The following is a 60,948-nucleotide window of genomic DNA, read 5'->3' as shown; positions in this document are numbered from 1 at the left end:
GAGGCTTGCGCCGCACAGGAGCCCACGGAGCCGGGGGGTTGGCTCAGGCATGGCGGGCTGTAGGTCCTGAGCCCTGCCCCGCGGTAAGGCAGCTAAGGCCCGGCGAGAAATCGAGCACAGCAGCTGCTGGCCCAGGTGCTAAGTCCCTCACTGCCCGGGGCTTGCGGTCCGGCCGGCCGCTCCGAGTACGGGGCCAGCCGAGTCCACGCCCACCCCGAACTCGCGCTGGCCTGCAAGCGCCGCGCGCAGCCTCAGTTCCCGCCCGCGTCTCTCCCTCCACACCTCCCCCCAAGCTAAGGGAGCCGGCTCCGGCCTTGGCCAGGCCAGAAAGGGGCTCCCACAGTGCAGCGGTGGGCTGAAGGGCTCCTCAAGCACGGCCAGAGTGGGCACCAAGGCCGAGGAGGCGCCGAGAGCGAGAGCTGCAGGCACGCTGTCACCTCTCACCAGGAGGTCGAGGCTGCAGTGAGCTATAATTGCACCACTGCACTCCAGCCTGGGCGACAGAGCAAGAACCTGTCTTTTAAAAAAAGAAAGAAAGAAGCAGGGACTGAACTGGGGAGGAAGGCTGGTGCCTGTGCCGTGGGAAGAAGGGTAAGGTGCTCTCAGAGTTGCTCTGGGGACAGGGACTCTGCCCCACGTTCAGAATTCATCCCAACCTTGGTCTGCATGCTGGGAACGAGGAGAAAAGTGACCCAAGAGAAGCCCTAAGTCTCCATGCTGGCTTCTGGGCCCTATAGAAGCCCGAACCACAAAGCCATGCAGGTCACTCCAGAGGGCCCGAGTCACCCCGAGGAGGAGAAGCAGCCCGGGGAGTGGCATCCAGAGGTCTCCCCGGGAGCCTCGGCTCCTAGGTCAGACCTCTCGTTTTTTTCTGACGGGAACGCAGAGAAAGCCAGTCCCGAGCTTGTGGTGCCATCTTGTGGCGACATGGGAGATAGCTGGTTTCCTCTTTCCGGAGGCTGCTTTCCAGGGCCGCGGAGGGGCGGGGCAGGGCAGTGAGCTGCTGTGGTAGAGTGACGGTGAAGAGCGGGGTCTAGGGAACATTCACCCTGCCTAGCCTTTCCCAGATGCATTTACACACACTCACACTCACACATACACCCCTGTTGTACCTGGTCCAGGTGCGCTTGACAGGGTTGTGGGGGTAGAGAGGAAAGTGGGAGGCTTTGGCCAGGAGAAACTGGGGGGGCGGACTACTGCGTCGCCGGAAACTGCAGATTCTGGATTAAATCTACAAAATGAGGCATTCTGAAATCAAACGGCGTTTTAAGACCTTCCTAGGACCAAGTGCTATTACCTTTGGAAGTTCCTTCCCACACCTTATTAAGTATTAAAATACACAGAATTCCTACGTTAAACATAACATAGCACTGTAAGATAACACGAGGTGATGTTTGTGTGTTTGCCTTGGAAATTACTTGGCTAAGAGTAATTAATGTATAGTGTAATTACCTACGCGTTCTCAGCCCTCCCTGGGTATTCATTTGCATTCTTAAAGTACAGTCACACCCCAAATAACGACGTCTCAGGTCAGTGATGGGCTGTGTATACGATGGCGGTCCCATAAGATTATAATGGAGCTGACAAATTCCTATCACCTAGTTACCTCATAGCCGAGCTAACATTTTAGCTGACACAAAGCATTACTCATGCAAATCTATGATGGAAGAAAGAAAGAAACTTGGCAAACCAACATGGACATACTTCTGAAAAGACAGACACTTCTTCAAGAAGTGCCTCAGGCAGGTCCTTTAGGAGAGAGTCCAGAAGAAAGCATTGTCCGCTGGGCGTGGTGGCTCACGCCTGTAATCCCAGCACTTTGGGAGGCTGAGGCAGGTGGATCACCTGAGGTCAGGAGTTCGAGACCAGCTTGGCCAATACGGCGAAACCCCGTCTGTGGGCATGGTAGCATGTGCCTGTACTCCGGGCTACTGGGGAGGCTGAGGCTTGAGGATCCCTTGAACCTTGGAGGTAGAGGCTGCAGTGAGCTGAGATCATGCCACTGCACTCCAGCCTGGGCGACAGAGTAAGACTCCATCTCAAAAAAAAAAAAAAAAAAAGACAGAAAGGAAAGAAAAGAAAAAAGGCATTGTTGCAATAGCAGGTGACAGCTCCATGTGTGTTGTTGCCTATGAAGAACTTCCAGTGGGACAAGGTATAGAGGTGCAAGACAGTGATATTGATGGTCCTGACCCTATGTAGGTTTAGGCTAATGTGTGTATTTGTGTCTTAGTTTTTAACAATAAGGTTTTAAAAGTAAAAATAAAATAATTGAAAAATAAAAAGTTTATAGAATAAGGATACAAAGAAAGAAAATATTTTTGTATAGCTGTATAATGTGTTTGTGTTTTAAGCTAAGTGTTATTATAAAAAGTCAAAAAGTTTAAAAAAAATTTAAAGTTCATAAAGTTGTAGAAAGCTAAGGTTAATTTATTACTGAGGAAAAACTTTCTTTTTGAGGCAGAGTTTTGCTCTTGTTGCCCAGACTGGAGTGCAATGGCACGATCTCGGCTCACTACAACCTCCGCCTCTCAGGTTCAAGTGATTCTCCTGCCTCAGTCTCCCAGGTAGCTGGGATTACAGGTGCCCACCACCATGCCTGGTTAATTTTTTGTATTTTTAGTAGAGATGGGGTTTCACCATGTTGGCCAGGCAGGTCTCGAGCCCCTGACCTCAGGCGATTCACCCACCTCGGCCTCCCAAAGTGCAGGGATTACAGGCGTGAGCCACTGCGCCCTGCTGAAGAAAAATATTTTTAATAAACAGTGTAGTAGCTTAGGTTACAGTGTCTTTAAAGTCTACAGTAGTGTACAGTAGTGTCCTAGGCCTCCACATCTATTCACCACTCACTCACGGACTCACCCAGAGCAACTTCCAGTCCTGCGAGCTCTATTCATGGTAAGTACCCTAGACAGGTGTACATTTTAAATATTTTATATGATATTTTTACTGTGCCTTTTCTATGTTTAGCTATGTTTAGATACACAAATACTTATTACTGTATTATAATTGCCTACAGTATTCAGTACAGTCACGTGCTGTACAGGTTTGTAGCCTAGGAGCAATAGTCTATCTCATATAGTCTAAGTGTGTAGCAGGCTACACATCACAGAGTGTGTAAGGCCACTCTGATGTTTGCACAACATTGAAGTCACCTAATGATGCATTTTTCTGATGGTATTCCTGTGGTTAACAGATACATGACTGTGCTCCAAGAGTTAACATCTAGTCTACAAATTCTTTTCAAAAGTAATGAAATTCTTATGAATACTACATTTAATAATTAAAGAGGCCAATAGAGAATTAATGAAATAAATTAACAATTGATGACACTTTGTAGACATTTGATTAAACATTTATTAATTTGGATGATTCTGTAGTTTTTACATTTTGGAGCCAAGACTTTTCTCGGGTTTTAAACATTTATTTAGGTCCCTGAGAAGCTCATGGGCTCTCAGCATGTCCTTTGAGACCACTTGACCTGAAAGATAAGTGGCCTGATGACACCTACCCGTAGGAAAGCTATGAAGAATAAAAATTGGATACTAGATGAAAGCACTTAGCATAGTGTCTAGTAAACACTGAGCACCTAATTAAAAGTAGTAGATGTTAGTAAATGTATCTGCACACACAAACAAACTCATTGATTCACTCAAACATTTTTTATTGGGCACTCACTATGTGCTGGGCAAGGTAATGTTCTAGGTGCCAAAGATATAGTAGGGAACAAACCCACCAAGAACCCTGTCCTTGTGGAATTTACATTCTAGTTGGGAGAGCTAGACATAAGCAATAAGCATTAAAAGTCAGAAAGGAGGCCGGGTGCATTGACTCCTGCTTGTAATCCCAGCTCTTTGGGAGGCTGAGGTGGGAGGATCGCTTGAGCCTGGGAGTTTGAGGCTGCAGTGAGCCAGGACCACACCACTGCGCTCCAGCCTGGGCAACAGAGTGACTCTCTCTCTCTCTCCCTCTCTCTCTCTATATATATATGTGTGTGTGTGTGTGTGTGTGTATGTGTGTGTGTGTATACATATAGGTATATATGTGTGTGTATACATATAGGTATATATGTGTGTGTATACATATAGGTATATATGTATGTTATACATACATATACCAACACCCAGTTGGTATCACAGAAGCAGAAAATAGATTGGTGCTGGAAATGATACCACTTATTTGGTATCAGCACAAAGACCACAAAAGCTTTTTTTTTTGAGACGGAGTCTCACTCTGTTGCCAGGCTGGAGTGCAGTGGCACAATCTTGGCTCACTGCAACCTCCTCCTCCCGGGTTAAAGCCATTCTCCTGCCTCAGCCTCCTGAGTAGCTGGGATTACAGGCACACACTGCCACACCCGGCTAATTTTTGTATTTTTAGTAGAGACAGGGTTTCACCGTGTTGGCCAGGATGGTCTCGATCTCCTGACCTCATGATCCCCCCACCTCGGCCTCCCAAAGTGCTGGAATTACAGACGTAAGCCATCGCACCCAGCCAACCACAAAGTAGCTCTATACAAATTTGCCCCATGTGTAGCCTGGAGTAGCCACCGGAATGATCGAAGTGCTCAACTGTACCATCACCACAAAGCCTCTCGTGTAACCCCTTTACAGCCACACCCTCCCCTCCCATTCTGATACGGTACTGATCTGTGTCCCCACCAAACCCGGCGGAGTTCTCATGAATGGATTAGCACCATGAGATCTGGTTGTTCAAAAGTGTGTAGCACCTCCCGTCTCTCTTCCTCCTGCTGTGGCCATGTAAGTGTTGCCTGACTCCTCCTTTGCCCTCCCCATGACTGTAAGTTCCCTGAGGCCTCCCCAGAAGCTGAAGCCACCATGCTTCCTGTACAGACTGCAGAACCATGAGCCAATTAAACCTTTTGTCTTTATAAATTACCCAGTCTCAGGTATTTATTTATAGCAAGAGAACGGACTAATACACATTCCTAACTCCCGACAACCACTAGTCTATTCCCTCTCTAATTATATTATTTGCTATGTAAATAGAATCATGCTGTGATGTATCCTTTTGAGGCTGGCTTTTTCACTCAGCAAAAGTTCATCCAAGTTGTTGCTTGTATCAATAGTTCATTCCTTCTACAGCAAAATAGTATCCTGTGGTATGAATATACCATAGTTTGTGAGTATTTTCTGGTTTAGGGCTATTATAAATTAAGCTTCTATGAACATTTGTGTACAAGTTCCACCACGAAAATAAGTTTTCATTTCTCTGGGAAAAATGCATGAGAGTGCGATTGCTGGGTTTTATGATAAGTCCACTTTTATTTTTGAAACGAACTGGTTATATTTTGAACATAGGTCCAACAGGATTATCTGACAAATTGAATGTGGGTTTGAGAGAAAAGAGGAGTCAGGGATGGTTCTAAATGAAACCGTGCTGGAACACAGTAAGGGCTTGGTAAATGTCAGCTGCACAAGTGGTAGCAAATACAACTGCAATCACGAAAGATGAGAAAAATCACGAGGCACTGTAAGCCATGAGACATTGCCCTACAAGGCATTTAGAGCCACTTATTTGCATATTTTAAAAGTGAAAGAGAAGAGTGTTTTATTTCCTCTTAGGATGTAGAAAACCACAAGCGAACATCATACCCATTCTTTTTTGGGGGGGCTCCAGTGATCCTCCCACCTCAGCCTCCTAAGTAGCTGGGACTACAGGCTCCTGTAGCTGTGTCTGGCTAATTTTTTTTTTTTTTTTTTTTTGTAGAGACAGGGTTTTGCCATGTTGCTCAGGCTGGCTGGTCTTGAACTCCAGGGCTCAAAGGGTCCACCCACCTGACCCCCGAAAGTGCTGGGAGTACAGAAATGAACCACCCCGCCCCCCAACTCTAACGATAACAGAACACCAGATAATTTGCAAAACCATAATTTCTTAAACCAGTCAGAGAGCTGAGGTGGCAGGCAACCAAGAGAACTGAATTCCAAAGAGTGACAAGCCCCTCCAAGGAAAGGCAGGACCAACTGTCTTGGGCAGAGCATGTGGTGGGCAGGAGGGAGTCTGCCCTGCCTTCCGAGCTTTTTGCACAGGCCTTCACTGCAGGAAAAAGACTGGAGGCAGAGCGGGAGCCGGCAGAGACCCCTCCTTCCTTGCTGGTGGCACAAGCACGCAAGTGGTGATTGGCTGCTGTTCAGGGACCTCCACCTGCTTCCCCAGGACGATTCTCTCTGGGCAAAGCCACGTGGGAGGCTGCACTCTCTGGCCCTAGGGCTGCTGCGGGAGAGGGAGAAACGAAGATCCACTGCTTCTGGGACAGGATCAAAGTAAACACCACTTGCCCCTGTGGGAGGGGCAGGACGCACTCTCCTGTGTTAAACCCACAGGAGATAGAAGGCACGAGAGGAGGGACAGGAGCACTTTGAAGACTCCACCTCCTAAGATCCTAGTACACAGGCTCTGCGGAGACTGGGCCAGGAGAATGGAGCAACATCCCACCGCCCGGAAACCCTTGAACACACATCCACAAACTGCCTCCACTACTAGCCCAACCAAGAGTAGCAGCAACGGCATTTACCACCAGGGGGCGGGCAAGAGCACACAGAGGCATTTACCACCAGGAGGCGGGCAAGACCACACATCCCCTAGGTGGTGCAGGCGAGCAGGGGCTGCTGAGAGCTGAGGGTGGAGCCGCAACTTCGAGAAAATTTCCGGGACCCCCCAGGCTGTCTGTGAGAAACACACTTTAAATATAAAAACCTAGGGCTGGGGCGGTGGCTCACACCTGTCATCCCAGCACTGGGAGGCAGAGGCGGGCTGATCGCCTGAGGTCAGGAGTTCGAAACCAGCCTGGCCAATATGGTGAAACCCCATCTCTACTAAAAATACAAAAATTAGTCGGATGTGGTGGCACGTGCCTGTAATCCCAACTACTTGGGAGGCCGAGGCACGAGAATCGCTTGAACTCAGGAGGCGGAGGTTGCAGTGAGCTGAGATCACGCCATTGCACTTCAGCCTGGGCAACAGAGCCAGACTCTGTCTCAAAAGAAATAAAAAATAATAATAAAGACCTAGATAGCCTAAAGCCAAAGGAATGGAAAAAAGACACGCCATGCAAACACTAATCCAAAGAAAGCTCAAGTGTCTATATTAAGGTCAGATGAAGTAGAAACAGAGAATATTTCCAGGAATAAAGAAGGACTGTATATAATGGGGTTGATTCATCAAGAGGACATCATAACTGTCCATGCGTGTGCACTGGAGAACACAGTCAGGATACATGCAATCGAGACTGTTAGAGCTGAAAGGAGAAATAGACAAATCCACTCTTCTCTCAATATTTGGTAGAGCGAGTACACAGAAAATCAGGCTGGGTATGGGTAACTTGAATAACACTAATAACCAACTTAATCTGATTGACATTTATAGGACATTCTGCACAACAACAGCAGAATACACATTCTTTTTGAGTGCCCGTGGAACTTTAGCAAGGTAGACCTTATTCTGGGCCATAAAGCAAATCTTAACAAATTAAAAATAATTGAAATCATACAAAGTATGTTCTCTCACCATAATGAAATTAAACCATAAATCAGTAACAGAAAGATATCTGGAAAGTCCCCAAATGTTTGGAAATCAAACAACACACTTTTAGACAACTTACGGTTCAAAGAAGAAACCATGAGGATAATTAGAAATATTCTAAAGGAAATGAAAACACAACATATCAAAACTGTCGACGAAAAGAGTCAAACTCTGTAAAATATTTTAGGAGATTTATTCTGAGCCAAATATGAGTGACCATGGCCCATGACACAGTCCTCCGAAAGTCCTGAGAACATGTGCCCAAGATGATCAGGGTGCAGCTTAGTTTTATATATTTTAGGAAGGCATGAGACATCAATCAAATACATTTAAGAAATACATTGGTTTGGTTCAGAAAGGAGGGACAACTCAAAGCGGGGACTTCCAGGCTATAGGTAAATTTAAATATTTTCTGGTTGACAATTGGTTGAGTTTGTCTGAAGATCTGGGATCAATAGAAAGGAAATGTTCAGGTTAAAATAAAGGATTGTGGAAACCAAGTTTTATCATGCAGAGGAATCTCTCAGATAGCAGACTTCAGACAGAGAGAGAGAGAGCAGGTTGTAAAATGTTTCTTATTAGACCTAAAAGGGTGCCTGGCTCTTAGTTGATTATCTCCTAGATCTGGAAAGGAAGGAAGGAAAACAAAGGGGAAAGGGGATTCTCTATAGAATGTGGATTTTTCCCACAAGAGACTCGCAGGGCAATTTCAAGGTATGGCAAGGAAATTTATTTTGGGGTTAAATATTTTTTCCTTGTCTCGTAATGTTATACCAGAGTCAGAATGAAAAGTAAGTCACAATATATAAATAAAACCCATCTGATGAGAATTTATGATTTGTAGGGCATGACTCCCTAGACCCCTTAGATAGAAATTTGGGCAAAATAAAAAATTAGAACTTAGTCCTAAAAACTCATGGGATACCATTTATTGCAGTGCTTACAGAAAATCTTGGTGACGGCCGGGCACGGTGGCTCACGCTTGTAATCCCAGCACTTTGGGAGGCCGAGGTGGGTGGATCACGAGATCAGGAGATCGAGACCACGGTGAAACCCCGTCTCTACTAAAAAATACAAAAAAAATTAGCCGGGTGTGGTGGCGGGCGCCTGTAGTCCCAGCTACTCAGAGAGGCTGAGGCAGGAGAATGGCATGAACCCGGGAGGCGGAGCTTGCAGTGAGCTGAGATTGCACCACTGCACTCCAGCCTGGGTGACAGAGCAAGACTCCGTCTCAAAAAAAAAAAAAAAAAAAAAAGAAAAAAAAAGAAAATCTTGGTGACATTGTTTAAGTTAAGATTTAGATAGGACAAAAAACACAGTCCATAAAAGGAAAAAAACTGATAAATTGGCTCTTACCAAATTAAAAACTTCTGCTCTTTAGAAGGTACTAGTAAAAAATGAAAAGACAAACTACAGATTGGGAAAAAATATTTGCAAAACATATAACTGATGAAGAACTTGTATCCAGAATAGATAAAGAATTCTTTCAACTCAATAATAAGACAAACAAGCCAATTAAAAATGGGCAAAGGATTTGAACAGAAACTTCATCAAAGAAGAGATATCCTGGCAAACAACCACATGAACACATGCTCAACATTATTAGTCACTAGGGAAATGAAAATTTAAACCAGAATGAAATACAGTCAGCCCTTGGTATCTATGGGTTCCACATCCATGGATTCAACCAACTGTACAGTGAACGCACAGATAAAAAATACTGAAAAACATAACAATACAACAATAACAATACAGCATAACAACGATTTACATAGCATTTAAATTATATTAGGGATCATAAGTAATCTAGAGATAAATTAAAGTAGAGCGGGTTATGTGCATGGGTTATATGCAAATGCTACACTATTTTGTATCAGGGACCTGAGCATCCCCAGACTTTCCTATTTTCAGGAGTCCTGGAATCAGTCCCCAGGAATATGGAAAGATGACTGCCACTGGATACCTACTAGAATGGCTTTTAAAAAGAAGATACAGGCCAAGCACAGTTGGCTCACGCCTGTAATCCCAGCATTTCGGGAGGTTGAGGCAGGCGGATCATGAGGTCAAGAGATTGAGACCATCCTGGCCAACATGGTGAAACCCTGTCTCTACTAAAAATACAAAAACTAGCCAGGTGTGGTGGCGCATGTCTGTAGTCCCAGCTACTTGGGAGGCTGAGGCAGGAGAATCGCTTGAACCTGGGGGGCGGAAGTTGCACTGAGCTGAGATTCCACCACTGTACTCAAGCCTGGTGACAGAGTGAGACTCCGTCTCAAAAAAAAAAAAAAACAAAAAAAACAGTATATAATGTGTCTGGTGAGCATGTAGCCACTTTGTTCTTGTTTTTTGTTTTGAGACAAGATCTCCCTCTGTCACCCAAGTTGGAATGCAGTGGCTGGACCATAATTCACTGCAGCCTCAAACTCCTGGGCTCAGGTGATCCTCCCATCCCTGCCTTCTGAGCAGCTGGGACTACAGGTGCCCACCACCATCCCTGGCTAATTATTGTGGTTTTTGTAGAGACAGTGTTTCACCATGTTGCCCAGGCTGGTCTTGAACTCCTGGGCTCAAGTGATTCACTTGCCTTGGCCTCCCAAACTGTTGGGATTACAGGCATGTGCAACCACTCCCAGCCAAATATCTTAAATAATGTACATTTCAAAATTATCAACAGAGTAAATTCCAAATGTTCTTACTGCAAAAAATAAGAACAGTATTTGAGGTGATGGATATGTTAATTAGCTCAATTTGATTATTCAACATCGTATTAATACATCATAACATCACTTCATACTCCATAGATACAACTGTTATTTGTCAGTTTACAATTAAAAATAAGATTAGGCCAGGTGCAGAGGCCCATGCCTGTAATCCCAGTACTTTGGAGGCCAAGGCGGGCAGATCACTTGAGAGACCAGCCTGGCAAACATGGAGAAAACCCGTCTCTACTAAAAATATAGAAATTAGCCAGGCGTGGTGGGCACCTGTAATCCCAGCACTTTGGGAGGCCGAGGCAGGTGGATCATTTGAGGTCAGGAGTGCGAGACCAGCCTGGCCAACATGGTGAAGCCTCGCCTCTACTAAAAATAAAAAAATTAGCTGGGCATGGCAGCAGGCACCTGTAGTCCCAGCTACTCAGGAGGCTGAGACAGGAGAATTGCTTGAACCCGGGAGGTGGAGGTTGCAGTGAGTTGAGATAGCGCCACTGCACTCCAGCCTGGCGACAGAACGAGACTCCATCTCAAAAAAAAAAAAAGAAAAAAGAAATGATGAATGATCACTCTAACAGGATATTGTGGTTAACTATGTTGCCAGTCAACAGCAGTAACCCAAGCTGTAGCCTTTCTGTATATTTGCAAGCTTTGGACATCTGCTTCATTTTACTCTCTGCTTCCTGAGAGGGGGCACTTAGCACCACAGAAGTGAATGTTGTGTCCAAATTGCCTGGACCTAGATATCAGGTTCCAGTTTACCCTAGCACACATCTGGCGGAGGGGAAAGCATGCCAAACACGGGCTGCATCTGGTATTACAATGGTACAGGATTCCACTGGTGGCATTTTATCCAGGACTTCTGTATTCACAGCCAGGAGTAACATTGGTCTGTGGTTATCAGCGTGAGGGTGGGTGGTGCAGGATAGCAATCTTTATCAGAGTGTAGTGTTAGGATTAGCTTCATAAAATCAATTCAGAAGCATAAAATCAATTCAGCATTTTCCCCATATGCTCTGGAAGAGTTTAAATAACATAGAAATTCACTGTTCTTCCAGTTTGAAATAACTCATGCTAAAACTCCCTAGGGCTGGTGTCTTTCTTAGAGATGATAATTTTTAAATTTTCTCCTGTGGTAACTGGTCTTTTTGTGCTTTTCACTCAAGTCAATTTTGGCTCGAGTCAATTTTGGCTCAATTTAGAAATACTAGAAAATTATTATTTAATGTTGGGACACTCCAATTTATAAGCGTGCACTAGTTTCTTCAATTTGAAAAATCATCTCCATGGCTGTGTTCTTATCCCTTCTAATCCCGTATTTTTCTATTAATATTTTGTTGACTAGCTGATGGTTTATTTATTTATTTTTGAGACAGAGCTTCACTCTGTTGCCCAGGCTGGAGTATGGCAGCACAATCTCAACTCCTGCAACCTGCAACCTCCACCTCCTGAGCTCAAGCAATCCTCCCACCTCAGCCTCCCGGATAGCTGAGACTATAGGCGTGCACCACCACGCCCCGCTAATTTTTGTATATTTTGTAGAGACAGGGTTTCACCATGTTTCCCAGGCTGATCTCATGGGCTCAAATGATCCACCCACCTCAGGCTCCCAAAGTGCTGAGATTACAGGTATGAGCCACTGCACCCAGCCAGTTTATCTATTGTAATTTGCCCTCTCTCTCACCCATAAAGAACAATCTAAGTCTGAATTACACTACCACACTACTTCTAGGAGGAATTAGGCTTCTCACCAATCCTTTTTAAGCTCGGTTTCCAGGAGTCACGCATGATTCTAGAGGGCTCGTCGAGGAAGGAGATGACGGGATGGTTTGAACAGTGCTCTGGCCATGTTTCAGAGCACAGACCTATGGCTTCTTTGCTGGTCCCAGATGGCTTTGAGGATCTGGAGGAACCCATGCCCTGTTTCCAGAAATGTGCCTGTGTTGGAATTCTGCCTCTCCCGTTCACTAGCTGATGGAACTGGGGCAAGTCACATGACTTCTCTGTGCCTCAGGTTGTCCATCTGCAAAATGGGAATGACAGTGTCTCCCTCATAGAGTTCTTGTGAGGATTAAATGGTCTTAACCTTTGTAGAGCATTTAGAGCAGGGCCTGGCCCATGGCTAAGTGTTGAAGAAGTTAGTGTCACTAATATTATTGGCATTCCCCTGCTGGGTCTTTTCCTCTTTCTCATTCCTAGGAGGTACTTGTGATTCCTCATCTCAAGGGCCAGAACCCAAAGTTGATTCCGTGAACCAAGGCACATGGCAGGGATGATGGAAGATTGCCCCAGAGAGGAAGAGGAAAAGAGTGAGTAGTCAGGAGGGAGTGAAGACAGGCCGAGGAAGGAGGTTGGGAGAGTTCCCTGGGCTGGGGAGGTGGTGGCTATGGTTGCGGTGGTGGCTCTGGCTCTGCTAGTAGTGAGGACAGTGCCTCCTGGCAGGATCCTGGGGAGGTGGCGAACCTCGAGGGACATGGCTGCCCATGTGCCCAAGCTTTGCAGGAAGTGGAGACACCGCCCCTGGAGGAGAGTGAATCAGCCAGAGAGTGGTGACCGGGAGGACTAAAGACCACAGGACTCCTCTCTGAAGTTCTGAAGTTCAAGGCGTCTGGGGTGGGAGTAAATGATTCAGGACTTTGACTTTCCCACCTGGTAGCCAGGGGGCTCAACGCATATTAAATGTGATTTTGAAAAAGTTTTCTTTTAAAGCTATTTCACATAAAAGGAGACCAGAATCCATACCTGATTCCTCTGCCTTCCATATGTTGAGTTTTGTTGTTAAAGCTTTTCCAGGACTTTGCCATCCTTCTCAGAAAAGCTCAGATGCAACTTTCAGGGTGGTGTGTGTCACAGGCACCCTTTGGTCCCAGTATCTGGCTGCTCTCCTGACCATTATGCATGGGCTTTGGTGAGGTTCCTGGGTGTGGTCAGTGCCTCTCATTCTCTCTGGCCAGCTAGTGCCAACACTGGCCAGACCTGCCCACGGCCACTGCCTGCATGACTCAGTCTGGGGGATGCGAGGGGAAGTTGCGGGGAGGTGTGCAGTTGCTTTCCAACAATACTGTGGTTGTGGTGTGGACCCGGATGCAGCCGTGGCGAGGAGCAGCTTGGGGGGGGGGCCCATCTGTATGAGTAGCCAGCAGGGACTCAGTGCCTGGACATCCAAGGGGGTGTGGTCTCTCTTGCCTTGACCACAAATGGGTGGAGAGGCCTGGCAGGAGCTGGGAAGTGGGCCCCCTAACCAAGGCTTGAGTAAGTAGGGAAAGCGGGAACCTCCCCCCGCCAGCCAGGAGGGGCTGAGGGAGCCCTGGCCAATGCCAGCAGCCTCAGGGGGCATCAGAAGGGAGCCATGGCTTGTGGACCAGCGTGGGGTGTGCGGAGTCAGGCTCAGAGGCCTCCAGTGCAGAGAAGAGGCTCAGGTGAGGTAAGGAGTTGGGGCCCGGGCTTCTGCTCTTTCCAGGGTTAAACATTGGAAGCTCTGTTTTCAAGGATCTGTAAATGTCCTTATGAACCCTCCACCCCTGGCCGAGAAGTCTATTAAAGGGCTCTCTTCCGAGTCATTTTCTTTTGAGGATGAAGAAGCTCTTCATCTAAAAGTGAGACAGGACATGGGACCAGCGCCACCACTCTCACCTTGGTTATCAGGTGCTTCCCTAACACAGGCCCAGCTAACTTCTCAAAACAGGTGGGATTCTAGTGGAAGGAGAGGAAACAGAATGGGTGGGATGTTAGCCTGTGCCCTCCCTGCAGGGGGCTGCTGCTCTGGGTGGGAGGGCACAGCGTAGTGCACAGGGTGTGTGGGCATCTGAGGTGCAGGGGGAGGGAGAAGGTCAAGGCTGTGGCCAGGATGGTAGGCCGCAGAGGGGTCAGGTCTGGGCTGGCTTTCAGAGCCCACCCCACCCTGCCAAGGGCCCAGGGCACCTCTGTCTCTATCAGCAGGTCCTTCCAAGGGTTTCAGGCCAGCCCTGCTTTGAGGTCCAGTACCCCCACTTCAGGCCTCTGTCTGTGGCATCCTCCAAGCCAGATAATGCCCCAGCCCTCACCAGGCTGCAGCCCCAGCAGTGCCTTTGCTGGCTCCCTGCTCCCCTTTTGAGGCAGTCCCCCTGCTGCTTGCCCACCTTCCCCCAGGCTGGATTTTGCCTACCACTCCCTACCCAGCCTCCTTCTACCTCCCGTTTCCTCCCCTCCCTCTCTTCTCTTCCCCTGCCCCCTCTTCTCTGCCAGGTAAGGACTAGCAAGACACTCAGCCCCCTCAGGACAGACAGGGAGACTGAGGCTCACTGAAGGACAGAGTCAGGGCCACAGCTGCGCCCCCTGCCAGGTGTCGCCTCTGCTGTCTCTGTCCTTCCTGTTGTCCAGTCACATCCACCAGAGTCATTTACTTAGCAGAGCCTGAGGACCAGCCCAAGGGAAGGCTGCGGGGCAAGGGGTGGGGGTCTGTTTCACCTCAAGGTGTTTCTAACAGCAAATGTCTCGAGAAGCAGTGAGCTCCCCAGCACTGAGGGTGAGCAAGAAGAGGACAGGGAAGGATGCTGGGCAGGTGACTCGACGCCCTTACAGCCCAGGTGGATTCCTGCACACCAGTGCCCAGTGTACCAGCAGAGACCCTCTTGGTCTGTGCAGCCCAGAAGGAGGTGCTGGGTCAGGAGTGAAGATGGCACCTATGGTTTTTTGTGGGTTTTTTTGCTTTTTTTTTTTTTTTTTTTGAGATAGAGTCTCACTCTATCGCCCAGGCTGGAGTGCCATGGCACAATCTTGGCTCACTGCAATCTTCACCTCCTGGGTTCAAGCGATTCTCCTGCCTCAGCCTCCTGAATAGCTGGGATTACAGGTGTGTGCCACCACGCCCGGCTAATTTTTGTATTTTTAGCAGAGGTGGGGTTTTGCCATGTTGGCCAGCTGGTCTCGAACTCCTGACCCCAAGTGATCTGCTCGCCTCGGCCTCCCACAGTGCTGGAATTACAGGCGTGAGCCACTGCACCTGGCTGAGATGGCACCTATGTAACCTTTGTCCAGCATGCAAGGCCGGGGTGCCTCCTCCCACACCCATGTGTGTCCATGGCAGGGTGGGGGTGGGAGAGTCCTGAGTGAGGCCACATAGTGCACCCCAGTTGAAGGGGAGAGGGGATGGTTAAGAAAGGCTTCGAGAAATCGGGGTTTCAGCTGGCCTTGAAGAGGCAAACGGAAGGGTGAGGGGACCAGTGGGCCTGAGTCCCTGCATCATGTGACCTGGCCTCCTGTGGGCCTCACACCCCCCTCCCTGGGCCTGGCTTGGTGGGGTGAGCCCACCAGGTGAGCTCTGTCTAGGGAGGGGCCCGAGCCAGGTGACAGGAAGAACAAGGAATAAGCAGGCTGTTCCTCCATGTAGTGACAGCCAGACAGACCCGAAGAGGCTGAGGCCGAGCTGGGAGAGCACTCCTCAGCTCAGCGCCTGCCAGGCCCCTGCCGTCTTCACAGTTTTTCTCTCCTCACTCTCAGGGAGACTCTGCCATTCTACATGGAGTCAAAATACCTGAGGAGATCCTGCCCCCTGAGGTGGGAGCAGCTGCATCTCCTTTCCGGAGGGGCCATCACTGCTGGGCAATGCCGTGAAGCTGCACTAATAGGGCCCTGACAGGTCAGCCAGGAAGCAGTGAGGGCTGCCCTGGTCCCTGCGTGTCATGGCTGTCTTCTCTCTTCTCTCTCTGTTCTCCTTTGGGTGAAAGCCTCCTCTGCTTTTCTGGGGGCAAAGGGATATCTGAAGCCCTTCCCCAGAGATCTAATCTCAGAGTCCTCCCAGCATGTGAGGACTGGCCCAGGTGTCCTCACTCTGAGGGCAGGCTTGGGGACATCCACCAGCCCCCCTAGAACCTGAGCTTCAGGCCAAAGGTTCATGTGCACGCAGGAGCACTGTGTCTGGGAGTCTCCTTGTGTGCTCCCCACCTCCCCACACTTTGTGATGTGTGGGTTTTTTGGAAAAGCCACCCTTACTCTCTCCTTCCATCCAATTCTGTGTTCAGGGCCATAGCTCCCCCTTGAACATCTGATGAAGGTACAGATCTCCCCAGAAAACTGCACACACCCGGCATTTGGCCCTGGCCTAGGGCTTAGAGATGTGAACTCCAGTACTGTGTCTGCCTTGAACTTGCCTGTGGTCTCAGGCTTCAGTTTTCTGACCTGAGAAATGGGGGCTTTGATCTCTACCTCACGGGGGCCTCCTGACAGTCTGGAATTGGTTGACCTTGTCTGACCCCCTCCCAAGCTCACTCCTGGGAGTATCTAGGAAGGACAGGGGGTGGGGCTACAATAAGGACGGCATCTTCGGAGGCACACACCGGCAGGGTATGCAGCAGAATGGCGGCCCTGGATGACAGGCGTGTGCCCGTACTCCTCTCAGCCCTCCGGGTCCAGCTCCAGAGGGAGAGTGGCAGAGCTGCGGCACCTACCCTGTCAGCAGAGTTAAATCCCAGCCAGACCTGCAGAGGGAGGGCGAGAGAGGGCTGCAGCCACACCCATTCCACCCTGCTGCCTGGGCTGGTGAGTGGCCCAAGGGCTCCAGGAGACTGGGCCAGGACCCTCCTGGATGCGTAGCATGGCTCCAAGAAGCCCTCCCTCTTTACTGCATCAGAAAACCTCCTTGCTACCAGGGGTCCTGAGGCAAGGATCACATCAGAGCCAAAAGCAGGGGACACCTCCTTGGAGGACCTCTGCAAATGGGCTGGGGCCCACCAAGATCTGGAGGGGTGGGTGCCAACACCCTGTAGCTCCCCCGGTGCCTCCCATGCAGCAGTAGCTCATCAACTCTCCATGTCAGTGTGGGAGCCAGGCAGGAGGGCATTCCCATCTTACTCATGAGGAAACTGAGGCCCAGAGGTGAAGTCTGACTTGCCCACAGTCACACAGCAGTGAGCAGGATTGGCCTTGGAACCCAGAGCCTTGGTACTTGGACAAATTCTCTTTCCCTTTCTCACTGGTGTTGTCCCCACAGAGAAGCAGGTGGGTCTGGAGGCATCCCGAGGGCTCGTTGGTCAGGGGAGGAGGAGAGGCACCACCCTCTTGCTTCTTCCTGGTCCATCCCAGTGTCCAGGACCTCTGGGATGCCACAGCCAGGGCAGGGGACGGGGGCTGAAGGGCTGCGGGTCCTCCCTCCATCTCCCACTCACACCCTGTCGGCCTGCAGCCCCACCTCATGATCTCTGCTCAGGGCTGTCTCTCTGCCAAGAATCCTCTTCTCCCCTCCCTGCCTGGAAGGAGGCCCTCTCCTATGTGAAGGCTCCCTGGTGCCCCTAGGTTCTGCCTCACTGGGCACCGCGTGCTCCCCGTTCCCTGTGGTTATGCGCTGAGGGCAGGAGCTACGATGCTCCTGTGTGTGCCCTAGCACAGCGCCTGGCCTTCAGGAGACTGAGTTCGGGAGCCTGCAATTGTAAGGGAGTGGGTGGCTGGTGGAGAGTGAACGGTGTGAGAGTGAGAGGGCCGGGAGGGGGAGTGGTGGGAGTGTGAGGCTGAAGGCTGAGAAGGGGCAGCAGCAGGCACACAAGCCCAGATAGGAGCAGAGGCTGAGCATGGAGAGCAGGCTGGCGCCGCCCACCCCGCTGCAGGGCCCTCCCCTAGTCGGATGTGGTCCCATTCCCATGGGACAGGCTTGGCCAAGGGCTCAACCCCACAGGCTTCCACAATGGGCTCAGCGCTCTCATGGTCGCTGTGGTCCTGACCGGGTGGTGGCTGCCCTTTCCACATTTGGCGAGGGGTTAGGATGACACCCAAGGACATCCCCCAGGCCGAAACTAGCCGTGGCTGGCCAGCCAGCCAGCAGGCCACATGCAGAGCCACAGAGTAGAAAAACCTTGTTTTATTCAGCCCAGACCTGGGCAATCTAGCTCTGTGGTATGGCCAAAGTATAAAAAATAAAAACCAACAACAAAACAATGCTGTAGAGAAAAGTGAAGTATAAAATGGGGTCTGGCATCCGGAATCCCTGTGGTTTCCATCCACGTTCGCTCCCTGAGGCCGGCAGGGAGGGATGCCCCTGCCTGTGGGTTGCGGGCTGGGCCCCTCGGCGGGAGGCTGCCGGGGGAGCAGGGCCTGCTTTGGAAGGGGAGAGATTGGCCATCTGTCCCTCCCGGAGATCAGGATCTGAGGAAGGAAACACAGTGGGTCAATGAGGGGCTGCAAAGTAGGGCCCCCGTGGCTTCCTCAGCCAGGGCTTCCCTCCCACAGCCCAGATCCCTCACGGCAGGGCAGGCATGGGCCTACATTTCCCTCAAGAGAATGTGCCGACCCCCTCAGCCCAGCTCCAAAAGGAGAGGTTTGATGGACTCCCACCCCCCCAGGGCACAGTCTCAGCACATTCCCCTCCCCATGCCCTAGTCCCAGATTGTTTTCTAGGCCATTAGCAGAGCTGCTACTGTCTGGAAATACTTTCTTGTTTTTTCTAACTCAGTACTGTTTTTTTTTTAAGCCTCCTTTTTCCTCCAGAAACACGATGGAAACCCACAGGCGTCAGTCCCGTGGCCTTTCTGGGAACGCTCTGTCCAGCTTCCTGTGCACACTGGCCCAGCCGCCTGCCTGCGGTCAGGGTCACAGAGACTGAGACACTCTAATAAGACCCGGCCTTTCCAAGCACTTATGTAAAGAGCTGTTGGAAGGAAGGGCTTTGGCTCCCCCTGCTGCCCACAGGCCCCCGGGGAGCTGGGAGGGCCGCGCAGGCTGCTTCTCCATCTGCCCTGCCGAGAGCCCTCCTGGCTGCTCCAGGCGCCTGGGACGTGGGATGCTGTTTCTGTTCCCATCCCCCTTTCCCAGCAGCAGGCGGGACTCCCTGCACCCCCACCCCCGAGCCCCCAGCAGCCTCCTTTGTTTCCTGGATACCTCATTCTTTCTTCCTCCTCCTTCCCTAGAATGGCTTCTACCACTTAGGTGACCCCTAGGTCTTGAATGGCTAAGATGGGCCCTGAGGAGCAGGAATGTGCTGGAAACCCAAGCCTGCTAAAGAGCCAAACTGCCAGTGATGGGACAGGAGTTCGTCCTTTCAAACATGCTGTGTGCCCTGGGGAATTCTGATCTCATTCTACTCATGAGGAACCTAATCTCTGCACTGAACTAGAGGCTGCTGTTCCCATTTTTAATATTCATGATGTGGTGGCAGCATGCTGTGAACAGTTAGGTTGATGGTAGCAATCAGGTGTGAGAGGGCTGTCTCTAAATGAGCCTGGCTCTGGTCACAGACTGAGCCCTGACCCTGGCCACACACTGAGCCCTGATCCTGGTCACACACTGAGCCCTGACCCTGGTCACAGATTGAGCACTGAGCCTGGCTACACACTGGGCCCTGACTCTGGTCACAGACTGAGCCCTGACCCTGGTCACACACTGGGCCCTGACCCTGGGTACACACTGAGCCCTGATCCTGGTCACACACTGAGCCTTGATCCTGGTCACACACTGAGCCTTGATCCTGGTCACACACTGAGTCCTAACCCTTGGCACACACTGAGCCCTAACCCTTGTCACAGACTGAGCCCTGACCCTGGCCATACACCACACCCTGACCATAGTCATAGGCTTAATCTCTCATACCTGCCATCCATTAATAAGTATATACTTATAGAGAAAGATACCTCTCTGGGCCTTGAGATCTCTATCACCTTTCTCCCAGTTGATGAACTAAAGTTGAAAGCACTAGGACTAATTTTTTTGTTGTTGTTAATGGAAAAGGGTTGCTTTGATCTGGAGTGTGGTGGGGTTTCCTTGTGAGCTTGTAAGCAAGAGGTCCCTCTGCAAAGTACTTCACATGGGGAATCAGGAGAAAGACTGAGGACCCTACCCAGCAGCATGTGCCAAAATCCCGAGCCCAGATTTTAGGGACTTCTTCTACAATGGGGGCCTAGGGACTGAAGATGGCTCCTTTTAACCAGAATCACTTCTAATCTGTGACTGTTTAATCCAGTCCACTTGATAAGGACACTAATGATCACAGCTGCTGTTCACTGTGTGCCACTGTGTGTTGGGCTGTTGAACATGCAGACATCAGGCCTGTAGATCCTCATCCCCAGCCTATGTGGAAATACCTATTTTATAGTTGAGGAAAGTAGCTCAGGGAAGTGACCCAATGTCACAGAGAGAGGAAGCTGTGGAACTGGGACTGCAGAGCTCATGGCCTTGCACCAAATGACTCTGCCTTCTGCTGGTTTTCACTTGGGACATCTCAGGGAGCCACAAGATGCAGCCCCAGATCAACACCCTACAGCCTGAGCCCCACCGTAAACACTCAGCTTGGGGTTGGCATGGACCAAGGCTCTTTTTGACAGGCCCCGCTGCAGCTGCGTTCGGCCATCAAGGTGACCTAAAGTGCAGGTGCCTTAGGTATCTCAGGTGGCCTTGCCTGCTCCCCAGGCAGGAAAGGGACGAGGCCAGGAAGGGTGGTGGGCAAACTCTTACTGGACAATTTTGCAGTTTGTTGCAGAAACGTAGCGACCTGTGTAGTGAATGTTGCATCTCACCACGTTGTTGGTGAAGTCAGACTCCAAAACAATATACTTTGGGTTCACGTGCACCTGAGGAAGAAGAGAAACAGGGAGAAAGGAGGTCTAGTTAGGGGGGCTGCACCTCAACTGCTCACCAGAGAAGGTGGTAAAGAGGCAGACAGACGGACAGACAGGTGACAGAGAGAGGGAGAACAGAGACACACTGCTAGAGAGACACAGAGGGGAAAGAAGAGGCAGCTGGTAATCCACGAAAACATCATCTGATCCCCCTTATCAGAAGATTGGATGTTTCCCTAGAGCTAGAGCCTGTGCCAGGTGGGCCCTGCATGAGGCATTTGGGGTCAGAGAGGTTGGATCCTGCCCCAGGGAATGCAGTAATGAGGAGCTAAGCAGGGATTCAACACCTGGTCTCCCCAACTCCAAGGCTCAAAGTCGTTCCCTATGCATCCCTGTCTAGGTGACTGATCGAGGGCCTGTCTGATCCCCTGCTCTGGAGCCCCACGTGCCCAACATTCACTGAGATGATGGCCCGAGTATGATCTGTGCTTTTTGTCTGAAAAGGAGCTGTTGGGATACAACACTTTTAAATGTTGGATTAACTAGGGTAGGGCCAGCTTTATTTGCAGAACATCTACGAACAGATGCAGGGATGCAACTTTCAAATCCTGGTACACTCCCAAAGGGCAGGGACTGTGAACTGTATTGCTTATGTGGTTTGTGTGTCTAGTGCCTAGAACTCAGAGGGGACTTCCTGCATGTTGACTGAGTGGATGAATGAGGAAAAGAAAAAATATACTGGACAACCCCAGGCCCTGGAGGAGCAAGCTTGGAGCCTGCTGAGGGGCACTCAGGAGGGAACTGCAGAGAACTGCTACTGGATGCATCTCTCCACCTGCTGACTTTCTGCAGGGAAGGCCTCCGCCTGAAACCTGGCTTCACTGCTCTGCCTTTACTGAGCTGCTTTTCTGCTTCTGAGTGGGTCCAGATGAACTGGTGGAATGATCCCTACTCATTTTATACCTGTGTGGAGGAGCCTGAGACATAGCTTCCCCAGGTGGGCCCATGACAACCTGGCCTACACGGATGTACCAAGTCTGGATGTGTGTTGTTAATATGCTTTTCTACTTTTCCCTCAACCAAGGGAAGAGGTGATGGAGTGAGTGTCCATTAGAGCAGGAGGGGTTCAGGCTAAAAGGGGCTTAGTCACAGGAGCCCTTGGCTTTGCAGGGTTTCCTATAAAGAGCTGAGGGCCTCTCATCTGTCTCCCAAATGATACAAAGTCTGCCCTGTCCGAAGACAGGAAGATAGACCACATGGCTCTCCAAGTCTTCCTTGCCCTCTCTGGTCCTCTGTCACTTAGGGAGACAGTATCACCACTGCCTCTAGCATTACCACAGCCGGGGCAAAGGTTCCCTGGGTTCTTTATGGAAAGAGAGGCTATGTCAGCCTGAGACCTAAACCTTCGGCTGGGAAGCCTAAACCTCAAGTGATGCCTCAGAGGCTGCCTCTGCTCGGCAGCTGGGGAGAAGGGAACAGGCCCAGAGGCTGAAGCTTCTTTCAGGAACGGGGGGACACTGGACATGAACATCGGGTTGGAGCGAAAGCCCCAGACCCAGAGGCCCACCTTGAGGATGTAGTTCCCAGGCTGCACGTCGGTTATGTCGATCCACTGGCAGTCGATGTCCGCGTTGTAGGTGTCATAGCAGCCTGGGCTCAGGCCCTGGGAAAGGGACAAGAGGAGCAGCTGTGATGCTGCTTGTTTCCCAGAGCCACCCCACGCCCACTTTCAGGAGTTTCGGGCCCACCTTCCCCTCAGTTTCTCCCCTGACCCTGGCCCAGGGCAACTGCTCAGGGTGGGTCCACCCCTTCCTAAAGCCACTGGCTAGATGGACCAGAGCAAAGACAGAGATATCTAATAGCCAGGTGGGAGGGACGAGATGGATGGCAGAATGGATAAAAAGAGACAGGACAGATGGACAGTTTGTGGATATGTAGGTTGGCTGATGGAAAGAGGGATATGGGTGGGTGAACAGGCCAACAGGACGTGTTGCTCTCCAGACTGTTGCAATGTTTCCTTCTCTCCATGAGCAGATCATCCGGAATAACATGGAAAAGGGGCTTGGGCAGGGAGGGAACAGTCCCTGCAGGGCACTGTGGCAGCCTGAGGACTGGTGAGAAGACCTTCACTGTGAGCAGAGCTGAGTGGCCAGAAGCCTTGGTACTAGCCGGGCCACAGCCGGCCTCAGCGGGCCTCGCTCTTTGCCTCCCCAACTCCTCATCCTCCCATGCCCCAAACCCCATCTCTCCAGCCCAACCTGGGTATGAGAGGTGCATGCATAGCGCTTGAGGTTGCCAAAGTCACAGGTGCTGTCCTCCAGGCAGAAACTGGCCTTGTGGCCCTCGGCCACCTTCTTGCCTGTGGCTGCATCCAGTAGGTCGTAGTGGCTGAACTCATCCATGCTGTGGTAATGTCTAGGGGCAGAGGAGAGAAGGAGAAAGAAGAGGGCCTAGTCTTCCCCGGGCCTCTCATACTGTCCCCACCCTGAGATGGGCTCAGGTGACCCTGCTGTGGTGCAGCCTCCTGGCCGGTCTAGGCTCTCCTGTCCCCTGAGTACTGCGGGGTGGCCCTTCTGTGCTCCCCACCTAGCTGGGTCACTCCAGGACAGCACATGCTCTAGACCCCTCACTTCCTTTTTGGGCTCCCACCTGTAATGGCCTCATTGGGCAATGCCCTGTATTCTAGACATTTCCAACCCTTATTGAGACCAATCCTTCTGTATCCATCTTCCAGCCTAGCTTTGGCAGAGGCTTCTCTGAGAAACACTTGCCCCAGTGAAAAGAGTTAGCAGATAACACCTCCCCGGGCCCTCTAATCCAGTATCTGTGTCTCCCAGAGTGCTCATGGCGGGAGGGGAGCTCAGGCACCAAGGTCCCTGGCCCAGAGGAGAAGTGGAAGAGGACGGGCCCAGCCCCTCCCCACTCACTGGTGGCAGCTGTGCCACTCCCAGGTGTGCCGTGGCCGGTTGGGGAGGAAGTCCGCTGTGCCCTGGTTCTTCACGCGCTGGGGGAAGCGCAGCAGCACCCGCATGTCGTAGTCAGTGGCCTCAGGGGCGTAGGCTGTGCTGCAGGGACGGCGGGGGGGGGAGATGAGGGGGGGCTGGGGCACAGTGACACCAGAACCCAGCATGGGCCCCCTCAGCTCCACCCCCAGCCCTTGGCCACTGGTTCTGCAGCCCCAGTCCTTGTCCCTGAAAATCTTCTCCTCTGTCTCCTCGAACTGTGGTGGAGGCTCAGGCCTCTTCCTCTGTCTTCTGACCCCGTGAAATCCTGGCTGTCCCCTCCTTTCTGGCCTCCACCATGTGGCCGCCAGCTGCCAACAGCATCTTTCTAAAGCGGTACCAGGCATGGCAGTGTCCCTGATACCTGCAGGTGACTCAGCTGGGGTTAGCCCCTGGGTGCAGGAGCACATAGCAATCTTTGAAGGGCCATTGAAAAACAGCCCTACTGGGGGGGCCAGGCACTCTGGCTCATGCCTGTAACTACAGAGCTTTGGGAGTTCGAGGCAGGAGGATCACTTGAGGCCGATAGTTTGAGACCAGCCTGGGCAACATAGTGAGAAATTAAAATTTAAAAAATTAATTTAATTAAAGAAATTTTTTAAAAATAAAAAAATTAGCCAGGTAAGGTGGCTTATGCTTGTAGTCCCAGCTACTTGGAGACTGATCCCTTGAGTCCAGGAGTTTGAGGCTGCAATGAGCTGTAACTGTGCTGCTGCATGCCAGTCTGGGCAACAGAGTGAGACCCCTTTTCTAAAAAAAAGAAAAAAAAAGTCCTATCCAGGAGATTCTGATAAGTCTTCCCTCCTCCAGACAGAGCCCTAATTGTTGACCAAAGTATGCCATGTCTTGGGTGTGGGCCTGAAAAACAGACTTGAAGTCCTCTGGTCAAAGCCTCTTCACTTTTCTAGTCCCATCTGCCCTTCCACTCCCCCACACACCCTGGGTTCCTGCTTCAGAGCCTATTTTCCAAACAGGCTGAACTTTTTCCCTGACCCATACTTTTGCCCATGCTGTTTGCTTGACTCAGAATTCCAAAACTCACCCAGTCTCCTAGGGTCAACTCAAAAGTCCCCTCCTCCAGGAAGTCTGCCCTGATTGCTCTACATAGAGGATCTGGATTGCCTGTGAGCTCTAACAGCACTGACTGCGGCACAGCCCGATACCACCTACATCTTGCACTGGGTCCAGACCACCTCTCCCTGATTGCATGGCTTCAGGCTGGCAACCTGCCCTTTTCCATTCAGGGAACGTGGGTCTGGTATGAATTGCCTGCTCGCAATTCACCTGCTGACTCCAGATTTCCAACTGAGACAGGCCTTGTGACAAAAGGAAAAGGGTGGAAAGAGGAACGAGGGGCTGCAGTGAGGGGAGACACACACACATGCACACATACACACACATGCACACACATCTGTGGTAGGAACAGGAAGGGGTGGCTGAAGGCCCCTCCCCTCTTTAGCTGACGGCTGACAGCTAACTGTTGGCCTCAGGGGCTCTTCCCTGGCACTCATTAAGGTCCGGTCCTAAGTCCAGAGGGGAGCGGTGGCCAGTCGTAGGGATTAGCGCTCTCTTTGAGAGAATGTCTGGACAACAGGCGGCTCAGACTGTCTGCCAGGATGAAAGGCCCTCAGCCTTGTCTGGGGGAGGCTTGGAATCTGTCTGTGTCTGGGTTGGAACAAAACATCCTCCTTCCCTCTGTTCAATTAAATCCTGCCCTTCTGTTCGGCTCAGCACACCGTGGGAAACCATAAGGGTCTAGGTTCTAGGCCCAGCTTGGCCACAAACTGGCGGTGAGACTTGGAACGGGTCCCTTTCCTTCTCTGGGTTCTGCCTGCAGCATGTGAACTGGCACCAGCCCACGGCCCATACTTGAAATGATCTCAGAGGGCCCTTCTGCCCCAGGGCTCCAGTTTTGCAGGGTTCTCCAGGTCTGAACTCCCATGCCCACCTCCTCTGAGGCCTCAGCCCTTGCTGACCCCTCCCTCCTCTGACCTCCAGCAGCCCTGGCCTGTGAACCAGTCCTTCTGGCTCTTGTCCCACTCGTGTCTTGGTTCTGTCACTGGGGTACAGGTGAGGGCTGTTCTCTCCAGCTGTACCAGGAGACCCTCCAGGACAGAGGACAGGCTGCCTCCTCTCCCCACCTGGGAGCGCAGGTCCGGGCACTCAGGATCCTTCATGAAGAGGCAGTGATATTAATAGTTTGACTTTGACTAATTCTCTTAAGACTGGAAGGGCTGTCATGGAGGCTGTAAGTTCCTCATCGCTGGAGGAATTCCAGCAGGACCATTATGCTCTCTTCCCCAGGACAACTGAAACAAGACAAGAACTGCCCAGACAGGCTGGCTGAGTGGTACTCAGCCTGAGGTCCCTGGACCAAGGGCAGTTCCCACACTGATGCCAGACTGGGATGGGATCGGGAACTTGCACCAGAATGTACATCGACAACATTACCAATCACTCTGCTTAGTTCAGTGGACACTTTTTTTTTTTAAGCAAGACTTTCTCAATGAAGGAGTGAGTTGAGTTACATTCTGGTTCAAGTTCTTTATCTTGTTACAGACAGATAAGGGTTTATGATCAGCTACTTATAGTGGCAGTGAACTAGAAGTTCTAGAAATGAGAAAATGTTGAGATTCTGAAGAGTTTCCTAGATAGTAAAAAGTCAAACTAAACAGAGAGTTCAAATGTCCAAAAAGCAGGTAATTAAGAAAAATAGGTGCTTTCAACATAGAGGGATATTAACAAAAGAAGCAGATAACATAATCTTAACTAATTATTTTAGCCCAGGGAGGTATCCCCAAAGCACCTATGTTCCAGCAGAGTATGAACTGCTTATAAATTAGAAGCAAACACTGCGAGAGGCAGGATCACCCATGAATAATGGCAAGCCAGCTGTGCTCACCTTCTGGGTTCATGGAAACTGGTCTCCTTCCTCTCTTTCCAGTGCAACATATAACTGAAGCTTCTTTGTCCCCCAGGCTCACTGCCCCTGCTGTGACTAGGCAGAGGCAGCCTGGGCCAGCCAAAGCCACAGCTGTCCTCTGTGGACATGGCTCCATAGTCCTGGGCTCTATCCTGCAGGTACATCCACCCAGTAGGACTTCCCTGGGTCCCTGTATGACCACTGGAAGCCTGGGCTCCCAAGAGGAACCTTCTCATTAAACAGCTCAGATCCAAAAGGTTTGAGTTCCTTTCATTGCTCCTCAGTTTCCTGAGGGGGCAACCCATGCCTTCAGGGCTCATATAAAGATGAAGCGCCACAGTAAAGGTGAAGTTCCTTGTATAGTGAGGTATAGTATACAGAAATGCTGGGCCCCCGCTTGCTCCCCTCCCCTCCTGACTCCCTTGGGGCAGGCAAGGCTCACTGATGAAAAGGTCAGGGTCCTGGGAGGCTGGGGCACTTGGCCAGGGTCATCAGCTTGTAGACAGCCTAGCTGGCAGCCACAGCTAGGCTGGGTTCTGGGTGACTCCCCGGGACTATCCCAACACTCTACACTTCTGCCTCAGCTCCTTACCTGGCCAGACACTTCTCCTCCGCAGCACAGCGCAGGGAGTACAGGTGGGCTCTCTGCACATAAGTGGATGCTTGCACATAGTTGGGGTCTGGGACCAAGTCAGGGAGACCTGGAGTGGGCAGTGGGAGAGAGGGGGAGGGAGGAAGAGCATGACATTGAGAGCGTCAGGTTGGCTACTGCTAATGCCCAGGGACCTCCTCACACCCCAAACATCCTCTCATACCCCAAAACCCTTTGCCATTCTCCTTGGGCATTGGGTCCTGGGTTCAGGTGTGGGGTCAGGGAAGTCAGGCAGCAAGAGCTTACATCTCGAGCTCTGTGGTGTGGGAACTGCTAAGACTTCCTGGAAAAGCTTGAACATGAAAAAGATCTGGGAGATGGGGCAGGATTTAGAGAACTAGAGAGCAGGAAAGGGTGTCCTCGGCAGGGGGAGCAGCATGAACAAAGGCCTGGAGGCAGGAATGAGTGAACCACATAATTTCCTGACAGAAGCACTCCCTCAAGTCCTTACTCCCCAGGCCTCTGGACAGCAGCTCCCAGACACCCTCTGTTCCTCTCATCCCTGCAGTCAGCATTCTTTGTGAACCACCAAGAGAGCCCTGGGCTTCTGGCCTGGAGTGTGTCCCTAAAGGTTCATGGGCAGAGCCAGGTGGATGCAGGCTGGCAGGAGTCAGGGTGGGCAGGAAGGGATGGGCTAGAAGGAAAATACTTCCCCAGAGCAGGCTGCTGACAGGGCAGGATTCTCAGCCTGGGCACCCAGCCCGACCTTCTCAGGATTCCTTTCGGCCTGGCGCAGCCACTCCTCCCTGTACCCCCGCCCCCCATCACCTGCCACCACTTCCTGCCATCAGCCCCCTAGACCTGACCACACCCTCCTCTGTCTGCAACCTCTGGCCACCAACCTGAGGGAGGCCCTGGCTCCCTCCCCTGCAAGGCCTGGGGTCAAGCGCCCAGGGGAAGTCTGGAGGCTGCCCCCGTCCTTGTGGTCCCTTGTTCCCCAGGATGTGCCAGAGCCCGGGGACTGTCCATCCTGTTCCTGCCCCTCCATGTTCCTCCCTGGGCATGCATTAGTCTGAGCAGGAGTTACTAGGAATAAGCAGAAACCAAACTTAGGTGTCCAGACTCCATCCTGCATTGGAATGAAGAAGGAATATCTTAATGTTGGAGTGATGGGGTGTGGGCTGGGGTGGGTGCGGGCAGGGGTAGGTGTGGGCAGGGGGGACTCCAGGGCCCTGGGCTCTATCCCAGCCCAACCACTGATTTAAAGGGGAGTGGTCCTGGGGCCTCTAATTCCCTCTCCTCTCTGGCCTCAGGGATTCTGTCAGGTAAGTGATAAGATGAGGCTGTAAGTTCCTCTTAGTTTCTTTGAAGTGCTCTGCTCTTGAGGGATTCAGGAAGGGTGAGAGCAGGCAAGGTGGGAGGACTTGAGTCCCATGGAGGGATTTCCCACCCCTTTCCTGCTGCCAAGACCCTCTCATCAGCTTTTAGGTCTGGAAGATGAGGCCAAGGAAGGGAAGGCTGGCTTTTAAGCCATCGGCAGAAGTGTCTGCCTGCATGTCCCCCACCCCACACCACCCTGAGTTCCCAGACCCTAGCTTTGCTCTCCCTGGGGCCTGGGCCTCATGGGGGAGCCTGGTCCAGGCTGCCAGGGTGATCTCACCTACTTGGAATGATGAGGAAGCTTGGAGTGCAAGGGTGGGTGAGGATGAGGTGGCTCCTGGCTGGTGGGGGACTTCTTGGCCAGCCTAGGCCGTGTTACTTGAGCCCCTAGGAATGTTTGCAGTCATTTCCCAAGGGACCCATAGGCCCTCAAGCCAGCTGGGAGCTGGTTCTCACTCTCTGGACCCTGGAAGCCTCTGGGGGAGGGGTGAGGATGAGAGGGATGGGCCCCTTCCCCATCACCCAGTGCCTTTCCTTCAGCAGCTTATAGGGTGGGGTAGCTGGGCCTTAAGACTCAGGAGACCCAGCATTTGACATCAGACAGCTTGCTGCCCCCACCCCAGGCCCAGTTTCAAGAAATACTGCACAGATGGCTCCACAAAGCTTTTCTGGCCTGACCCTTCCTATCTAGGCTATTTCATGAGCTGGCTATGCAACCCAGGGAAGTTGGAGGAGCGGGGAGGAAGAGGCCAGGTGGGGCCAGTGAGGGCCAGTGCTGTTCCTGGCCTCTCCCAGCCTTGACTATGTACACACGCTGAGCCCTGTGCCTGATCACAGTCTGCACCCTGACCTTGGTCACAGACTGACCTCTGACCCTCGTCACATTAAGCGCTGACCTTGGTCACACACTGAACCCTGGCCCTGGGCACACCCTGAGGCTTGACCCTGATCACACACCAAGCCCTGTTCCTGATCTCAGTCTGAGTCCTGACACTGGTCACATACCGAGCCCTGATCCTGGTCACAGACCGAGGTCTGATGCCTATCAGCAATTCTGAATCTCAGTCTCATTTCTGTTTGTCCCCTGATGATGGACTAAAGCTCTTCAGCTAAAGAAAAAAAAGGAATTGCTGTGATATCATCAAGCCTTTCTGATTAAAACTGAGTGGGGTAGGGTTATAAGTGCCAGAGTTATGGAGGAGGGGCGTCTGTAGAGTACTGCATGTGGAGAATTGGAAGAGAGGCTAAGGACAAACAGCTTGGGGCTGCTGGTCACAATCTGAGCCTTGACCCTTGCCACAGATGATCATCTTCTTCCTCTTATTGTTGAGGAATCTCAGGCTCAGGCAGGGGCCTCTTGTTGCGGGAAGTCTCCCCTAATTGCAATGATATCTCAGACTGCACACAATTCTCCTCTCTCACTACCCCATCTGTATTAGATCTACACTTAGATTTCATCATACTAACCTGTGTGTGTCTCCTCCGCTCCAGACGACATTCTATGGGCAGGGCCTGAGTCCTACTTGCCCTCAGTGGAGCAACTTTTGTTTTGGGAGTGACTAACTGGTCCAAAGCCCCTCAGGCTCTGTCAGGAGAGCCTCTTTAATGACTGTTCTAGGCAACCCAAAGTGTTTTCCATGTCCTGCCCCCAAGACACCAAGGCACATAATGTCTTTGGAAGCACCAGAGGAAACTGAGGCTTAGGCCCATAAATCTGCGCAGGGTCACACAGGGAGCTGGGGTACCCCAGGAGGAGATCCTAGGTCTCCTTGCCCTCCCAGGACTCCTCCTGTCACTCTTTTTATAAAAATAAACTTTTTGAGCCATAATCTATACACAGTGAAAAGCACAGATTTTAGGTGTACAGTTTGATAAGTTCTAACAAATGTATAAAGCCATGTGGCTTCCACCACAATCAAGCTGTGGATTGTTTCCATCACCCTCTGGCCCCTTCCCTGTAAGTCCTCTCCCCACCTCCGCCACCCCAGGCAGCCACTGCTCTGCTTCTAATCACTGTAGATTAGTTATGCCTTTTCTAGAACTTAAATGGAATCACTCTTACCATTATTTTGTAATTTTCTTTGTTCTACATCTCTAACCATCATCAGGGCCTCCTGTGACTCCCCCAACGGCCCCCTCTCTGTGCTCCACCTCTGTCACACCCTCATGGCCGTGGGAGTGACACAAGAGGCAGCAGCTCGGGGAAGCTGATGGAAAGGAGCAGCCTCAGGAGTTCAGGCTGGGCCCTCCCGCCTCACCCTCAGGATCCTTGCCAAAGTCCCAGGGAATAGCAGACCCCCTCCCACAGCTGGTATGTTTTTCCAGGAAGGAACAATGCCTCCTTCTCTGGGCAGCTCTCTCAGGGGACATTTCGTCAGCAGCCAGGCCTGCAGGCTTGGGCTCTTGGCCCCTCTGCAGGGCTTGGGGCTGGGGGATTACGTGATGTTGGAAGGGGATAAAGAAGGGTTGATTGAGTTGGGGGCTGGTGGACACGATCAGTGTAGAAGTAGGGAGGCTGGTCTGCAATTTTTGGCTTGTAGGGTACCACAGGCCCTCCAAGCAGAGTGGCCAATGTTGGGTGAAGTCCAGTTACTATCAGACTGTGTGATCAGCCCTCACCTCAAAAAGTATGCATTTTAAAGGAAGATCCTGGACCTGGTGAAGGTACATATCCAGCTCCCCATGCCACCTCCATCTTTTCTTTTTTCTTTGAGACAGGGTCTTGCTCTGTTGTCCAGGCTGGAATGCAGTGGCGTGAACATGGCTAACTGCAGCCTTGATCTCCTGGGCTCAAGTGATCCTCCTGCCTCAGCCTCCCAAAGTCCTGGGATTGCAGGTGTGAACCACCGCACCCAGCCAAATGAGGTCTTTTTGCTTACTCCAAATACAGGCGAAACCATCAGCCCAGGCTGGAGGGCAGTGGTGTGATATCGGCTCACTGCAACATCCGCTTCCTGGGTTCAAGCGATCCTTCCATCTCAGCTTCCCAAGTAGCTAGGACCACAGGTGCATGCCACCATGCCTGGCTAATTTTTGTATTTTCAGTAGAGACAGGGTTTCACCATGTTGGCCAGGCTGGTCTCGAACTCCTGACCTCAGGTGATCTGCCCACCTCAGCCTCCCAAAGTGCTGAGGTTATGGCGTGAGCCACCGCGCCCAGTCCATGTAAACTTTTAAGGTCTATCTAGTTCACTGCCTGTCACTGCTACATAGGATTCCACGACGTGCATCGTCTATGTCCCTTCTAGCCAGCCTCCTGTTCTATCTATCTAACTAGATAGATAGATAGATAGATAGATAGATAGATAGATAGATAGATAGATATGGAGTCTAGCTCTGTTGCCCAGGCTGGAGTGCAATGGTGCCATCTTAGCTCACTGCAAACTCCATTTCCCGGGTTCAAGCAATTCTCCTGCCTCAGCCTCCCAAGTAGCTGGGATTACAGGTGTGTGCCGCCTGGCTAAATTTTGTATTTTTAGTAGAGATGGGGTTTCACCATGTTGGCCAGGCTGGTCTGGAACTCCTGACCTCAAGTGTTCCACCCACCTTGGCCTCCCAAAGTGCTGGGATTACAGGTGTGAGTGACCGCGCCTGGCCAGCCTCCTGTTTTAGACCTTCAGGTCGCCTCTAACTCCCTGCTCCACAAACACGCTACAGTGAACAGCTGTACATGCTCCTCCTGGGCCTGGTGAAGATACACAGCCAGCTCCCTGGGTCACCTACAGCCCCGCTCAGTCTTCTCCCAAGCCCCCAGCACCACTGGTGGGGGGTAGGCTGGGGCGGGTCTCACCACCCAAAGACTGGGTGGGTGGGCTTGCTCAGACTACCCAGGGAAACCCTGGCCACCATCAATTTCTTGCTCCCAGGAGGGAGACAGGAGCCTGGGATCTTGCCCTACTGTGTCACAGGCCTTCTGTGTGGCCTTGGGTTGACCCAGCCCCACTTCAGGCTTCATGGCCTCCATTCTTCCACTTCTAATTGTCCTCCACCTGACTCGGGGCCTGAGGCCCTGTGCTGGCCTCTGTGGGCATTCTTCCTCAGATGCAGGCTGCACAGAGCCTGGGCCAGGATGGCAGGGATGCTGAGTCACGAGGCGGCGAAGACCCTTGAGATGGCCAAAGCCAGGATGCTTGGCTGGGGAGGAGCTGGGTGCGAGGGAATAGGGTCCCAGGGCCATTCATTCCACAGGGAGATAGCCAGCCACTGGTGTGGGGTAAGCCTTTTAGCGATAGCAGCCCCTTCAAACCTCCAGGACAGTGAAGACACGGAGCCGAGAAGACAGAACCAATGTTCTATATCCTGGCTCCGCCCCGGAGCTTTCTCTGTGGGAGTGTGCAGGGGCACAGTAGGAGGAACCTGTCACACTGACTCTTGGGGCCCGTGTGCTCGGGACAAGCCCACCCTGTCCTCCTGCTCAACGCTGGGTCTGGAGCTGCTGATGGCTCCCGTGCCAGCCCTCAGGAACTGGAGGACAAAGACCATCTGCCCCTTCCCTGGTGGGATGCAGCTGGGGCCTTCTCAGAGGGGAGGCTCCAGAGGCGAGTTCACTGTCTTGTCCAGTCTCCCCAGTCCCCTTTCTGAGGCTCACTTTCCCCATATGGATGATGAGGGAGACTGAACTAGCTGGCCCTTGAACACAGGTTGGATAGATCGATAAACACTTGGAGATTAAAATACTTTTTAGGAGCTGTTCAGTTCATTCCCCAGCTTTGGGCAAGAGCCCAAGCCCTCTCACAACCCCTACAGACGATACTTTAGCAGTCAGGAAATTCTCCTACCGTCTGACCTAAATCCTTCCTGCTTCATTAGAAATCTGTTCCCTCCTGCCCAGTGGTTCCTGGAGGCTGCCTGGCACCGAGGGCCCTGTGGATGCCTTCCCATTGCTCGTCCACACCTCACCTGTTTCCCTCTTGGCTTCCTCTTTTTTGTGGGTTCAGTAAACCTTGTCTCTGAAATCTTTCCTCTCCAAGCCTCCTCCTCATGAGGGGCAAATGATGGAAAGTGGAATGCAAAAGAGCCCTAATCTCTTGAGCCCAGGGCTGGAGGATAAACAAAGTCCAGCAGGAACTGGTCAGTTGCTTGTGAAATATGTGCTGAGCGGGATGTTTTGGCTAGCGCAGCCAGACTCCAGAGGAGCCCCTAGGTGGTGGAGAAGCAGAAAGCTCTGCAGAGCAGGGCCTTGAATAAAGATGAGCCAGAGAGGCCTCCAGGGCGGGAGCTGGCTGCCTGATTCCCTAGGAAATGATTATCTCATAATCAGGAAATTAACTTGTCAGCATTGGCCTGGCTGTGCCACACCTGCTTGGTGAGCAGGCAGGCAAGGTGGCTGCAGATTCCACTTTGCCCCATAATGAAGTTGTAATCCAGCTCAAACCTTAGAGCTAGGACAGCCATCAAGCCAGGCCCAGAGTCTTCAATGGCTCCCCATTGCCCACAGAATCAAGCCCAGAAGTCTCAGAGTGGCAGCTAAAGCCGTCTGTGGTTTGACCTTACCTAGCCTTCCAGAACTCTTTTTTTTTTTTTTTTTTGAGATGGAGTCTCGCTCTGTCACCCAGGCTGGAGTGCAGTGGCGCGATCTCGGCTCACTGCAAACTCCGCCTCCCCGGTTCACGCCATTCCCCTGCCTCAGCCTCTCCAAGTACCTGGGACTACAGGCGCCTGCCACCACGCCTGGCTAATTTTTTGTATTTTTAGTAGAGACGGGGTTTCACCGTGGTCTCCTAAGGATCAGTAGGCAGGTCTCTAGCAGCATACCCCAACCTTTTCTACCCCCTGACCCCATGGTGCCCTTGTCCTGGAATTCCCAGCTATGCATGTGCACGCGCACACAGGCGCGCGCACACACACACCAGCTCTACCTATGCAGGGGCACACAGTCTTTAGCTCCAAAGCCCACCCTGTCAGTCCTGACCACCCCTCTACCACCACCCTGCACTCTTTTACAGCACTCGCCTGTCCACCCCACCAATGGGGAGAGACAGTTAGCAGCAGAAGGGCTTGACTCACAGAAGGGATTTGTAAGTGTGTGCTTGATTGCACCAGCTGCCCAGGAGGCAGGTTGGGCTGAGGGGGAGGCAGACGACGCTAACCAATGGGGAGGTCAGCTCCCTGCTCAGAGGCCAAGCCTCTGCTGCCTCTCTGCACACCTAATGCACATTTCTTCTCAGCGTGAACCCAACCCCTGCCCCTGAGCCCTCTCTGCCCTTGCAGGCCCTGCCTGGTGCCCCCTACCCCACCTCTAGAAGCTTCCCCTGATGCTTCAGTCACTCCAGGGGTTCCCTCCTTGCCCTCTCAGGCCCTGCACAGTGACCTGAAATTTTCATATTTCTTACAAAACTTACTCTGCCCACAGCCTTCCCATCTCAGCTCAAGGCAATTGCATCCTTCCAGCCACACCAGCCATAAACTACTGTGTGATCCCTGACACCTCTCTTTCTTTCATACCCCATATCCAACCCAGCAGGAAATCCCCTCAGCCCTATCTCGAGAACATACCCTAAAGCTGGCTTCCTCCATTGCTACCACTCTTCCTAGTCTCTGGAACAGCCTCCTCTCGGGTTTCCCTGGCTGACTCTCCACTGTCCACTCCTAGCACAGCAATCAGGGGCCCTGTTTAGCAGTCAGGGACCCATGTTTCTGCTCAGCTCAAACTCTGAGTAAAAGGGATGCACAGAAAATAAAAGGCAAACCCCTCACAATGGCCGACAAGCTCCCCATGGCCTGGACCCCATTACCTCTCTGACCTGTCCCCTGTTATACGTCCATTTCCACTCCACTCTGTTCTAACCACACTGGAGCACACCTGAAAACCCCAGGGAACTCCTGCCTCAGGGCCTTGCACTGGCTGTCTTCCTATCTGGAATGCTCTTCCTGCAGACAGCTGCACGGCTCACTCATATGCCTCAAGTCTTTGCTCAAATGTCACCTTCATGAGGCCTGACCACCTTTGCAACCTGCCCCTCTCCTACACTCCCGATCTTCCTTACCTATCTCTATTTTTCCACAGCACTTAGTACCTTCTATTTTTTTACGTATTTATTATGTTTATACATGAAAACAGAAGATCCACAAGGGCAAGAATTTTGTCTCTTTCTTTTCACGAATGAATACCCAGCTCTAGAACAGTGCCCAGCATACAGTAAGTTGCTCAATAAATATTTGTTAAATGACTATTTCCTCACAAGATGATATCTGCCTTCCGTAGCCAGGCAACAGCCCTTGAGGGCAGGGGTGAGTGCTATTGTCTTTTGCCTGTACTCAGCTTCTGGCGCACATCTCCCAGGTGCACAGCAGGTGCTGGGAGCTGGCAAAGACAGACGTGGACTTGGGCCACTCTGCACCCCAGATGTCTGTTTTCTCACTGCCAGTCTGAGACATCAGTGAGGCCAGGGAGGGGTCTGGGATGCCCCTGAAATTCGCCATGCCCAGCTCAGGGCCTAGTACCTGTATGCCCTTGGCAAGTGCGTGAGCCAACGCCCACACTCCATAAAAGGTCTGGTGGCACTGCCTGTGTGAGCACAGACTTCATTGTCAAGCAGGGTCTGGAATTGATTCCCAAAGTCCTTTCTTTTGCAAAAGGATTTGCTTTGGGTTTGGAAAACCTGTGGTTCCAGCTGGCCCACAAGCAGGGGGAAGGATGGGTTGTCTCCTGAGGTTTGGATGGCAAAAGGCCTCTGGGGCCTCGCTTTCCCATCCTGTATCTCTTCCTGCTTTGGCATTCTGACACCCCTCTTCCCATTTCCAAGTGGTACTGCAATGCCCGGTTTCTGGGTGCCCATCAGCAAGAGGGAGAGGGACCCAGACCCAACCCTCACCCTGTGATCATGAGTTCTGACAAAAAGAAGGCCCTTGGTCCAGCTGCCTGTGGAAATGAGGCGGCTAGGTCAGGGCCAGGGGAGGGGCAAGTCCAAACCTCTCTTTCCAGCATCCCAACCCTGACTGCCCTTCTGCAGGAATGCTGGGCACAGCAATTGGAAGCAGGTGTGGGCCGCCTGGGCGGACCCCAGCTCCCTCCCTGCCCCTTTCTTATCCTGCCCATGTCAGCCACTGTCCTGGGAAGTCTTCTGTGTGTTCCCAGCTTAGAAAGGAGGTAGAATGGACTCAGGAGCTACTAGGGAGCTACTGGAGAGGGGTACCCCTTCTGAGACCAGAGGACGCTGCAGTGGGGACCCCAAGGGTTAGGAGGAAGGAGAGAGGACAAAAAGCCAGAGCTCCCAGGCCAAGTCTAGCAGTAACCTGGTGCCCATAAAGGCACTAATGGCTCCCAACCCTGCCCTGCCACCATCCCCAGCAACTCTGTGGGGCCTGCAGACTTGAGGCAAAAACCTAAATTTTGTTTTTTTCAGGTGTTTACACCTCAGGGGAACAGTGAACACAGAGACAGGTGACACAGAATATAAAACACCCTTCCTTAAGAGACAGAACAGAGTGAGGCCGGGGCCCACTGGATTGGACAGTCAGCCTAGGTCTAAGCTTGGCCACTCATTAACCCTGAGACCTTAAGTGAGTTATTTAATTTCTCCGAGCCTCAGTTTCCTCATCTATAAAACAGAGATGATAATACTATTTATCTCACAAGGCTGTTGTGGGAATTAAATGAGAAAAATAAAATGCTTAGCATAGTGTCTGTTCAATACAGATATTCTTATTCTTATTATTGAAAACAGGAGCTGTCTCTTCTTGCAGGGATGGTCCAGTTTGAGACCAGGGGAGAGAGCAGGTGCCTTGCAAGTGGCTGATAAGAGAGGAGACAGGAAGTCTGCCTGGAATGAGGCTGCTTAGGACTCCACTTGTTTGTTCAGACACTGATGACTCTCAAAGGAGAAACAGGGAGGCAGGAGGAGGGCCCAGAACCCTGTTTCCACAGCTTGTCTGATCCGACACAGCTTTCTAAGCCTGAAGACTCTTTGTTTCTGAAGGAACAATCTGAGACAACTTCAGGGAAGGAAGGAGGGATGCTGATCTGTGATTCTGCCTCCAGGGCAAGTCGCTTAACCTCTCAGGGCCTCAGTTTCCTCATCTGCAAAATGGGGATAACAATCCCAGGGTTGTTACAAGGATTAAGTGATTCTAACTACAAAGCTGCAAGAACAGGGTCCGGCACTTAGTATGCACCATATGAGTGTTTGTTACACAAACCTTCTGGAATCTGCAATGACCATGACCAGGCTACACCCTAACCCTGCACTGGGGAGAGACTCTGCTTCCAAAGTCTTTCACACTCACTGTCCCATCTCACCCTGTCACAACCAGTGCCCAGAATCTAGCAGTCAAACATCTGTTGAATGAATGAATGACCAAATGAATGAGTGAATAAATGAGGTGTACAAGATAAGCAATAATATACAAAAAATTTTTTTAAATGCATGGTTGTTAAGAACTCAGGATAGAGAGTCACACAGACTCAAATCCTGGTTCCACTACTAAAAGTCAGCAAGTGAGCTTGTCGCCTTATCTGTAACATGGGACAAATAACAGTACCTGGCTAGGACCTGGGAATTAAAGGAGATGATGTATAATGCACTCAGCAAATGCAAGCATAATTCTTCCTCTGGATGCAGATGGGAGAGGTGAGGACCACAGAGGCAAAGCTGGCAGAGGAGTCCATGCTCACGTCCTGCCCTGCCCCGCCCACAGACTGAACATGGCATCCTCCTGGGTCATCTCACTGTGATGCAGAGAGCATAGGTTCAGTTTGAATTCAAGCTCGGCTGTACCCTTCTGTGCCACCTCCCTAGGCTTCAGTTTTCTCACCTACACTAGGAGGACCATAGTCTGCACCTCATTAGGAGGTTGTGAGGATGAATGAAACTGCGCATTGAAGTCACTAAGCCCAGAAGTGGTCTTCAGCAAATGGCCAAGTTGGTATTATTATCCCTGCCTCTGGGCTCTAACTCTGGAAGCTTGTTGGGTGAAGCCTGCTTTGGTCCTTCCCTGCATCTCCTCCAAACTCTGCGGGGGAAGGTGAGTGACCTGGAGGGCACAGGTGGATAGGCAGCCTGTGGAAGTGGCCCAGGTGAGCTAGGGGTTCAGGCAGGAGAGGTGGTAGCAGGCAGCCAGGTCTGCTCTCAGGGACTGAGGGTCCAGACAGGTCTGGCCTCTTGGGTGCAGAAGGCTGGACAGAGAAGGGGGTACCCTAGAAACACCCTTGCATGTGTCTAGGGAGGTGTAACATCTAGGCCCACGAGCAGCATGGTCCCATGGGGGCTGTGGAGGCTTGAGAAAAGGAGGAAGAAAGGACAGGAAGGAGGTGCCTCTAGCTCTGGAGTTCTAGGCTGAGACACTAGATTTTGTCCTAAAGGCCCTGAGGAGCTACAGAATCTTCTTGAGCAAGAAATAACCTGGTCAGACTGCAGGGGTTTATCTGCCCCACATGTAGGACAGACTGGAGAGGGAGAGACTGGGAGCAAGGGACCAGGGAGGAGGCAGCTGCAGCTCTCTCCTGGCCTCTGATTGGCCATGTGAGGTCAGGGATAGAGGACACATGCCAGGCAAGGCTAGCACAGCCATCTGAGATGCCCTGGGAGGATGCCCAGGGCTGCCTGTTCCATGTTCCTTTCACAGGATTGCCAGAGCCGGTGAGTCAGGCGGGGGGTGGGAGGGTAAGGCCTTGGGAGGGGAGCTTTGGTCTTCTGGGGTTGCGGGGCTTCTTACGTGGCACTAAGACCCCCAGCTCAGACAAGCTGGAACTCCAGGGAGGCAGGAGCTGAGGCAAGGATCCCAGGAGAGGAGGGCCTGGTTGGTGCTAGGGGGAGAGGTCACATCGAGGGAGCCGACACAGTGCAGGGGACCCAGCTGGGCCTGGGAAGTGGCTGGCCACCCTCCAGGCCGCTCTTCAAGGATTTGCTACGAGAGCCAGGCAAAGTATGTGACCCTCTCCGGGCCTCTGTTTCCTGTAGTTTCTTTTCAGCTTCATGTTTCAGAGTTGGAGAGAATGGTACTGCAGGAAGCCTTGGGCAGTCTCAGTGCCCAGGGTGGGAAGGAAGAGGGCGCAGGTACCCGAGGAAAAAACTGGGCTCAGGACAGGCGCTTGGAAACCACCCACCCATGGAGGGAGGTGGGTGGTGCTCACATGTGCTTGGTGTTGTGAGGACACGTCCACGCCCACACACGCGCACAGGCTGCCAGCGCCCAGCCTCAGACCCCTGGGTGTGTGGCCAGGAGGAATGAAGTCAGTCTCGGAGAATCTGCCTTGGGCTCCCACACCAGGCCTGGGGGTCTGATCTCAAGCACAAGGCTTGGCCTTCCCTGGGCTGGGATTTTCCACGGTCTGGCCTAGCAGGGTGGGGAGGGAGGAACTAATGATGGGAGAGACTACTGCTCCCTCTCTGGCTTCTTTGTGAGCCCTAAACTAGCCTGCAATCCCCTCCCAGCAAAAAACACACTCCCACCCCACACCCTCAATGATTAGGGGAAGGGGCACCTGGATGGTGCTGATGACTATCCCTTGCAGCAATGCTTAGACATTGCTTCCTCTGAAAGTCTCCCTGAGCCCTAGCCCCTGACTGGGAGGGCCCTCCTCTGGGCTCACAAAGCCCCTGGCCCCACCAATGCTTGCCTAATCACAGCACTGAGATGCCGCTCCTGGTAGACTGCCCCAGGGAAGGGCCTGGACTTGATGCATGTGAGCACACTCAGCTTGGCACCTAGGATGCTACCTTCAGGGGAGAAATGTTTTTGACCCAAAATGAACTGTGGGGCTCAGGGGTAGTGGCCAGAGGTCTGCTAAGCACCAAGCACTCCCACTTCAGACATGGCCTTGCCCTGTCCCATTCCCCTCTCAACCAACTGGCTTCCTCAAGAACTAACAGCCCAAAGACAGGCCCTAGAAAACCCACTGACTTGGTGCCCAGATGCCAAGTCCCAGGCATGCCTCTGCCAGTATTGTGGCATTTGAGGGCTCAGTTTTCTCTGCTCAGAGGTGGGGCCCATCAGGCTGAGCCTCATGCTGAGGTCTTGCATTCTAAGAAAAGCCACTGCAAAAGTTTAGCACCCTCTAGGTAAAACATCCTATCCTCCAAGGGGCCCTAGAGCAGCTGATGCATGGCTATAACGTGCCCTTCTGCAGGGATGCTGCAAGTACCTGGTAAGGACCAGAGCAGGTGGATGCATCCTTCATCACACCACAGAAGGACCTGCCATCTGATTTTTCCTGAGCTCCTGCAGGTTCTTAAAGTGGGATTCAGCACACAACTCAAAAGCGACACCTCGGATGTGATAGAGTGGGTGTTCCCAGTGGAGACACTCCTCTCCCCTAGTCTTGGCCTCCAGCAGTACCCAGGGAGACAGGTACCCCATGAGCAGCAGCTCCTCACTGAGGTCAGCTTGGCTGGAGACAAGGCATCATCCCTCTGCTGACAGAGGCTAAGGAGGAGGCTGGGGCACTAGCACCTATACTCTGAGGCACTGGAGGGCTCAGTCAGCCCTTACTTGGTGGGCCAGGCACAGCAACCTCAATGGGGAGCAGAGAATTATGGGTAGAGGAAACTGACGACAGCTTGAAAGAGGCAAGGCAGGGTTGGACTGCATAAGTATCGGGGACTGAGTAGAAAAACTTGGCCCAAAAGCTGCCTGTATGGAGAGGGTAGCAGGGAGGGGGATTCTAGGACAGCAGAGAATGGCTGATGGCCGTCCAGCACTGGCCAGACCCACCAGTCAGCCCTTGTCACAGTAGCCCTGTCTGCTAACAGCATGTGTGGAAGCTGCCTCTCCACTGTGCCCTCATGTGCAGAGAGGGCTTGGGCCTTCCCAAGAGGAGGACGTATGTTCACCCCCTGAAAAGCCAGAGGGAGTCCTGTCCACAGCTGGGGCTCTCTGCCAGGGCCAGGACTAGGGTGAGGGGAATGAGGCCAGTGAGGTGTTTTTTTTTTTTTGCTCGGGGTGCAAAATTTTAGGAGGTGCCAAAAAAACTCAGTAACGGAGATAAGTAATATTTAAAACAATAGTTTTTAAAATAAAAATTAATGCAAAACTATCTGTAATGAACAAAATATCCAAATTTCAAATAAAGACAGGATCCGTGTTGCTGATTTTTCAGTTAGCCTCAAGTTCCAATATGGCTCGGCATACCACTATTACTGACTCTATTTAAAATTTGGATATTTCCTTTATCACAGGGTTTTTTTTTTTTTTGCATTAATTTTGACTTTAAAAAAATACATCTCAATATTACTCATCTCAACTACTGTGTTTTTTGGTAGCCCCTGAAATTCTGCACCAGGCCAGTGCCTGACTGGTCTCTCTTGCCCCAGCCTTGCAGACTCCCCCGAGGAAGTCCGGACTCCTGCCTGGAGCACACGCTCCCTTCTAACCTCCTGCGCACTCAGGCCAAGCTCACACATGCCCAGTGATGAGCAACCTGCCACACCTCCAGGGGCATCCCTTAAGGCCTTTCTGGCCCTGAAGACTCAGGTTTCTGATGCTCCTTGCCTCACCCTGTGAGCTGGCATAGGACATCTCTAAGGGGGGGAAGGAGATGCCCTCATTGAAATGAGGGAGAAGGTGGATGAGGGGCTCCTTCCTTTTGTCCTCAGATGACCCAAGCCAAGTGCAGAAGCCGCGTCTCCTCCCAGAGCTCGGCTAGTCCCTCCACCAAAGCCAGGATCAGAGCCCACACCTGCCTGGCCAACCCCTGGCACTGATGATGCCTGGGTGCGGGTTAAGCTGGGAGGTGAGATGCCGGGGGTGGGAGGGCGGCTGTTGGCTGGGTCGGGGGAAGTAGGGAGGGGGCGCTGCTCCGTGCTTAGCAGCTCAGGGAAGGCCTCCGGGAAGTTCTGAGGAGGGGCCCGGGGCCCGGAGTAGTTTCCAGTGGCCAGGGGCACGCGCGGCCGGAGGGGCGTCGGGGGCGGTACTCACCGCGGCCGTTCTGGTTGGGCCGGTACACGCTGCCCACGCTGAGGCGGCCCTGCTGCGCGCCGTTCCGCTCCCCACCCGGCGGGGGCGTGTCGGAGCTGCGCACCGGCAGGTAGGGCGGCTCCAGCGCGCGCGGCGGCCCGTACGCCTCGGGCGGCGGGTTGGCGTAGGGCGGGTACCAGCCCAGGCGTTGGTCTCCGCCGTAGGCCTGCGCCGCCTCGGGGCCGGGGTCAGGGTAGGCCTGCTCGAAGCCGGGGGTGCCCTCGCTGTACAGGCTGTGCGAGTAGCGGCGGTCCAGGCCGTCGGGGGGCGGCGGCGGCGGCGCGTAGGGCCTCTCGGGGGCCGGGTAGAAGCCCTGCGACGGGTACTCGGGCAGCTCTTCGCCGCCGCCGTACTCCTCGTAGCGCGCCCGGGGCTGGTAGGGGTAGATGACCCCCGCCGAGGCCACGGCTGCCGCCCCCGCGCCCATGCCGCCGCCCGCGGGCCGGTAGTACACGAAACCCTGGTCGTAGGTCCGCGACGCGGGGTCGTAGTTCTCGTACTGGCTGACGAAGGGCGCCTGCGGGTAGGGGAACTGCTGCGGGTAGGAGGGCGGCTGGCGGTAGGTGCTGGCGAAGGCCGAAGCCGAGACCGAGGAGGCGGAGCCCCCGTGCCGTTGCTGGGAGACAGAGGTGCGGGCCCGGGCCATGCCCATGCTGTCCCCAACCGCCACCTCGCGCCAGTTGTCGGGCACCTGGCCAAAGCCGAATGGGTGCCGCGCCTGGCCGCGCACGGTGTCGGAGCCCACGCGCCCCGGCAGGGGCAGGGACGGAGCCTGCCGACGCCGGGGGCTCCCGTGGCTGCGCCGCTGCTGGGCCTGGGGCGCGCCGGCCAGCAGCACCCGGGAACTACTCTCGGAGTGCTGAGGTCCGGCCGGCACGTACTCTGAACCCGAGTTGAGCAAGCTGTACACCTGCCCGTTGTTCTCCCACTGGATCAGCTGCCGCCAGCGGGCGGGGTCCGAGCCCTGCCCGGGCTGCCCCTGCTGCCCGTGCACCAGCACGCACAGGCAGGCGCCCCACACCAGGGCCCCCAGCTGCCGGCCGCCTCGGGCCAGAGCCATGGTGACCCCTCTGCAGAGGCCTGGTGGACAGAGAGGCTCTCAGGAGTGGCCCCCTGGGCGTGCTTCTCTTCCCACGGCCTCGAAGACAGGAAGGCTCCTTGCTTGCCCCAGCTCTAGCTTTGTCCATGCTGGCCTTGTCCCGAGCGGGACGGCTCCTCCGATGACAGCATTTCGAGGCCAAGGGGTCAGGGCAGGGCAGGGGCGGTGCCCAGGGCTGCACGGGGCTCTCCGCAGGGTACCGGGCGGGCAGGACCGCTTGTGGGCCTTACATGGCCAGCCCCGCACTGGCTGGCCGCTCGGCTGGCGCTTTCCCACTCTGAATGAATAAGCAACAGGCTGGGAGCGTCGGGAGGCTTCGGCCTCCTGGTCCGCCTGCTGGGGCCTCCTCCGCGGGGCCCTATGGCCCGCCGGCTTTTAGCTATGCGCCGGTCCCACAGCTGCAGTGCTCCCTCAGTCCCTGGAGTTCCCAGCCAAGCCACAGACCTGCCTCTGAGGAAAGGAATCGAGCAGGGAGTAGGAGGGGACCTCTGGGGACTCGGGCCTGGTAAGTGGGGCTCTGGCAGGCAGAACGGGGCTGGGGTGTCAGCACCACCCCGCCCATTCCTCTCTGCTTTGGACACAGCATCCCTGGTCTCCACCTTGCTCACTGGCTTCTCGTTTGGGCTGGAATGGGCCTCTGACTCTTGTCTGCTCTAGCCTCCTTCCCGTACTCCCAGGTTCTCCCTTTTGCTTGTTCCCTAAAGCCAGTGCTAATTAAGAGACACCCTCTTTGTATGTTCCTTCCACCATTATCCCACACCCTCAATAGGAAGAAAAAAAAAAAAGACACACCCTCTGTTGGTGGGCCACCTCGGGGAGATGCTGAACAGGGACCACTCTCTAATTCCAGGCCCCAGGTGCACCGCAGCTCTTGGGCCTGCGTAGAGAGGCACTGGAGATGCAGCTCTTCCCTCGTGGCACACCTCAGGGGCTTACTTTCCCAGTCTGAAGAGTGGGGTGTATCCCTGAGCTGAATAGCACTTGCGAGATCCTGGGAGAGATCAACTTCCCAGACATCACGTATGGTTTCTGTCCTACATCTCTTGGCTCTGCATAGCCTGGGAATAACTTGAGTGTACACGTGCATAAAATGAAACTAGGGGCTGTCTTTGATATGGGACAGGGGTCACTGTGAAGCAGAGAAGCCTGTAAGCGTTGAACAACAGAAGGGGGTTCCGGAGAACTGGCCTGGTCCTGTTGCTGTGTGGCTCAGTCCCTTACTCTATCTGATCCAGCTGCCACAGCTTACCAATGGCAGATTAGGCCAGATGGCTCCTGAGAGTGCTTTGGGAGATTCTCTGTTCCTTCTGGGAATGGCAGGGATAGGAGGGGGTCCCAGAAGTTTGAACACTTTGGCATCCAAGAAATCAGACTCCAAATACTGCTCTTCCGGCCTCCCCTGGGCTGTCTTCTCCAACCATATTCCTGGGAACTGAAGGGCAGAAATTGTCCTCTTGGGCTTATAAACAAGGCATGAAGGACCTGTCCTTAATATGGCCCCTGTATATTCTTATTTTGGAAATGCCTGGAGCCCACCTAGAGAGGAGGCAACTAGAGTGGACATTCTTCGGGAACTGTAGACCTCCCAACCCCATTCTTGCCAGGCAGCATTTGTTCACCCATTGCGCTGTTCTTCAGGCCTGAGGCTTGGACTCCCGCCCGTCTCTACCCTTTAAATGCCCCGAATCCAGCCCAGAGGTAGGGGGCTTCCAATACCTCCTGGCCAGCAACCTGTCAACACTGACACCTCAGCTCCCCAGCGTGGGGTTTCCATCTCAGACTCTAGACAAGATTCCTCCAAAGAGCCACTGGTGTGACTGACACCAAGCAAGATGCTGAGGCAGGGCTCACTGAGGGCCGGGACCTGGAGGGTTAAGCCTTCCCTCCCTCCTGCTTGCCCCCTGCAGTGTTGGCCTCAGCTGCTTGGAATCCCTGGGGTCCTGTAGGGCCCTCCCGCCAGCCAGATGGGCAGCTGCGGCAGCAGAGAAGGGGGAGAAGTGGAAACAGGCCTCAGAGTACCCCTAGGCAGGGAGGGAAGGGAAGAGGAGTGGAGGGAGGGCAGAGGATGGCTGTGAGGAAGGGAACTCAGTTGCCCTAAAGTGAAGGCGGGAGCCCTCGCCTTGACTCAGACAGCCGGGCAGGGGCTGCCTCAAGGCTTTGGGTGTGGGGGGATCAGGGCACAGGCCATTCCACTCAGCGGGCCTCAGAGCCAGCTCTTGGCGTGAAACCTTACCCGATGCTGGCTCCTGCTCCTCTCTCTTTTTTCTTAATAAGGTCGAATCAGAGTGAGTCAGAGGAGCCAAGTTTCCTGTTAGGCTCCATTTGAATAAACTCTGCTCTGAACATAGCTTGGGCCTCTGCACAGACTCCCCTGGCCAGGACTGTGCTCCTGCCAGCCATCCCTGCTGAGATGGAGACCTGGGGGTCCACACCATGACTTGAGCTAGGGACCTGGCCTGGCCCAGCCACTCCCCAGGGAAGCTTTTTAAGCTCTCAGAGCTTCAGAGTCCCGACTGTGACCTGGGGGTAATCATACCTTTCTTGTGGCATATTTGAGAGGATGGAATGAGAGGATTATGAAAAGTCCCCAGCACAGAGCCAGACATGTGGCCACTATTTTCCTTCTTTCTTCTTCACTTGTGAGAGAAGGGAGGGGTTTATCTCTTGGAGTTGACCCCCACTCCCACTTCCTCTGTCTTTCCTGTTTTTATCTGTCTTCAGCATCTTTCTCTGCCCAGGGTGAACCTTGTGCAGGGGGGCCACAGGTGGCCCCTCCACCAGAGCTGTCCTCTCCCTTCCTCTCTACTCCCTCCCTCTGACCTCATTCTGCTTGGGTTTAGGTCTTCTGCAGTGGCTGACAGGCCCAGCAGCTCTGTGAGCCCAGGGGAGCCTGCCTACCATCACCTCTCCTCATGCTGGGCAAGGCCTTGCCTCGGTGGCTGGAGGTGTCCTGGCATCCTTAGGTTGAAACCTGCAGGGTGGGGTCCTAAAAGAGACCTGGGCAGGCTATGGAGGGTGCAGAGCTGGGGTCAAAGGAGGGCGTGGACTCGAAGGCTGAGCTGAGCTAGAACTGTCTGGGGGGAAGGGCAGTTTCTCTCTCTGCCTGTCCCTGCAGTCTGGGATTCACACCCACATTTTTAAGACCCAGGCATGTGCTTGAGGCTTGTTGCCAGTTCCTGGCACTAGGAACCGGTGTCAAGGGACCCTCGGAGGGGTGGTGATAGAAGGATGAAAGAGCCTGTTGATTGCGCATGACTTTATTAAGCCCCTACCGCGTGCTCAGCTCTGTGTTGCTGGGGCTCCCACGGAGCAGCCAGGGTCCTGTGACTCTGTCATGGAAGGCTGAGTTCTGGAAAGTCCATGGGGGAGCCAGGAAGCAGCAGGCCTGACCAGCAGCGGGTCTGGGGAGCAGAGAGGGGTCAGGAGCTGTGGGATTCCTCACTTGCTTTGCAGAGGGAAGTACTAGGAGGCCCATGGTGGGTCGGAATTTTCTGTGATAGTGGGGAAGCCATGAGGGAAGGCCCCGTAGCACCCAAACCCTCCATCTTCCAGGCTGCGCTGTAGATGGGTTTGGGGCAGCACTGGGAATCCAAGACCCAACCCAGGCAGCTGCTGCCTCTGGAAAGCGGACTGGAGGAAGTGCTGAGTGAGGAGGCTGGGTGAGCTGGCACAGAAAGCGCTGACTCTGCAGGGAGAGGACCACCGAGTGACCACTGCCAGCTGGGCCCCGTGCCTACCCCTCCCCCGCAGCCACATCTGGCGCAACGGTGGGGCGGGGGACCCAGTCCCCAGGGCCGAGGTAGCCGAGGAGGGGGCCTGAGGAGGGGGCCAGAGCCATGGGTTTGGAAGTGTTTCTTCAGGGCTGGAACTCCACTCCGGAAGTGGGGGAGGTGAGGTCAGAGCCTTTTCGAGGGACTAATGGGGTTGGGGGTGGAAGGAACCCACCCTTCTCTAGGACCCAGGGGAATTCTGTGGCTCTGGCTACTTCCCAGTCGTTTTTTCTCCCAGCTCTCTGGGTCCCCGCCCCCACGGCTCCCAGGGGATTTGGAAATAACCAAGCTGATAACAGTACTCTGGGCATTCAGGTTGGGCTCTGTGGAGGCGGGAAGCCCCCTCAGCCCCCTAGAGCTTCACCCCTCTCTGACTTTCACCCCTCCCCAGAGTCTGGGGCAAGCAGGCTCCTGTCTCTACCTCCACCTCCAGCCCCAACCCCTACCCAACCGGGGGGCCCTGAGCCCAGAGCCAGTGGAGACAGGGGCCAATCATTATTGCAGGAATGAGGACTAACTGGGGAGAGAGATCTCCCAGGGACCTGCCTTGGCGGGGGGGATTCTGCGTAGTTGTCTGGGGCCTTCTGGGTGGGAGGGCCCTGAGCTGGCATGCCGTGGGGTTAAGAGGGCAACTGTCCCCTGCCCGAGAGAGAGAACTGGCAAAACCAAGCAGGGTTCCAGGCCCTTGGGACACAGCCCAGCAGAGACCTGCAAATCTAGGAGGGAAACTAAGGCAGGAACCCCTGGTTCTCTCTACTAACATCCTGACAAGGTTAAGGGAGGGCTTGCACGCTCTCTCTCTCTCTCCTTTTCTTTTTGTCTGTATATTTAACTTTCACTGGGATCTCTCTGGGTTTCTCTAGCTTTTTCTTTGTTTGTTTTTGTTTTTTTAAAAAAGCATAGTCTTGCTATGTTCCCCAGGCTGGAGTGCAGTGGATTCACAGCAGCCTTGAACTCCTGGGCTCAAGCCATCCTCCTGCCTCAGCCTCTGGGACTACAGGTGCACATGACCATGACCGGCTTTCTATAGCTTTCAAATTTTCTGCAGTAACCTCCCTCCATCTTATTCGTTCATTTTCTGTCTGTGGCCAAGTCTGTGACTTGCAGCCTCCATCTGTCTCCATCTGTTTCTGTTCTTCCTCAACTCTCTTTCACACTCACTCCCGTCATCTCTATCTGCTGATGCTTCTCCCAATGAATGATTCCTTCATTCATCCACTCTCTCACTCTCTCACTCTCTCAGCATGTTCCCTGGGTATCTGTGGAATACCAGGTCCTGTGCTGACTACAGTCGTCACAGAGAGCAGCCAGACCTGCCAAGTTCTCAGTGGGTGCCCAGGCTGGTGGGGGTGTCATGAGTGTGTCCTGGGTGGAGGTGAAGACATGGCACTGACTCTCTGTGACCTTTGGGAGACATTTCTATTTCAGTCTCCATGTCTGTCTGTCTGTCCGCCCATTTACCCATCCATCTCTGTCTGTCAGTGACTCTGTCCTTGGTTCACCTTCATGAGGTGGCTTTTTTTCTGCTTTCTCAGACCTCATGCAGTTTACTCATTTCCCCCTGGTGGGGGTTGGTAGTGGAGCTGGAGAAGGGGAGGTGGTGATGGAAGTGACAGAGGTATTCCAACCAGAGGGGCTCCATCTTGAATGGGGACTGGGTAAAATGAGCCTGAGACTTGCTGGGCTGCATTCCCAGGAGGCTAGGCCTTGGTAGTCACAGGATGAGACAGGAGGCCCAAGATATAGGTCACAAGCACTCCACTGATAAAACAGAATGCAATTAAAAAAAAAAAGCCAGCTGGCCAGGCATGGTGGCTCATACCTGTAATCCCAGCACTGTGGGAGGCCGAGACAGGCAGATCACCTGAGGTCAGGAGTTCAAGACCAGCCTGGCCATGGTAAAACCCTGTCTCTACTAGAAATACAAAATATTAGCCAGGCGTGGTGGTGTGCACCTATAATCCCAGCTACTCGGGAGGCTGAGGCAGGAGAATCACTTGAACCCAGGAGGCGGAGGTTGCAGTGAGCCGAGATCGCGTCATTGCACTCCAGCCTGGGCAACAAGAGTGAAACTCTGTCTCAAAAAAAATAAAAATAAAAAAAAGCCAGCCCAAACCAAGATGGTGGTGATCATTACCTCTGGTTGTCCTCACTCCCCATTGTACGCTATTATAACACATTAGCATGCTAAAAGACAATCCCACCAGTGCATGACAGTTTACAAACGCCATGGCAACATCCGGAAGTTACCCTATATGAGCTAAAAGGAAGGGGAACTCTCAGTTCTGGGAACTCCCTACCTCTTGCCCAGAAAACTCATGAATAATCCACCCCTTCTTTAATATATAATCAAAAGATAATCACAGATGACTGCTAACCAGCAGCCATCGGGGCTGTTCTGCTTACGGAGTCGCCATTCATTTATTCCTTCACTTTCTTAATAAACTTGCTTTCACTTTACTCTGTGGACTTGCCCCATATTCTTTCTTGTGTGAGATCTAAGAAGCCTCTCTTGGGGCCTGGATCTGGACCCCTTTCCTGTAACAGAAGGAGCGGGCCCTTGGGGCCAGTGGAGACTAGTTTTGCCCAGCTGTGGTCTGGAAAGGAAAGGGCCACAGGGTGATGAAAGATGAGATATCAGCAATCTCTCCCTCAAGTTTTTTTGTAATACAATTTTTAATCTCAGATTACAAAAGAAATAGGTCAATTATAGGAAATTTAGAATACAGAGTAAAAGAGAAAAAGTAATTCATTCTGTAACCTAGAGAAAAACCATTGTTTTAGGCTCCACCCCCCCCACTCATTTATAAAAACAATTAGGATCATAGTGCCTATGTCATTTTACAAGCTGCTTTGTTTGTGTAATAACAGTTGAACATTTCCTTGTCACAAGGTAAGTAACTGCCGTTTTTTTTTTTTTGTTTTTTTATTTTGAGACAGAGTCTTGCTCTGTCGCCCAGACTGGAGTGCAGTGGCGCAATCTCTGCTCACCGCAAGCTCCGCCTCCTGGGTTCACGCCATTCTCCTGCCTCAGCCTCCCGAGTAGCTGGGACTACAGGCGCCCACCACCGCGCCTGGCTAATTTTTGTATTTTTAGTAGAGATGGGGTTTCACCATGTTAGCCAGGATGATCTTGATCTCCTGACCTCGTAATCCACCCGCCTCAGCCTCCCAAAGTGCTGGGATTACAGGCGTGAGTTACCGCGCCCAGCTGGTAACTGCCCTTTCAATGTTCATATTGATCACAGGAGCTCCTGCCTGCCTAGATGAAGAGGAGGTCAAGACTTTGTCCCCCACTCCCCAAGATACCCCGTCTGTTCTGGAGCGGTGGGTCCCTCCCCTGTTAGGACCTTGTCTCCCTCAGGACTGGACCTGGATCCTGGGCCTGCAGTCAGATTGCCAGTTTCACTTAGAGGTGGAAATGTCAACCCACTGGTTGGAATGGGAAGGTGGGGTGTGGGGTCGGGGAGTACCTTCATTTCTATCTGCCCAGGAGGCCAGCCACTTCCTGCATAGGATTTCCTTCCTGCATTATGGGAAGGACCAGGCTTTCTCAGACCACAGAATCTTGAGAGCCATTTCCACGTGGAGCAAGTGGTGGCTACCAGCCTTGGGTCTACATAACTAGGGCCTCATCCCTGACCCAAGAATCCTGCTCCACAGCCTTCTCGTGTCCCTGTAGGAGGAGAAACACCTGGCAACTTAAATTTTTAAAAATAACTTTTTTTTTTTTTTTGAGACCGAGTCTCGCTCTGTCTCCCAGGCTGGAGTGCAGTGGCGCGATCTCGGCTCACTGCAAGCTCCGCCTCACGGGTTCATGCCATTCTCCTGCCTCAGCCTCCCCAGTAGCTGGGACTACAGGCGCCCGCCATCACGCACAGCTAATTTTTTTTGTATTTTTTTAGGTGAGATGGGATTTCACTGTGTTAGCCAGGATGGTCTTGATCACCTGACCTCGTGATCTGCCCACCTTGGCCTCCCAAAGTGCTGGGATTACAGGCGTGAGCCACCGTGCCCAGCCAAAAATAACTTTTAAAAACATGAGCATAGCATACGCACACACAAAAGTCCACACATCCTAAGTGTACCACTTGATGGATGATCCCAGCGTGAGCACACCTCTGGATTACCACCTGGATCAAGAAATAGGACATCACAGCGGCTGGCAGCCTCCAACGAGAAGCTCCGGAAAGTTCTGCCTGTCTCAGCACCTGGCTGGATTGGAAATGAGTTTTCTTTAACCAGATTTTTAATGACTGACTTATGTGGACAAATCATAACTGAATGAATCACCTCCTTTGTTGATTTTTTTGGGTACTTTATTTGCTATTATAAATGATGCTGTAATAAGCACCCTTGAAGAAATCTTCATGTCTGCCTCTGCTGTGTAGCAGGTCACAGTGCCTGGGTTTGGTTCTAGCCCTCATTTGTGAGCTGTGTGACTCACCATGCCTTTTTTCTTTCTGTAAGACAGGAATAATGGTAAGAATTTAAATGGGGGTAATATGGAGCGCGTTTAGTTCAGAGACCGGTGCGTAGAAGCACTCAATAAGTATCGGCAGTTATTAGACCTTTAGATTAATTTATTAGAAGTTGGATTTCTGGTGAAAGGGTTTGAGTGTTTTTAAGGCTTTGGCACAGAATACCCAGCTGGTCGCAGAAAGGTGGTTCCCATTTACCTGCCCGAAGTGCCTTCACCCTTACTGATACTGGGTGCTGTTTTCTAAAAGAACATTAAAAATTGGATAGGTTAAAAACAGGTGAATACATTTTTTTAGTTGCATTTTTTTGGTTACCCGTGAGAGTGAACATGTTGCCTTGTGTTTGCTGACCTCCTAAATGGTCTATTTACTCCTACCTTTGTACCCTAAAAGTCTGCTCTCAAGACGGTAGCCAGAATGATCCTTTTGAGACATAAGTCAAAATTTCACTCTTCTGCTTAAAGCTCTGCAGTGGTTCTCAGGTTAAAAGCCAAAGTCCTGTTCAAGGCCTCCAGGGTCCTCACCACTTGGTCCTTTGCTCTTTCTGTTCTAGCCAACTTGGCTTTCTCCTGCCCCTCCGCCGCACCATGGCAATTTCCCCTGCTCTGTGTGGTCAACTCCCTGAATCTGTTCAAAGCTTTGCTCAAATGTCTCCTTCCTGATGAGACCTCCCTAGCCCCTGAGCTCCCCATGCCTCACTCCTGATCGCCTTACTTAACTCATCTATTTTTTTTTTTTTTTGCCAATAGTACTTATCACCGTCTAAAATACTTCATAATTTACTTGTTTATTGTTTACCTCTCTCCAGTAGAATGTAAGCTCCTTGGGGCAGGGACCTTTGTCCTTTATCTTGTTCACTGCTGTGTCCCATGTGTAAACTTGTCTGGCACAGAAGAGGTGCTCGATAAATATTTGTTGAGTGAATGAATGATAAATTTTCTGTTCATATTCTTTGACTATTTTCTATTGTAATGTTCGTCTTTTTAGTATTGGTTTATAAGATGTATATTTAGCACCTTTTCATATATCACTCTTTGTCACATATTAGGCAACTAATTTGTCATTTCCATCAATTTTTAAAATACTCTCTTGATGCTTCATTTTTAAGCTGTCAGATTATTAATCTTTTCTTTATGGTCTTGGACTTTATTGTTGCATAACCGCTGCCTTCACCAGGAACATATAAATTTTCAATTAAATGTTCTTCTGAGATTTTATGATTTCACTTTTTTATATTAAACTCTGTATTTTATCTTCATGTGTGGTGAGAGGTAAGAACATAACTTTAAAGCAAATTAACCAACTATCCCCAAATGAATTATAAACAAATTAATCATTTTCCAATGATCTGAAAGGCCATTTTATCATACACTAAATATTTTTGTGTGTTTGACTGAGTTTACCATTCTGTTCCGTTGGCCTATCACATCATTCTTACATTGGTATTTGTTGCCCTATTTTAATGAATGTAACTTTTTAATAAGGGTTAATGACTGAGAATACAAGTCCCATTGTTTCATTTTATTATTTTTATTATTATTTTTTTGAGACAGGGTCTCACTCTGTCACCCAGGCTGGAGTATAGTAGCACTATCTTGGCTCATTGCAACCTCCGCCTCCCTGGTTCAAGTGATTCTCCCACCTCAACCTCGCGAGTAGCTGGGAGTACAGATGCGTGCCACCACACCCAGCTAATTCTTGTATTTTTAGGAGAGACAGCGTTTCACCATGTCAGCCAGGCTGATCTTGAACTCCTGGCCTCAAGTGATTCACGGCCTCGGCCTCCCAAAGTGCTGGGATTACAAGCGTGACTCACCACGTCCGGCCCATTTTTTTCTTTTGAGGTGTTCTTTGTGGTCATTCATATATTCTTTAAGATAAATTCTAAACTTTTTTTTTCTGCCAAGATAAACCAGAAAACAAATCCCACTGGACATTGCAATTGGATTAGTTTTGTAGATTAATTTAGTGATAATCAACTTCTTTGCACCACTGAGTGCTTCTATCCGGGAACATGGCATATCTTTCTATTATTAAGGTCTTTTTTATTATAGGTCTTTAGGGAAGCTTTATTTTATAGATGAATGTAGTGTGTTTGGTGCTTATTTTCATAAAATAAAGCAATGACATCTGTGGCAGGCAGCTTCTGAAATGGCTCCCAATGATCCTTACCTTCTGGTAGTCACCCCCTTGTAGAATCCCTTTCCTTTGTATGTGGGCTGGATCTAGTGACTTGCTTCTCATAAACAGAATATGGCAAAAAATGATGGGTTGTTGCTTTTGAGATTAGGTTATAAGAGGCGAATTTCTGTTTTGCTGTAATTTTGTCTCTCTAACCCTCTTGCTTTCCTGTGCTCATGAAACCAGCTGCTGTGTTGTGAGCCACCTTATGGAAAACCCATGTGGCAGAGAACCAAGGGTGGTGGCTGGCCAACAGCGAGCCAGGAGCTGAGGCCCACAGTCCAACAACTGGTGAGGAACCACATGCTTCCAGTAGCTATGTGAGAGAACTTAGAAGCAAATCCTTCCCCAGCTGAGCCTTCAGATGACACCAGAGCCTTGGCTGACCCCTTAATTTTACCCTTGTAAGAGACTTTGAGCCAGAAGACTTGGCTAAACCACACCTGGATTCCTGACCCACAGAAACTTGAGATAATAAAAGTGTTGTTTTAAGTCACTCAGTTTTGGGGTAATTTGTTACATAGCAGAGATGACTAATATAGCCCCCCTTTTTTGCATCATGTTTTCTAACAGTTTATTAGGAAATGAAAATTTATTTTAGGCTGGGTGCAGTGGCTCACACCTGTAATCCCAGCACTTTGAAAGGCCGAGGTGGGTGGATCGCCTGAGCTCAGGAGTTCAAGAACAGCCTGGGCAACATGGCAAAACCCTGTCTCTACTAAAAATACAAAAATTAGCTGGGTATGGTGGCATGAGCGCCTGTAGTCCTAGCTACTTGGGAGGCTTAGGTGGAAGGATCGCTTGAGCCCAGGAGGCAGAGATTGTAGTGAGCCAAGATCATCCCCATTGCACTCCAGCCTAGGTGACAGAGCAAGACTTTGTCTCAAAAAAAGAAAAGAAAAAAAAGAAAAAGTTATTTTATAACTAGCCACTTTACTAAATTCTTCTATTTTGATAATTTTGTATTTTCTCAGTTTTTTTTATGGGAAGACAATCATATTTGCAAATAATTGTAATTTGTTTCCCTCTTTTATTTTTTCTATCTAATTGCATTAGCTAGGATCTTTAGAATAATGTTAAATAACAAGATATTAGAACTCTTTGTCTTGTTCTCAGATTTGATGGAATGCTACTTGTATTTTACGCTTTTGGTTTTGGCTGTTGGTTTGGGATTTATTATTTTTTATCATGTGAGATAAGTATACTTTGATTTCCCATTTACTTGAGCTTTTAAAAAGAAAATCAGGAATGGATGTCGCAATTTACCAAACATCTATTCAGTATGTAAAATGATCTTTTTCTCCTTTGACCTATTGCTGTGGTAAATCAGTTCACTGCCATTCTAATATAGAATTATCCATGCATTCCAGGAATGTTTGCTCATGGTGTATTCTTTTAATACACTGTTGACATACATTGGACTTATCTGATTAAATTTTCATTAGGACTCTACATTTGTATAAATGAGGCGGGTGTATGACTCATTCATTCTGTCTCTCTTTGTGCCACTTGTCAGGTTTTAGTATCAGGGTTATTCTGGCTTTACAAAAAGAATTGAGAAGGGTTTGAGTTAAGGTCCTGGCAAGAAACACTCACCCAAGATGGTTTAACTAAAGAGACTTTAATGAAGGGACTTCTTATAGAAATGTGGATAAGGGGACTGGGTGCGGTGGCCCATACCTGTAATTCCAGTACTTTGGAAGGCCAAGGTGGGTGGAAAACTTGAGGTCAGGAGTTCGAGACCATCCTGGCCAACATGGAGAAACCCTGTCTCTACTAAAAATACAAAAGTTAGCCAGGTGTGGTGGCACATGCCTGTAGTCCCAACTACTCGGGAGGCTGAGGCAGGAAAATCACTTGAACCCAGGAGGCGGAGGTTGCAGTGAGCCAAGATTGTGCCGCTGCACTCCAGCCTGGGTGACAGAGTGAGACTCTGTCTCAAAAAAAAAAAAAAAAAAAAAGGGAGATGTGGATAAGGTTAAGGGAACAAAAAAGGCATGGTGAGGTACCCAGAGACTAGACATTATGGTGAGTGTTACTGTCCTTAGGGCTTCAGGGACAATGGGAGGAACCAGTGTGACCAGAGCCCAGGGAGAGCTGGAACCTTGGAGAAGAGGTGCAGGCAAGAGCTGAGCTTGTGGAGGAACAAAGGCCCCGCCAGAGAGAGGGCACGAAAAGAGGCAGGACACAGATGAGATACACCAGCTCTTCTCACCTCCTGCCTTCCACACTCCTACCCATACCCTCCATTGTTAGACTCAGCAAGGAGCTGGAGGACAAGGGAGCCTGGGTGATGAATGCAGTTTGTGGGGCTTAGGGCTGGGCAGGGAAGGAAGTGGCTCTGGTGTGATTTCTGCTTCCTGACTGATACATGCATAACCATGTGTTTAACATGTTTTTAGTATTCACTTCCAGAGCTTTTACACAATTTCTCTGTGTTGATTTTTTTTTTTTTTTGAGACAGGGCCTTACTCTGTTGCCCAGGCTGGAGTGCAGTGACGTGATCACAGCTCACTGCAGCCTTGACCTCCGTGGCTAAATCGATCTGCCCACCTCCTGAGTAGCTGGGACTAAAGGCTTATGCCACCATGCCTGGCTAATGTTTTATTTTTTATTTTTTGTAGAGATGGGATTTTGCCATGTTGCCCAGCCTGGATTTTTTTTTTTTTTTTTTTAATTTAGAGAGTTTATTTGGGCCAAGGTTGAGAATTGCAGCCCAGGACTTGCTTTTTCACTTACTATTATTTTACTTATTTTGACTCTTGCTGGCTTGGAAAGAGTGCATCTCTAAGTACCTTTTTCCCCGTGAAAAGTAGAGCCATACATGGCGTGTGTCCTAAGTTCTGGCATGTAGGAAAGTCTTTTTCTGTTGTCTTCATGCATGAATGCACCAGGCAAATTGTTAAAATGTAAGGTCACAACTGATCTCTCAAAATTCTATAGAAGAGTGGTTCCCAAAGTATGTTCTACTGAACACCAGTCTTACCACATAGTCTATGGCAAAGGATTTCATAGGCAAATTTGGAAAACTGCGCTTGCTAATATTGCCAGTTTAATAACATGCATGAACACGTTAAAAGCCCTGAGAAAGCCTCAGCATAGGGTTTTATCTTGTTTTGTTTAATTCAGCATTTCCCAAGCTTATTTTATGACAGAAACTTTTTTCCCCAGTATAAATAGTTAACAAAATTCCATGGACTCTCTCTTCCAATTATACACTTTAAGAAATGTTGGGCTGGGTGTCGTGGCTCACACCTGTAACCCCAGTACTTTGGGAGACCAAGGTGTGAGGGTCACTTGAGCCCAGGAGTTCAAGACCAGCCTAGGCAACATAGTGAGACCCCCATATCTACAAAAATCAAAAAAGTTACCTGGGCATAGTGATACATGGCTGTAGTCCCAAGCTACTTGGGAGGCTGAGGCGGGAGGATCACTTGAGCCCAGGAGGTTGAGGCTGCAGTGAGCTGTGATCGCACCACTGCACTCCAGCCTGGGCAACAAAGTGAGACCCTGTCTCAGCAACAACAACAACAACAAAAATAAATGTTGTAGATATTTCTCCATATTTCTTTCTGCATGGGTGCTGATAGAATTCTTTCTTTACCCTTGCAATTCAGAAATTCTACATGGCATTTCTAAGTGTTCATTTATTTTTATTAATTTGACTTACGGAGGAATCTTTTAAATGTATAAGCTCAGGCTTCTCATCAGCTCAGGAACATCTTTCTCCTGTGATTCTTGCTTTTATTTCATTTGTTTAGTGTCTTCTGTAAGCCCGGACACCTATCATGTTCTCTCTTTGTTTTTTATCCTGTTGTGCTTTTCCTCTGCAGTTTCAGAGAACTTCTATCTGTCCTTCACATTTACAGATTCCATTTTCTGTAGTTCCAATTCTGTTCTTTACCATCTTGATGGAAATTAAAATTCTGCTGCATTTTTAGTTTCTTTGCAGTCTTTCCTTCTCTCCTCTGGTTTGTTTTTGATTTCCACCTGCCTCTCAGCCAGCAGCCTTCTCATTTCATTCTTTCCATCTTATTTTTCAACTCTCATTTCTTAGAGTGCGCACTTTAATTAAATGAATTGAGTACAGAGCAGATGTGGTCTGCAAGTTATTTATGTTTATGTGATAAATCTTTTCAAAGGAATTACTTTTTTCTGCCCTTTTAGGGCCACATTCTCTTCTTTGCCTCATGCAGAGTCTTTTCAAAGTCTCTGTGTATTTCCAAGTATATGTGTGTGCATGTGGGTTTGTGTGTGGGGGTGTGTGTTTGCTTTTCTCTGTACTCCTACTTTAAAGATGAGTGTTTTAAACTTTTTAAAATTTTATTTATTTTTTATTTATTTATTTAGAGACTGGGTCCCACTATATTGCCTGGGCTGGCCTCAGACTCTTGACCCCAAGTGATCCTCTGGTATCAGCCTCCCAAGCAGCTGGACTTACAGGCAGGCACTACCACACCGAGCTAAAAGTGAGTGTTTTATAAAATCTTAGTATTTTCCCCCAAACAAGGAGAAGGAAATGGATTCTCTTTAGGTCACCCTTTGCCTGGATGTTGCTCCAATTGTCCTGTCATATTTTAGGACTGGTTAATGCAATTTCACATCACCAGTTGGCTATGAACACAAACCGTCTGTGACATGTCTCCCCACTCGTCACCAGAGGCACCAGCCAGTAGTCGAGCTGGCTTCAGGTTTGTGTGTGTGTTTGTGTGCAAGTGTCCCGTTCTTTCCCCACTCTAGGTAAAGCGTCCAAGGGCCATTACCAGCTCAGGGATCTAGCTGGGACAAATGTGTGGGAGTTGGCTGGGGCCAGGCCCAGCAGGGAACCTTGCCTCCTCTGCACCAAGGGCCAGCTCTATTTGCCCAGTGTCCAGGGTTTCCAGGCTGTTCCTGTAGGTATTCAACATAGCTATGATAAGACTTCTGCCCACACTAACAGGAAAGGAGGAACATGGTATTAGAGAGAACCTGATTGAGGGAGGAACTCCTCCCACCCCACCCAGCTCAGTTATCTACTTGACATGGCAACCACATACCCCCACCCCAGCCCACCTCCCAGTCAGCTCCTTCCCAAGGCAGTTGATAGTATGGAAAGGGCTTTCCAAAGATGCCCTGCAAGCCCCATGTCCCACCATCTGCCCTAATTTAGGGTCAGTACATTCTGCCAGGACCTCATCTACTTCTCATAGTATAGTTTTGCTTTCTCAAGAATTGGAGTTGTGAATCATCCCTTGAGGTCTTCCTTTAGTCTGTATCTTGCACACTTTATAGCAATCCCCAGCTTTCCTGGCATGAGAATGTACCTTCTCTGGCTTTCAGTCCAGGCCAACAGGCGTTCTCTTCTTTCCTAGTCTTTTGATCAATTCAGCTGGGATCTGGGAGGGAGGAGAGTTCTGCACCAGCATAACAGGATATTGTGTGGGACTCTTCCTCCTGTTCTGGAATTGCAGCTAACACCCAAAGCTGAGTACAAAAGGCACTGGGGACCCTGCCTTCTGCATTCAGAGTTGTCAGTGGGTGGTCAGCAGCTAGTACCATCTCCCTCCCGCAGGGCTGATGGCTCTTCTCTCATCAACCACCACCACCTCCCGCAGTGACTGGAAGAGGAGCAGGGGATGGAATGGTCGGTTGCCATGTGGGGAGGGCAGCATTTGTGGTAGAGGCTGCTTGCTCCCCTCTTCACGGGAGACGATGGGTGGGGTGGGTGCCTTTCCTCCCTGATAACATAAGATAATTTCTTGTAAGGAGAGACAAGCATACCATCCCCCGGGGGGCATCTGCTTAGTCTGTGAACCCCCTTGTATACCTCTGAGCTGCCTGAGTTGGGGAAGAGGGCAATACGAGACAGATGGTGGGGTGGAGAGAGAGCTGTGTGAGGTGGCTGGGCTCAAGTGGACAAGCTGGTGTCCCACCCATGAGGGCATCTCTCTAGGGCTTGGGAGAATGCACAGGCTTTCCACGAGACAGTCACCAGGGCAGAGAGGAGAGAGTGGAGTAGCCAGAGAAGCAGTGACAATCCACCTAGGAGAGGACATGTGAGAGTTGCTTCCAAGTCCCTCTCCTGGCCCCCCAGTCACTGAGAGACTAGAAAAGTGATAGGGAGGTGGATCTGGAGCCAGATGCTCCCCTCCATTGTGGCCTTGTTGGGGTGGGAGGGCCAGTCACTGCTCTCGTCTGGGCAGAAGTGGGAATGGCAGGAGAGACAAACAGGAAGTCTTGATTACCGAAATGAGACAGTTCTAGTAGATGAAAGTGACAGCGGAATTGTGGGACACAGCCACGATGTCATTAAGATCCCCACCACCCAGCAGGAAAGGGATTTCAATAGAGCACAGTTGACTGTGTGTGTGTGTTGGGGGGGAGATTATTAACAATTTCACGTCTACATCCTAACAAATTGAGGCCCTACAAAAAAAGGGCTACACTTGAAAAAAAGTCCTTCTTAAAAATAAATGAGAGGCTGGGCGCGGTGGCTCACGCCTGTAATCCCAGCACTTTGGGAGGTCGAGGCGGGCGGATCACGAGGTCAGGAGATCGAGACCATACTGGCTAACACAGTGAAACCCCGTCTCTACTAAAAATACAAAAAATTAGCCAGGCGAGGTGGCGGGCGCCTGTAGTCCCAGCTACTCAGGAGGCTGAGGCAGGAGAATGGTGTGAACCCCGGGGGGCGGAGCCTGCAGTGAGCCGAGATCGCGCCACTGCACTCCAGCCTGGGCAACAGCGAGACTCCGTCTCAAAAAAAATGAGAAAGAAAACAGCTCTGGAACTTTTTAGGGGTAGAGGATTGCAAAAATGTGGGATGGGAACATGTGGGTAGTGAGGATAGATGGAAGAGACTTTCAGCAGAGGACCCA

General features: G+C 51.3%; 1 protein-coding gene and 1 long non-coding RNA gene across 2 annotated transcripts; one reads left to right on the top strand and one right to left on the bottom strand.

Annotated features, from left to right (window-relative positions):
* Window positions 1-18,065: 18,065 nt before the first annotated feature.
* LOXL1 (lysyl oxidase like 1) lies at window positions 18,066-43,946 on the bottom strand. Its single transcript, XM_030814727.1, has 7 exons — window positions 42,522-43,946; window positions 27,288-27,396; window positions 23,698-23,835; window positions 23,029-23,185; window positions 22,338-22,433; window positions 20,667-20,782; window positions 18,066-18,365 (listed from the first exon to the last, which is right to left on the bottom strand). Exons 1-7 carry the CDS (start codon window positions 43,618-43,620, stop codon window positions 18,359-18,361), a joined length of 1,722 nt encoding a protein of 573 aa, XP_030670587.1. The 5' UTR covers window positions 43,621-43,946; the 3' UTR covers window positions 18,066-18,358.
* LOC115835516 lies at window positions 42,153-53,255 on the top strand. Its single transcript, XR_004030558.1, has 3 exons — window positions 42,153-42,336; window positions 50,678-50,878; window positions 51,335-53,255. It is a non-coding gene; the product is annotated as an uncharacterized LOC115835516 (long non-coding RNA).
* The last annotated feature ends 7,693 nt before the right edge of the window (window positions 53,256-60,948 follow it).

The sequence above is a fragment of the Nomascus leucogenys genome, chromosome 6 (assembly GCF_006542625.1).
Source record: "Nomascus leucogenys isolate Asia chromosome 6, Asia_NLE_v1, whole genome shotgun sequence".
NCBI classification, from domain to species: domain Eukaryota; kingdom Metazoa; phylum Chordata; class Mammalia; order Primates; family Hylobatidae; genus Nomascus; species Nomascus leucogenys.
Note: the sequence above shows the minus strand (reverse complement) of the source record. Positions and strands in the feature narration are given on the sequence as shown.

Bases quoted from the DNA above. Each gene is read 5' to 3' on its own strand.
- LOXL1 (XM_030814727.1), bottom strand. From the start codon at position 43,620: ATGGCTCTGGCCCGAGGCGGCCGGCAGCTGGGGGCCCTGGTGTGGGGC. The intron at 27,397-42,521 runs GTGAGTACCGCC...TGCCCACTCCAG, and splicing joins GCCCAACCAGAACGGCCGCG to GTCTCCCTGACTTGGTCCCA. The intron at 23,836-27,287 runs GTAAGGAGCTGA...CCGTCCCTGCAG, and splicing joins GAGGAGAAGTGTCTGGCCAG to CACAGCCTACGCCCCTGAGG.